This window comes from Dermacentor variabilis, chromosome 11 (assembly GCF_050947875.1).
Source record: "Dermacentor variabilis isolate Ectoservices chromosome 11, ASM5094787v1, whole genome shotgun sequence".
Taxonomy (NCBI): domain Eukaryota; kingdom Metazoa; phylum Arthropoda; class Arachnida; order Ixodida; family Ixodidae; genus Dermacentor; species Dermacentor variabilis.
Window position 1 is genome coordinate 24,014,619 of NC_134578.1, and position 72,089 is coordinate 24,086,707.

General features: G+C 44.7%; 1 protein-coding gene across 2 annotated transcripts; it reads right to left on the reverse strand.

Moving 5' to 3' along the window:
- Positions 1–4,225: 4,225 nt before the first annotated feature.
- On the reverse strand, positions 4,226–55,459 carry LOC142563835 (uncharacterized). 2 transcript variants are annotated; one of them, XM_075674489.1, is made up of 8 exons: positions 55,366–55,459; positions 52,850–52,940; positions 44,293–44,357; positions 37,032–37,181; positions 30,130–30,161; positions 21,292–21,359; positions 10,624–10,713; positions 4,226–4,521 (listed from the first exon to the last, which is right to left on the reverse strand). In XM_075674489.1, exons 2-8 carry the CDS (start codon positions 52,917–52,919, stop codon positions 4,376–4,378), a joined length of 621 nt encoding a protein of 206 aa, XP_075530604.1. In that variant the 5' UTR covers positions 52,920–52,940; positions 55,366–55,459; the 3' UTR covers positions 4,226–4,375. The 2 variants fall into 2 exon arrangements, with proteins under 2 accessions (XP_075530604.1, XP_075530605.1); XM_075674490.1 differs by lacking the exon at positions 52,850–52,940 and having other exon boundaries at positions 55,366–55,434.
- Between the last annotated feature and the right edge of the window lie 16,630 nt (positions 55,460–72,089).

Consider the following 72,089-nt stretch of genomic DNA (forward strand, 5'->3'; position numbering starts at 1 on the left):
AAGGACACCCGCGAAGCTCTGTTGGTTATGGAGCCAGGCTGTAGCGTGGCGAGGGTTTGCTAGTGGCAAAATATCTCATTTTTTATAGAAAAGCACTTTATGGAGCACGCAAAGAAAAGCTGCCTTTCGTCAGGATTCTAAGGACCAAAGTGCGAGTGTGAAATTTATGTTTGTCGCACTAGAGCAACAGTGAAATTCATGGCGACGAAACTTGTTGCGCGGTTTTTACTGATTCTACAGAATTGGTTAAATAGGCTTGACGCGGCGATATTGGTGGTGCAAAGCGCCAATTGTAGACGGATGAATGTTTGGTAAGCTTGTTCTCGGGCTGCGTAAGGCACCCCGAAAATATCATCCGCAGTGCCACTCTTTTTGTTGGTAGAATTTGTGGGCAGCCGTGCAAAGAAGACAGGATGGAGAAATGAGGAGCAGCGAGCGTGCGAGAGAGAGAGAGAGAGCAACCGAAACTTAATGATAGTCGCAGCAGTTAGCCTAGAGCTAGGTTCACAATGATAGGATCTCAAAATGAAAATAGGTCGAGTTGCATTTGGAAATTACCATTGCATTATTAATAAAGCTCCACTTAGTCTATCAGGCTTGATAAGCCAGAAGAGACGCCAAAATACCAGACAGGTAACGATGCCGCCTTGAAACTCGCGCACTAGCTCTTTGTGACGTCATAAATTTTTACGCCATCTCTTCAGGCCTGGTTAACTTTTCATTTGTAAAGATAAAGTATGTTGAATTTTAAAAGAGGTAAGGAGTGAACATCTAAGTTCCAAGAACTGCTACTGACACACAACAACCTAATACAAAAAAAAGAACATTAGATGCGCAACTTTACACTAATGTACTGGTGGGACGTTCACGTTCATTTTCTCTTGTTATAATCAACCTTGCAATTGAAACAAAAAAATTTAGAGTTCGCAATATAATACTCTCACTCTAAGCTAACTTAGTGTTTTTCTCAGGTGTCCTTTTCAGGTGTGATAGATCACGAGAGGTAAATGAGCCAGACTGTGATAAAGAACAGAGAAGGTACAACACTTCCGACTGCCTTGTCGAACAGTGCCAGCGTCAATAAGGGCTCGTCATTCACGTCAAGCCCGTCGACAAAAACCGCAGGCTCCAGTTTTCACGGATGCTGCTAAGTGTGAGCGCGTAACTTCAACGCCACTTGCGCATTCTTCCATTGGAGAGGCTAGAATTGGAGTTAGTTGGACTCCCTCTTACAGTTGAGTTACTACTCTCACATTTTTTACCTCGTGCGCGAAGAGTAGGCTGCTCTTGCTGCATTTCGAAATACTAGGCGCTCGAAGTCAGTCGCGGATTCGTCGCGGCCTCTGTAGAAGCCACGGATGATTTCTCAAAAGCGTCGACAACCTCCGAGATTTCTAGCCGCACCATTCTTGACCTATTTTGGTGTGATTATAGTGAACCCGCATATAATCGAGTGGCACGAGCGGCTATGCGCCCGCGGCCGGTTTTCGCCTGGATGCCACGAGGCAGTGCCGTTGCAACAGGTTTTTTGCAACACAAAAAACCTACCCAAAAAAAGTATCGAGTGCAGCGGTACATGTTCATTCGTTAATTTAGTAAGTTAGGCAGGTAATTACCTAGTCTCTCTACCTAGTTACTCCTGCCCTGCGTCTCCAGGATCCATCTTATGCTTGCACATTTCCTAATGCACATTGTTGTCCCATTCCCTTGTCACCAGGAACACATTTCCCTTACCTTGTCATCCATCCTGTTCCTCTACCGTTCCGCCTGTCCTCCACACAGCACATTCCAGGACCTTCCTTCCTCCACTTCTTCCTGTCAACCTGAACTAAATCATTCATCCGTGTTTGGGGCTCTAATACGTATTCTGCCTGCCCTCTCCCTGTCCGCCTACGTTACTTCTTTCTTGCAGTCGGATCCATCCATCTCGTCAAGTCATGTCAGGTCAATCTTTAGAAGAAATAACGTGCAGATCCAACGCGAATTTGGTGCCTACGACGCGCTAAACGTAAGCCAAACGCTGTTGTCATAAGCGAGCCACAGTGCGCTTAGCCAGTGGACTCGTGGCGGCACCCCGCGGCGGCCATGGTATCGACGCTACGTAGCGGACCGCAGCTACCAATAGCAGCAGCGTATCAGAATCCGCTTTATTACGAAACACAGCGTCCAGAAGAGACCAAGCACTAGGCTTCTGTTCAAAAGAGAGCGTTTGAGAGAAAGGTTACTTCGTGCTCCCCTTGCAAGCTCTACGCACCGCGCGTGACAGCACAACTTGGCTGTGATGTTCACAACAGCGCATGCTATCGGCGGACTATGTTATTTCACCAAGCTAGAGGGTAGTTCAGGGCCCCTACAAGCTTATCTATCCATTCTAAGTGCGTATAATCACAAGGCCAGCGCACGCTCGGTTCTATCTGCAGACTCACCAGAGAATTCCGTACTCCACTCTCCATCCTCAAATTGTTCACATCCATACATCTCCCATTGTTTGAATACGCTTCGGTGGTGTGGGATGGCACAATTCAACAAGTATATTAACTGAACGTGTAAAAAAATTCATGACAGTGTATATGACCATCATTTTCTTACCTAGCGTTCGAACAGCATTTCAAGTTTGAATATTTATCCTACGCTTATATCACTTACCTGAAAGCCTGTAGTCGTACCCACGGCCTCTTTTCAAAGAAAATCATTCATCGAACTTTAACATGATCGGATCTACTGGCTTCAGTTTCACCGCAGGTATAGCAGAAGAATACCAGGAAACAGACCCTTCCACGCACAAGCCCATATCAGCAGACTACCGCATCTCAATAGGATGCAATGTCTCTATAAATGTCATTTCATCTATACTGATATTTTTCTAAACGTGTTGAATTCTTTAATTTCCGAACTTCGCACTTTCTCACGAAACTTGCTACTGGCTGCACTGCTATCGTGCTTTGTCATAGTTTCTCTCCCCTTCCATATGTGTACTGCCTCTCTAAAGTTTGTGTTATTGCTGTATACTTGCTCATTATGTAACCGTTTATTCAGCTTTCTCTTTTTACTTTCTTTCTTTCTTTCATATGTTTTTGTATGTCAGATTTTGGTTGTAGTTGTATTGTATTTCTGCATCACCGTCTTTTTCTATGTCCCAGCACTCAGACCTGAATGTTGTTTCTGGGCACATTACATAAATGATTTATTTACTGATTAATTGATTGATTGTCACAATTTTCCTAGCTTCGCTTCCAAATTACGTAGTTTCAAGTGTTGTTCAACTTACTCTTCCTGAATTTTCATTTGTAGATATCTGAAATTTTTGTTGTATGCGCACTCTTCTTGTCAGAGTTGTTAATTTTATTTAGTTTCATTTATATTCTCCTGCACCTTTGTCTTGTTTGGTTTTTTGTTAGTAATGTATGCGCGCTCCTGCACTCAAGTCGTAGATTTGCTCATGGACGCTCTGATCAAATGATTGTATAATATATTATTAATATTATTATTATTATTATTAGTAGTAGTAGTAGTAGTAGTAGTAGTAGCAGTAGCAGTAGCAGCATGATATAATTCTGCCACGTAGCTGCAGACTTAGTCGTGCCGACATTTTCTTCTTATACAAGATCATTAATGGAAATAATATGCGTTCAGATCTATTAGCTTCTTTTGGACTGCGTTTTCCGCAGGAGGCTACCAGGGACCTTTAATTGTTCCTCATTCCGCGCAGTGTCAGAAAACATTTGCCTGTCCACAGAATACAGTCTCTATAACTGATTTTCTCGATCTTTATACCTTTCAAAGCTAGTTGTTTTCTTTCTGTTCCGAGCTTCGCACATTTTCATGAGCCTTCTAACTGCACTGTTCTGTTGTCTTTTGATAATTTGTCTCTCATTCCGTGTATGCACGCCCTGTCTAAAATATATGTTATTGTGTATTGGTCGTCATTATGCACATGTTTATACACATTTTAATTGTTTTTCCCTATAATTATTTTATCCCAGATCTTGTGCTTGGGTCGTTTTACGTTTTTTGCTTTCTTTTGTTTTGTTTCTGTGGGCAGCACAACTGAAACCTCAGTGTTATTACCGGCCATGTTCAATAAAATTTTTATTATGAAATATTATAACTATATCATTGTTAATAAAAAGACTGAAGTAACTGTAGCTGCGAAGTGGGAGTGTGGATGAGTGCAAAGAAAGGTCTTGTGCAGCAGTGACCTACTCACAAACAATATAACAATAGCTCATTGTTTTGTAATACAGAATTTATTTGCTGCATCAAAGTTCACAAAATGGACAATGGTCAACAAAAACGCAGAACAGGAAAGATTGTGGGTCATAACAACATGGCTGTCTAAGAGAAACAGTCTTCGTCATTCGCCAGCTATTCATTGTCAGTCACCTGCAGCTGCTGCCTCGGAATCTGTCTGTGCGGTTTGAGACTTGCATGCCGGGCATCGGTTGACGAACGCAATTCGGCATTTGGTATGACGCAAGTTAGCCACGTTTGCGGGCACCCATGCTACGCATTGTAAGCCATCTGGAAAGAAGAGTGACGGGCATGCTGTGTTGATATTCGAATCACAGCTTGAATTGAAAACTGCCTTCGCCTAAGGGTAGTAAGTGGTCGGGAGAAAAGTTTGAACGCCAATGAAATCTTTTTGTGCAATGTAGAGCGCCACAGACAGATCTGAGTGGATATTCCCTTTCGTCCATCATAACACATTTACCAATCTCAAAGCAATCATGTGTTTGCACAACAAGCGCTAGCGAGTTGTCTGGTAAGAAGCAAGCGCCTGTTTTCACAAAAAAATCTCATATGGTACAATTGTCCCTTAGAGCAAATTCCTTTCAACCGCAATGCTGACAATTATATTAGCAAAAATGGCCAGCCAGTGGAAGAGGGCCCTTACGAATATAAAGCTTTATGAGCATGCAACAGAAGTTAGGAAGTTTAGTAAAATAACAGTCTTGTGTAATGCTAACGTTGAACTATCATAATTTCTCTTGCTCCAAGTTCGCTTGCTTGCTCCATAAAGTTGTTTCAGTGGTCCTCTAAACAGCGCTGAATCGAAGAGCACAACTCCAACAGTGAAATATGAAACAACGTTTTCTGCGTTGAAGCTGTGCCACCTGTTGCTTTCACTGTTATCCGCGTAGTGTTCTTCAGTACAATGCACTTTAAGAAGTAGCATAATTCACAAAGAACAACGAGACCTATTTATTGCTTACCCGCAGCAGCAGATCTGTGTCTCGATATGTAATCATACTGACACCCGAACTCATATCCGGTCCACCAACGCCTTCCACACCTTCCACAGTGCGATTATATGCAACTTGAGTCCTTATGCAGAGCGTTGTGACTGCGGCTACAGTGCCTTGATGACATTCGAAGTAGCTGAGTCGTTGTGGACATCGAATCGTGTTATGGCAGATTCCTCTTCGAAAATGTACTGAATGCGATGCTCGTGTTTCCGAAAGCAACCGAGCCATTACAGCCAGCCAATTCAGCTAACCGGGTTGGTTCTAGATTGTGGGACATTATTCGCGTTACACGTGCAATATACAAATGCAATAAATTAACTCCTGTATCATTCCACTCTGTGAATGTGGATGACCAGCGAAGGTGTGTAGCAAACAACAAATAAGTGGGAATTTTGAACAAATGTTCACACATATATTTTTATACCTTCGCGTTCATTCGTCTTGCACATTTGTTATACACATTCGTTATATACATTCGTGTTTCAATTTTGCGATATATTGAGGGAAATAATTTGAGACCGAAATCACCGCACCGACTGGCTGGGGGACAGTGCCATCAGCACCTTGATTTTCATTTTTCTGTTTATTCTATCTATATATTGAGTAAGCATTGAAATGCTTACGCATTTAATAATAGAGGTGATACTTAAATGTATGTGCGTAGCTATCGTATTACAGTGAAAGCTGTATATGACTAACCTTCCGTAGTTTTTTCGGCGTGCGGCAACAGAAACGGACTTACGATTTCTAACAAACCCATAGGCGTGCAATGCGGCGGCGCAGATGTCAAAGTGCGGAACAGATTAGAACGCTCGCTATAAACAATAGCGTGACGTCAACGTTATCGCAATATATAGTCAGGAGAGGTATCAGCACTAAATACAGCTGCGTTGTCGATGGGGCGGACACGTATAGTTCACGCAGCCAAGGAACAACATGCGTACAAGGAGCGCTGGAGGGAACAGAACCGACAATGTAAACAGCGCCGGCGCGAAGCGACCACCGACGAAGAACATTCCCGCGATGCTGAACGAAAACGATAATCGCGAGCCCGGGCACCTCCGAATGAGCAACGACGCCAGATTCGCAAAGCAAAAATGACAACCATTCCACTCTGTGAAGATGGAATGGCAGCGAAAGCACTGCTTTTCGTTTGAGAGCTTTGACCATCGTCAATTTTCGCTGACATTCCATTTCAACTCAGTGGAATGGTTGTCATTTTTATTGTCCTGATCGCTGGTACGCACACATCTTCTCGTATCACTTCTGTTATTTATTGCGTAAGCATTTCTATGCCTACCCAACGAGAAATTTGTCCGTCACGTAAGACAATGAATGGCTCATACCCCCTTAAACAATGGCTCATACCCCCCTAAACTAACAAAAATAAATGATCTTTCTGGGAGCTTACTGATCTTGAAAATGGTGCCTTTTGATAATTAACATACTAAATATGCATGTCCAAGTGATGAGACATGTTAGCTTTTGCACAGATTGAAGCGATTTTGCATCAAATTCGGGAGATGAGCTTTTGCACACGTAGATTTGTTGACGGACACGCAACATCCATGAAACGCTAGCAATAAAGAGCTTCGCTTTAAAATTATGTGCCATTGGGCGAGGGTGTATGTGCCACTCGGTTTACTATGTGTGGGCCTCTGGGTCTGTGCACTGCACTTATGCCATCGAGTATATGTCACTGGGGTTTAGTTTGCTTTGAATCTTATAGCTTGCCATAAAAAACATTGTCTTACTCATAAACGTGAGCACCTTCGCTATATAATCGGTGCATAATCGTTTGCTACACAAAATTTTCATTATTCATATAATTGTTCTCTAGAAATCATGAATGCTTCGCTTGCGTAGACTTGAGTATAGCCACTTTTTGACAGCGTTCTTTGAGCAACATGTACGCTGTTTGAGAACATGTGATACCGCGTAGAACGAAAAAAAATCTATCGGCCAGCCTATGCTTAGACGTGCCCTAAGGACGTGTGGTCGCTTCAGCCACGCGTTCTTGCTCGTAGAGTTGTCGCGACGGCAGCAAATGAAAAACCCGACGAGAAAAATACGGAAAAACACGATCTCACACAACAGACTGCCCCCCCCCCCCTCAGCCGTAAAACATAGAATATTCATTTTTACGGATTACTACTTTTCTTATTCATTGTAGTTCATTAATGAAGAACAGTTTAAGGTAATTGCCGGTAAATAACACCATACTATTTTGAGGTGCTAACGCCGCCACTGCGAAAATGTCTTGCTAGTCTCTACACGATTTCTCGCTGCTGTTGAGCGCGGCTGTCATGCCGACCGCCATGAGAATCACTGATATACTAGATAGCTAATTCTATGGTTTGGCATGCCTCTAGAGAGAGAGAACTGAGGCTTTTAAAGCGAAATTTTTCTCTGCCTCTTCCGCCACTTTACGGTTGACGTGTTTCTCGATATTTCTGGTGTGTAACACAGATATGGTTGCTACGCTTCCTCCCTCTCTTTCTATATATATATATATATATATATATATATATATATATATATATATATATATATATATATATATATATATATACTGTCATTACATAATATACCAACAAACACTGACCACAGGGACAACATAGGGTAAACTGTCTGCAGTTCCTAATTGAATTAAGGAAATGATACGTAAGTGTAAATAGAAGTGAATAAAAAACGACTGGCTGCCGTAGGGAAACGAACCTGCGTTTGACCATTCACTTTCTTGGTTATTTATGTTTTACTACAAGAACTAACCCTGGGAGTGTTAAGCAGCGCATCCCCCCCACCCCCCCCCCCCCTCTGACGGCTTAGGCGGCGAATGTGGAACATGTTTTCAGCCCCGGGCATCACGTCTACGCGAACTTTTGGGTGAAGGCAACGCGTGATGTTCTTACGTATTGTAAGAGCATCGCAGGGTAAGTTCTGTCCTTTGATATGGGCCAGTGAGAGAGAGCGTCTGCGTCGGTTGGTTTACGGCCACACCGGTAGACAACGCACATGTCGATACCCTTTAGCCGGACGGCCCAGCAGGCAAGGCGGCCTGATGGGCCCCTTCAATGCCCACAACCAACATAGGGTTTGATGGTCGGTAACATGAAAGGGACGACTGTACTTGTATGGCCAAAAATTTTCAAGGGCCCGAAGGATAGCCAAGCAGTCCTTTTCTATATCACAGTAAATAGATTCGGCCTTGGTTAGTCTCCGGCTCACGTAAGTTACTGTGTATTCAACTTATTCATTTTTACGTTGAGCGAACGCAGCACCATATCGTGCGGCGCTGGCGCCCATGTGCACTTGTGTGGAGGCCATGAGGTCGAAAAGATTCAGTTTGGGCAGCGAAGTGAGCAGACGACGCAATGCTGTAATTTCATCGTCGCAGGCTGTGGACCCGGTCGCCTCGCAGGAGTTGGGTCAATGGAGCAATGATAGAAGCAAAATTCCTGATAGAACGACGGTAGTGTGAGCAGAACCCGATGAAGATTCGAAGTTGCTTGAGCGAGGTTGGTATCGGGAAATTGGTGAAGACACGAAGTTTGGAACCTTCGGCTAAATTGCCGTTTTTCCAAAACATGCTCCCGGGTACGTTAGTTTCTTGGCCCCAAATTCACAATTTTTCATATTGAGTGGGAGGCTTGCGTAAGTTCAGCACTGCAAGACCTGCTCGAGGCGGCGCAGATAAGTGGCGAAGTCGAGAGAAAAGCCGGCCACGTCATCAAGGTAATACAAGGAGGTCTTTCGCTTTAGCCCTTGCAGGAGATTGCCCCCCCCCCCCCCTTCAAAAATAGCAGAGGCATTGCAAAGCCCTAAAGGCACAACGTTAAATACTCACAGGCCCTCTGGTGTTAAGAAATCTGTTTTTGAGAAACGAGAGCGTCGTCGATGCGCGTCAAATCCAAGGCGTCGTCAGGCGAGATCGGTGGCAACTTCCGACTTCATAGATACAGGGTATGAGAAGGCCTAGCAACCTCCCCCAAATATGTAACGCGGTTTAATTAAGAAGCCAGAGTGGTACACAGGTCGGTTTGTTGGTCTAACGTCAAGCAATGAGCACGTGAGCTCTATCACCTAGCGAGGCCTTGACGATGCGCCTGAAGCCCACGACGGTCTACGCTACAATACATATATCTCTGCTGAGGGTCTGCCAGTCCCGAGGCCTGTTGTTCTGTCTATTAGAGCACTTATGCATGGCTCAACTTGTGGAATATCTCCTGTGGAAGGCAGCGCATTGCTTGGCCCGTTACGCGCCTTGCATAGCAAGAATTATAAAATGTGAGCTCGCTCACGATGAAGACGGACGTTAAGAGGCGCTTTCGTTCCCGAAATCGACACCATGTTTCTCGTCGGATAGTGTGGCTCTGTGGGACAGTTCTGCAAGTTCATTCACATCTAGTCGTGTGATTCAATACGCTTTAAAGCTGAATTAGTGTACCTCTGGGTTTGGAAAGTCCACTGTGGTGGCTGATATACTCGTTCATCTGTGGCATCTGCAGTGCGTCTCTTGTCGAAATGCGCGAACTGTCGCTTAGAAAGATGTAAATCGGGAATTTGGTTAAGCGGGGACGTTATTCTATTGTTCATGGTTGAAAAACTTTTGTGGCGCTCTATTCCTGCAATGCTTCGTGAGAGCAATGGAGAGCTTTAGTCGATATTTCTTTATTTGAATGTATTTTGATTGCAGATATAAATGTGCTAATTTCTCGTTTGGTGCGCCGCTAGACTTGGGCAGATTTAAAGCAGCGCGCTCAATGTGGCTGGTTATTTTAGATACGAACACATGTCTTTACTGGTAAAATTCCTATAACAAAACTCTGGCAGAAACTAGAGGGTAAACTATGCCAACCATTGTCATACTGCAAATATGACGATAGAGCTTGTGGAAAAAGATCAGAATCGTCAAGGTTCTTCAAAACCCGCGCGATGCTGACTCAAGTTCATCTACTACACATAATCTTCATCTGTGACGAAGTGCTGTGCCGGTGGTCCGCTTAGAAACGAGCGCCAAGTTTCCCCCGGTCGCGGGATCGAATCCCGGCCACGGCGGCCGCATTTCGATGGGGGCGAAATGCGAAAACACCCGTGTGCTTAGATTTAGGTGCACGTTAAAGAACCCCAGGTGGTCGAAATTTCCGGAGTCCTCCACTACGGCGTGCCTCATAATCAGAAAGTGGTTTTGGCACGTAAAACCCCAAATATTATTATTATTAAGTTTCCCCCGGTACGTTTTTTATAGAACTCTGGTTACGACGCTATTTCGCTTGGGATGAGGAACAGGGAACCCGCCTATCAGCCGCATATCCCCCACTGACGTATTAAACTTGAGTAATGTGCCTTATGTGACGTAAAAGAAGCACGCACTTACCTCTTGGTGTTGGAAGCTGTAAAATCACGCAGTTTTCGTCAGCGTATAAAACAGGGTACTCTCCATTAAGGCTGGTATCAGATGAAGAGGCTGAATGAACAAGTTTTGTTTTAGAACATTTTCATATTTTGCAATCGATTAAGATACGATGACTGCACCGACTTAACGTACACTTATTTCATTACGACGTACCAATCGCTACAGTATGGCAAAGGGTTGCCAATCTACAAAAGTAAGGGTGGCGAGGCAAGATGCGCCCGTTTGCACACAATTGTGTACTATTCTCTAAATCAACGAAAGTGACAATTGTGATAGTATGATTCCCATGTTAATGCCTCAATATATTGCACCCGCTTCATTCCCAATTACAACCTGTTCAAGGCAAAAAGGCAAGTTACGCCGTATACAAATATTGCAAAAGAAAGAAAACCGATGACGGAACATATACGTACAATAACATGACTTAAAAATAAAAAAAGAATATTTTGGCACATGTAGCCCGGTATAATGAGATAATTTTGTCCAACAAATGTAATTCTAATTTTATCTTTGATGTTCATTTAGGAACATTGTTATTAAACCCGTAATGGCTCTTGCAAGTATCTTCCCTCCAAAGAAGATAAAAAAATGTGTTTTGAGACACGAATGCTTATATTAAAGTTCGCCAATATGCGCTTCGGAAAAGAAACAAAGTGACAGGCGCTGCTCTTTTATTCGTAGAAGCTAGGCTTTCCAGCTCAGTCAAACAAACAATCTATAGTTAGTGCTTTTTGAATGTTGTAGGATATTAAAAGTATATATATATACGACATAAAGCAAAATAAACACAGCAATTTTGATATTGATAACGTGCATTTTATTTTCCTGCTCCATATAAGGCGCTATCCTCTGTGTCCGATCTTGTTGTAACTGAACTTCACGTAATTCAATCTTTATAGCAGCATACCAATTACAGGTAAAAATATTTTCATAAGAAAGTCCTGCGATGTCACTCTGTACGCCATAAACCATAAGGTCGTATACGTGTCCCGTATTTTTAGCCAATGTAAAATTAGTGTAACGCAAAATTCACTCTCTACATAGTGAAACATCGCGTAAAATGACCACATAAAGCTTTCGAGCACTTCCTAGAGGAACTGTTTGACAATACCATTCAACGAACATTTTATTTGGCGAGAGAATCACCATAACGTTGTCCTTGTTTTGTTTAAATATGGTTTCGGTGGCGTTCATAGTTCTGTCAAATACCCGACCTCGATTTTGCGTTGTTTGCGAAATACACATAAGTGCGTTTTACAGTGACAAACGAAGCAGAATTCAAGTCTGGATCGGTTAAGTACCTAATTCACTGCAAGGTCATAATTATGATTCCCAAACTGTGAACTTTGCCTACACATTACCCGTGCCCAATATAAACAACGTTCCTTGTTTAGCTCGCTGAGCTCACCGCAAAGACCTAGCTTCCTACAATAAAAAAATATAAAAAAATAACAGCAAGGGATGAGTTATTATTTGCAATGCTCCTGGATAAGCCAGAAAGTTTCGTTACAGTATACATGTACCTTATCCTCCAGTCCGTGCAAATATTGTCACAGTCGGTAATGTGGAAAGAAGACGATGCTGATGGTGGTCTTAGAGACGACGAAGAAGTTTTTAGCATCATCGCTGCTCTACGCTTGTTGGCTCAGCCATTAAAAGCCACTTGTAAATAGACGAACGCTTCTTCCTTCCCGTAACATCATTGGTGGACGTGCGGGGTAATCACTTGAGCAAGACGGAGCTCCGCAGCGGACGTAACCTGGCCGCCATGTCATCCGAAGGAGAGAGTTCCACCGCGGCCCCGGCGTCGCCACCGACGGTCATCCTGGCTCAGCCTCGCGACCCAGGCATGTTTTCCGGGATTGACAACGTTGACGTTGACGACTGGTTGCAGAATTATGAACGGGTCAGCGCACACAACAGGTGGGATCACACGCTTATGCTGGCTAATATAATATTCTACCTCAAGAAAACAGCACGGGTCTGGTTCGAAACACATGAAGAAGAGATTACGAGTTGGGACCAGTGTAAACAGAAGCTTAGAGATTTGTTCGGCAAACCCGTCGGCCGCCAACGTGCTGCGAAGAAGGACCTTGGGACGCGTGTACAGACGTCCACTGAATCTTACGTGGCGTATATCCAGGACGTCCTCGCTCTTTGCCGCAAAGTAGATAACAATATGGCAGAGGCAGACAAGGTCAGCCACTTCTTAAAGGGCATCGCGGACGACGCGTTTAACCTGCTTGTTTATAAGAACATCACAACGGTCAATGAGATAATTCACAAATGTCGCCGCTTTGAAGACGCGAAGAGTCGCCGCATAGTTCGACAGTTTACTCGTCTACCTAATACCGCAGCTTCGTCGACGTGCGAAGACATTGGTCCACCGCGTGAGTCCACCTCCAGCGAGAACGTCGTACGTATCGTTCGGCGAGAAATCGAAGCAGCGTCTCCTTCCACGCCAGTCACGCAGTGCTTTGACGATTCCCGGCCGCTTGTGTCCCTCATTCAGTCGGTCATTCGCCAAGAACTTGCCAATGTAGGTCTTCCGTCCATCTGCTCCGCCAGCCGTCCTGACTTTGCTTCGTCTACTGCCTCTGCCCCTGTTCACCGGAGCCAATACGGTCCATATCCGAGCTATCGCAACCCGGCCGAATGGCGCACCCATGACGATAGACCCATCTGCTTTTCCTGTGGACGTGTGGGCCACATCTCTCGCCACTGTCGAAGTTCCTGGCCAGCCCACTCACGACCAAGCTTTCCCGCCTACCGCCGCTCCCCACTGAATCCTCGCCCGCCATCACTCTCCACCGAGGTTGAAGACGCACCTGACAACGCTCGAGCCACCGCGACCAGCCGATCGCCATCACCACATACTCGCCGCTCCCGTTCGCCCCAGCTGCGTCGCTCTCCATCCCCAGCTTACCGTCGCCGCTCTCCGACGGGAAACTAACTGGGGCAGCTCCTGGAGGTGACGCTGCTCTAGAACACCGGCCTGAAATTCCTCTGCTGACCCTGCCTACTAATCGGAACCTTCTGGACGTGGACGTGGATGGTTTGCCCGTTACAGCACTCATCGACACTGGAGCCCAAATTTCCATCATGAGTGCGGAGCTTCGAACGCGCTTGAAGAAAGTACTTACCCCTGCTCCGACTCGACTGCTCCAGGTCACCGATGGTGGTACTCCGGCTGTGCTTGGAATGTGTACTGCTCGTGTCAGTGTCGCCGGTCGCCACACGTCCGTTTTTTTTAGTGTGCTTGAACATTGCCCTCATAATGTGATCCTCGGACTCGACTTTTTGTCTGCCCATTCTGCTCTGATTGACTGTTCCGCCGGTGTTGTACAACTTGACCTACCACTACCTGTTCCCATTGACCTTCCGGCTCAAGCTCCAGCTCAACTTTGTTCCGCGGATTTTATACGCCTGCCATCTCTTGCAGCAACTTTCATCCCTGTTTTAGCCAGCCCACCTGTACCTGACGGAGACTCCCTCGTACCTGACTTACTCCCTCGACGTCAGTCCTGCTTTCTTACAATGTCTCCTTCCCACACACCATCGTTTCTGTTGCGGCCAATCAGACATGTCTTCCCATCCTAAATTTCGGACAGAGCCCACAAATAGTTCCTCGAGGCATGTCTCTTGCCACGTTGTCTCCAACGCACGAGTGCCACATTTCTGCTCTATCTGTTGCGCTATCTTCGACCACTGCTCATTCTGCGCCTTCTGCATCAGTACCGACCGACGACTTCACAAAGATGATTGCACCGGACCTCTCAACCCAAGAAGCCGCACAGCTCCGTGGCCTCCTCGAGTCCTACTCCGACATTTTCGATCTGAACGATCGCCCTTTGCGTCAAACTACGGTCGTGACACATCGGATAAATACCGGCGATGCAGCACCTGTTCGCAGACGCCCATACCGGGTGTCGCCCTCTGAGCGACAAGTTATCCAGAGCGAGGTTGACAAGATGCTTGCCAAAGGGATTATTGAAAACTCTTCCAGCCCGTGGGCGTCCCCTGTTGTTCTCGTCAAAAAGAAGGATAACAGCTGGCGATTCTGCGTTGACTATCGTCATCTAAACACGATCACCAAGAAAGATGTGTATCCACTTCCCCGCATTGACGATGCTCTGGATTGTCTCCATGGTGCCACTTATTTTTCATCTATAGACCTTCGCTCTGGATATTGGCAAATTGCCGTGGACGAAATGGACCGTGAAAAGACCGCATTCGTCACACCAGACAGCCTATATCAGTTCCGGGTAATGCCTTTTGGCTTGTGCAATGCCCCGGCGACCTTTGAACGGATGATGGACATGCTCTTGCGTGGTTTGAAATGGTCCATCTGTTTGTGCTACCTGGATGACGTCATCGTATTCTCTTCAACTTTTGCGACTCATCTTGAAGGACTTTCATCTGTTCTTTCTGTTTTTCGCACCGCTGGCTTGCAGCTCAACTCGTCCAAGTGTCACTTCGGTCACCGCCAAATAACTATGCTCGGACACCTCGTCGATTCATCAGGCATTCGCCCCGACCCCGCTAAAGTTCACGCTGTGCAGAATTTCCCCGTACTAACTTGTGCCAAAGATGTTCGCAGCTTTATTGGCCTATGCTCGTACTTCCGCAGGTTTGTGGAAAATTTCGCCCATGTTGCCCGTCCCCTGACTGACCTCCTGAAGAAAGACGTTCCTTTCTCTTGGGGCTCTCAAGAAGCGTCTGCTTTCTCGCAGCTCATCACGCTGCTCACCACACCTCCTGTTCTTGCCCATTTTGACGCCTCCGCTCCGACAGAAATCCGCACTGACGCTAGTGGCTACGGCATCGGCGCAGTTTTAGCTCAACGCCAATGTGGGCACGACCGCGTCATCGCCTACGCCAGCCGCCTCCTCTCTCCCGCAGAGCGCAATTACTCGATTACTGAGCGCGAGTGTCTCGCCCTCATTTGGGCGGTGGGCAAGTTCAGACCCTATATATATGGTCGGTCATTTACAGTTACCACCGACCACCACGCCCTTTGTTGGCTTTCCTCCCTTAAGGATCCCACCGGACGCCTCGGTCGCTGGGCCCTACGGCTGCAGGAATACACATACACTGTGGTCTACAAGTCGGGTCGTCTACATCAGGACGCCGACTGCCTGTCTCGAAATCCCGTCGATGTACCGGACGGCTTAGTGGATGTCGCACCGATCTGCGTTCTTTCGCTCTCTGCCTTGCAAGACATTGGCGCTGAACAACGACGAGATGAGTCGTTACACCCAATTATCGAACGCCTGCTCTCTGATCCGTCTGACCCATCCCTCCACATGTTCCTGCTACAAAATGGCATCCTGTATCGCCGCAACATGCACCCCGACGGGCCCGAGCTCCTGACCGTCATTCCGTCTCATCTGCGACAGACTATACTGCAGCAGCTGCACGACGTTCCCACCGCTGGACACCTTGGCGTTACGCGGACCTATGACCGAATTCGGCGACGGTTCTTCTGGCCCCGTCTCAACCGCTCCGTTCGCCGCTATGTTGCCGCGTGTGAGTCGTGTCAACGCCGGAAAAGACCAGCTGTGCCTCCTGCCGGACTGCTGCAGCCTTTGGATATACCGGCCGACCCTTTTTTTCGCGTTGGCGTTGATCTTCTCGGACCATTCCCTATGTCGACTGCCAGAAATAGGTGGATTGCCGTCGCTACGGACTATACAACTCGCTATGCCATTACTAGAGCCCTACCTACCGTCGCTGATTTCTTGCTTCACGACGTCATCTTGCACCACGGTGCACCTCGTCAACTTCTCACCGATCGTGGCAGATACTTTCTTTCCAAAGTCATAGACGAGCTACTTCGATCATGTGCTACTAAACACAAACTTACTACCGCTTACCATCCTCAAACTAACGGTCTTACCGAACGCCTGAACCGCACATTAACTGACATGCTCGCAATGTATGTTTCCTCCGATCATACCGACTGGGACATTGCTCTACCATTTGTCACGTTCGCCTACAATTCCTCGCGCCACGACACAGCTGGCTATTCCCCCTTCTATCTCCTCTTCGGCCGTGAGCCAACTTTGCCTTTCGAGACCCTCCTCTCGACCACGCTCGATTCGCCGACAGAGTACACTCGGGATGTCATAACCACAGCGACCCAAGCACGCCAGATTGCCCGCATTCGTCTTTCTGCTTCACAGACGCGCCAGAAGTGCCGTTACGACCAGCGCCATCACGACGTGCATTATGAACCAGGTGCCCTTGTGCTAGTGTGGTATCCAACTCGGCATGTTGGTCTTTCGGAGAAATTCCTCTCGCGATACCATGGCCCTTACCGCATCCTTCGCCAGGTGACCCCTGTCACGTATGAAGTGTCTCCGTTGGATGCCACGATGCCTTCACCTCTCTCTGACATCATCCACGTCAGCCGTCTCAAACCTTACCTTTTTCGGACAGCTGAGCCGTACCAGTCAGGTGCTTTTTCCGACGGGGGTGATGTCACAGTCGGTAATGTGTAAAGAAGACGACGCTGATGGTGGTCTTAGAGACGACGAAGAAGTTTTTAGCATCATCGCTGCTCTACGCTTGTTGGCTCAGCCATTAAAAGCCACTTGTAAATAGACGAACGCTTCTTCCTTCCCGTAACAATATAAATTTGGCACAACGCAGAGCTCTCTCTAGACATTGGAATATATAGCTGATTAAGGCCGTATTGCACTTTCAAAAGCTTGTTTAATCATTTAGTTTTGCAATATTTGTATTTCATGCAGTCACATATAGCATATCGCATAATAAATTTTCATAGCGATCGCACTATTATGGCGTGATATTGCTAACTTGGATCTTCTTGACCTCGATAGTTATTCCAGAGCAGCGTGGCAAATTTTGAGCTTCTCGTAAAACTAAATTATAATACTCAGGAGCGCTGGAATAGTTAAGTTACGGTATTGCCCGAAACTGAGACAAATATTTTGCACCTTGCCAGAACATAATACATAACATGCCTCCTAATTCCACCAAATATAAAGTTGTGTAACCTAGAGTTCCTTCGGCAAATTGCGAAACGGCATAAAATGACCATATAACAGTATGAAGCACTTGGTAAAGTGATTTATACGCAAAAGCTGTTGTTATTGTGGACGGATTTCACTTGATATAATGATTTCTCGCCATTTTCACCATATTTGCGCATAGTTTGCTGGTGCTGGCATTGAAGCTTTCTAGGGCAGCGAGGTGATTTTGTACTGCTCATGAAACTAATAGCCTGGTGCACTTGCTTATGTAATTCATTGCAAATGTTAAGATATGACGACACACACTTTAAACTTTTTATATGAATTCAGCGATAACATATCCCTTATTCTAGTCAAATATAAGCAAGGTGCCTTCCTTAATTTTCTGACGACACGGCCAAACCCACAACAAGATTCGTAAAACGCACAAAAATAAAATGTTCGAGCATCCGGTGATTATTTCTATAGTTATTACTAGGACAGGAACATGAATGCTTTGTCAAAAATTGCACTTAGAATACCTAACATTTTCATCGAATTTCAACTTTGCGTCTTTTGCCCATACTTTAAGATTCTGGGAAACATTGCGGGTAAAGGTAGCATGACACTGTACAGCGATTGAACAACTAAGTTTCTACAAATGCTTTATTAAGCCGCAATAAAATCATCATTTATCGCTCGTCTCTCACACCATGCTTCCAACGTCAATGAAATCAACAATGTGCCTCGCACAGTATAATCGGGGAGACCGCAAAAACCAACCGCCCGCCTCATGTAACCATCATAGTTTGGAACAGAGAAGTATTCCGTATTTCCTTTGCACATAACTACTCTACACACTTCTAACTTTTTGTACGCGTTCCCTCATAGATTACGCTAATTCTCTTTCAATATTAAATCAGTGCTGGCTTGGGCCGTTTTATAAAAGTGTCGAAACTCTGAAAGCATTTCAAAGCATGGAATGAGTTAAGCTCTTGTTGTCGGCGACCTTCAATTGACCTTTAGCCAAAAGCCAGAGCCGTTATCCGGGGACTCAAACGAGAACATCCCAGCAAGTTGCCAGAACAAAACGAGAACCCCCACCCTTTGTGCAGGACCACATTGCATACGCTAGTTACTCCCGAACAAGTTAAAAAATATTGCTTGCCAGCTCTTTTTAATGTTTGTGCACAACATCGCTGAAGCTGTAACTTGTAGTGTGCTGAAGCTTTATTTGTCATTTCCAATAACGACGTTCAAAAGGAAGATACAGGACACCATACATTTAATTCTTCTAAATTCAATTTGCTGCGGAACTACACTCGCCTAGCCGCTGTGCGGCCTGGAGCCGGACGCATCTGGAAGCGCTGCTTTGCCCTCATGAAGGAAGAAAAAAGTTAGGAGAGAGCATTACGTAACGCAGACAGCCTTCACAAGCCAACGCTCCTTGAAGCCAGCCCTTTGCTCAGCGGCGACCCAACACGTTACCTCTTGCGTGGAGTTCACGTCGCAAGAATCGTGATTTTATCAGTCGTTTGGTCGCGCCTTCTTCGGGCACTTTTGTTATTCTAGCTGGGCAGCGCGCTTGGGCTCCCTGGCGTCTTTCACTGCCTGTCGTGCCGCCTTCAGCCGTTTCTTTTTCCTCCAGCTGGGCCGCGTTCATATGGACCATTGCACAGTAGGGCGTGGTGCGGTGTGACGTGGTGGAGGGTGCCGTTGAGAACATGCCCTACACACATTTTAATATTGCGGCCAGTATCATCTCCAGCCAGTCTGCTTTTTCGGTTGCTATTTCACACTTACATCTGCTCTCCATTACGGCAGAGACAGCAATATTTATATTTTGCCTTTCAAGAGGAAGGGATCATCCGCTTAGCAATTTTAGTTTTGCTCCTAAATAACCCACACACGTTGAAATGTACCTACCTGCCAACTGTAACATTTCCCGCAATTGCTGCGCGTATAAACTTCGTCGATAATTTACTTTTTCAGAAAACTGTGAAAACAATAAATTGATACTCTTGGGCGCTACTAGTCGCAGGAGCAGCTTCGCCGTAAAAGGGAAACGCAGTCGACGGCGGCGGAAAATTTCGAGCTGTGAAATATGCCACCTAACTGTTCACACAGTTCTGATTCGAAAAATGCTGTAAGTTCGAATAAGTAGTTGGGACGTAGACGGCAGGGTCCTTGCTCTCGGTGGCACGAGGTCTTCGTGCAGCGTGTTGACTTCTATGGCACTTTTCCCAATGATTTAGATCACGTATATATCTGGGGTGGATGACTAGCGTTTGTAAATGTATTCTAGACATGAAATAGCTCCTGTTTTCATGTCTCACATTCCTGTAGGTAATTTTCGCACTGCGTCCACGTCCTGTCCCTTTGGCAAAACTCATTGAACAATTGAAAATGTTTAATCTGATGTGTATCTGAACGTTTCCGCGTGATACTGAATGCGCAAAAACTCTGGTGAGGCTTCAATTTTAATGCACAAAATTTATGGGCTCCTTAAGCGAATAAGCCTTTAACCTAGAACTGACCTTATGGTCATTGAAATAATAAATTTAACGACCTTGGCTTACCTTCTTTCTTCAATATTCTCTCTCACTTTCGTTTTTTTTGTGACGCCTGCATGTGATAGCTTCTAATTGTGATTTTTGAGGGGAAGAGAGAATCCATGAGATCTGCATGAGAACTTCTTTCGCGAAGGCTCACGCTGCCTCAGAAAACCGCCTATTCCGGTACAAGCCCTCACCACTGTAGCTTTTGTGTAGTTATGCCGGCTACTGAGGAAGGATCACTCAATAATACTTACGAATACTCTCGCACTCTGCATTTTACAACTGTTAACCTGTGGGAACGAAACTTCTAAGCTAAGAAAGGAAATTGAGAACAAACAAAGTGCTGTGCAACGAGCCTTGTAACGAAGACGTGGTAGTTGTACCCTTCAGAGGCAGGAATAGGCCAGTATAGATTAAAGAGCTAAATATTCTAAAGCTCATACTGGGAAAGGGCATTTGCTTAAGCTATGTAGTATGCGAGGCCGACAACCGGTGGTCTAATAACGAAACAAAATAATTGCACAGGGGAACGGAAGTGCAGTTTACAGACAGCGAAGAGCTACGTGATATGATGGGCATGGGTCCCACCACCTACCCGCAGTTATATCCCCCCACTTTAATTTACTTCTACTTTTTAATTTATACATTTGAAATAAAACTGCCATTAATATACCCTATGCCTTCGTTGGCGTCATAGTTTGTCCGCTTCATGTGGCTCTAATTAGCAAGCATCGACCCCCTCGATTCTCCTAGTTCTCGCTCGAGATAAGATTAGGAAATTTGCAGGCTCATAAGATAGATTTGACTGATAAAAAAGTGCCGTAAAAGGGGATCGTTGGCACCGGCCTTCATTCTCCAGTGGACTCAAACAGCTGAAATATTACGCGCTGTGGTACCCCAACTGCCAGGCACTATGAAGGGACGCGCCACATTTGCACTTCATTGTTATCGTTTGTCCACGTAGCTTAGCAAACATAGTGAAGTTGGTAGGAATTTGTTGTAAATTGTCAAAGGCCCACTCATTCATTTCTTTTTTTTCAATGACATGAACACTCTACTAAGCGGCGACAAAAGAAAACAGCTGTTTCTCTCACTCAAAGGTTTGACATCCAGCAGGAGTACGTTGCCTCTTTCTACCAGTGATAGTAGCAGCCAGTATTCGCTGAAACACAGCAACAAAATAAGTGATGGTGAAATAAGTTGTACTGCAAAAAAGAAAGAAAGGAAGAAAGCGCAAAGCCGGAGAACTTGGATAACATTGGGATGTTGTTCTGAAAGGGGAGGGCGAGAGTGCATTGTGAGAAGCCTTTATTCCAACGTTACTTACATGATTATAATAATCAGATAACCATGTTTCAAGGAACATTTCAGCTACCAACCAATCGCGATCGGCAACAGAACTTTTTTCCCTCACCTTCGTTCGTCTTCTTTGGCAACGAATATGCGGATTGAGATTCGCACGACAAGTATTGTGAGAATATCCCCGGAGCGGTTTCGCTGTGTTAACACTTATTACATTTATACTTCGAGAATGACACTAGATGGTATTTGAAATAGCTAGCTACTAATGTACGTGGAGTTTGAAACTACGAGCCATCTCCACGTCGATAGCACGTATTAATGAAAACTTCGGTTGCGAAAAAGCCCGACCAAATGCTTTCCTTGTTTACAGGAGGTCCATTCTGTTTTGTTTTAAGGTGAATAGCATTGCCAACAGTGACCGGTCTTCCTGGTCTATCTTGCTGATAATTGCCGAGGGGCCCGAAGAGGTTGAGAAGGCTCAGAGCCAGAGGATCGAAAGTACATGACAGGGATAAGCGTTGCTCTGGCTTCTCCAGACTGTCGGTGTAGGGCAGACGCCACCTTGGCGTCACAGAGAAGAGGCGACGGGTGAGGAGAATCATGCCGGCACACATGATTGGTACGTTTCTCCTACCTTGTCTTGCGGTGGCTCCCCTTATGGTCACGGTGGCGTGCAAGGGTGTGCTAAAAATGCCGCTAAAACACAACCTCCGCGAAGAGTTGACAAAGCGACGTCCGTATTCGTGCCGAAAAGTTTGGCAACGTTATACAGTTGCCATGACTGTCGCCAAGCGGCTACGACTGGACAAGATAAGTAAGTTCAGTGCTCCGCGTTGCGAAGCCCAACTGGAGCCGTTATCATCGACTGCTGCGCTAACAATTACTTGGAGAAGCAGTTCGTTACTGTTTCTTTCGGTCCTGTGTGCGCGATTGGCTGTTGTTCCAGCGGCGCAGTCAGTATCCATAACCTAGGAAGAAATAAACTGACCTTTTGTTCTGCCAAATCATTTGCTCGTTTAGTACATTGCGCAACGAATTCATGCATGTATCATAAGAAGTATGAAAGGCTTAAGTAGGATGTTTTCAGACTGTTGCTATTACATCGCTGCACTTCAATGATCTGCGTGCCATGCAGTGGGATAACAAAGCTATTCGCCTGCATAGATAATCGTTTACGGTGTCTTCATGGTATTTGTTTGTCAGAGAGGCTCTACAGCAACTTCACATTGGATATAAATGCTTAATAAATGAATAAATAAATTTAAAATGAATTAAGGTTTCGCTATTCACAGCGTGTTTACAGGAGGTATTCAGAGACCTGGATTGGGAAGAATTGGGGATAAAAGTGAATGGAGAATACCTTAGTAACTTGCGATTCGCTGATGATATTGCCTTGCTTAGTAACTCAGGGGACCAATTGCAATGCATGCTCACTGACGTGGAGAGGCAAAGCAGAAGAGTGGGTCTAAAAATTAATCTGCAGAAAACTAAAGTAATATTTAACAGTCTCGGAAGAGAACAGCAATTTACAATAGGTAGCGAGGCACTGGAAGTGGTAAGGGAATACATCTACTTAGGACAGGTAGTGACGGGGGATCCGGATCATGAGACGGAAATAATCAGAAGAATAAGATTGGGCTGGAGTGCGTTTGGCAGGCATCAGATCATGAACAGCAGGTTGCCATTATCCCTCAAGAGAAAAGTGTATAATAGCTGTGTCTTACCAGTACTCACCTACGGGGCAGAAACCTGGTGGCTTACGACAAGGGTTCTACTTAAATTGAGGAGGACGCAACGAGCTATGGAAAGAAGAATGATGGGTGTAACGTTAAGGGATAAGAAAAGAGCAGATTGCGTAAGGGAACAAACGCGAGTTAATGACATCTTAGTTGAAATCAAGAAAAAGAAATGGGCATGGGCAGGACATGCAATGAGGAGGGAAGATAACCGATGGTCATTAAGGGTTACGGGCTGGATTCCAAGGGAAGGGAAGCGTTGCAGGGGGCGGCAGAAAGTTAGGTGGGCGAATGAAATTAAGAAGTTTGCAGGGACGACATGGCCACAATTAGTACATGACCGGGGTTGTTGGAGAAGTATGGAAGAGGCCTTGGCCATGCAGTGGGCGTAACCAGGCTGATGATGATGATGATGAAGGTTTCGGCCAGCAAGGTGTACTTTTGATCGAGGATTATTGTATTTGCTGCAATCAAGTTGCGAAACTACGATATTGTAGAACGAGGTGAGCAAACCTCAGATTATGTCCTCAGGCGATATCGTCACGTGACGTTGCCGTTATTCTGGCATATTCGCATTACAGTCACTAGCTATCATGTCTGCAGCTTGTGTGTGAGTCGACTTTACAAATTTGCTGACGCAATGCACTTCGCGAAATTTCTTGAGAAAATCCTCTCATTGCGCCTTGATGTTACGTTTGGCACTTATTTTTACAGCGAAAGTGTTAGCCTGTAGTTTATTGTTGCAATGTTTCGTGTCCGCTTGCCCAGTGCTCACACAAAAGCGTGAGATGACCCGCAGACAAAGAAGCCAGAAGCGCAGAGTGTGGTGCATTTCCAAGAGGCATCACATGAGGTCATCAGGTGACGTAATCATTTGACAAGTACGTCGTCATGTGACGCCCTGTTTGGCTTGATAACTTCATCAGGCGATATCGTCACGTGACGGTTCCATTATTCTCGCATATTCGAATTACAGTCAGAAAATATCACGTCTTCAGCTTGTGTGCCATTCGACTTAATCAATTTTCTGATGCTATGTATTTTGAAAAATTCCGTTATTTGAATAACACACTTGCGCTTGGCGGAGGGCCTAGAAGAAGGAGGCGGTGGCTTGTGGTGGTGGTGCATGTCCAACGCCTGCAACATATTCGCTGTACGTATGCTTTCACAGGGTGCTGTGGAGTTGGATTTCTTGTGACGTGTTGTCACAGACAGGCAAAGTGGGTGCCGGTCAAAAAAATGTTTGACCAATATCGGAGGGCTAATGGTGAGAGAAGCCTGGAATTGGACAGCTTTTTGTTCTTCTCGTTCAGCCCCATTAGGCAAAATCAGTGTGGTTATATCGTCTTGAGATGGGAAATTTTGCGGTTCTTTAGACGTCGCATGGCGGACAGCTGAAATAGGCGTGGCCCGAAAAATCTGGACACAGTGGGCGGATTTGGTTTACGTTAACGTTTACGTTTACGTAGGAAGGAGTTTACATTAAAGCGACTCAGTTTGCATATTTTATGTAGTTACCAAAGTAAAAGCAATGCACGGAGCTGGGATACAAACTTTATGTCGTATAATTGGAAGCCTTGGTGATATTATTGTCACTAATTAAGCATTTCTAATTGCTCTCGGTCTCTTTGCATTTGTGTACCACGAACATGAAAAACAAACTTGACGCCATGCGTACTCGTAAGAGTGGCGATTTAAAGAATTAAACAAAACGCTTAACATTGCTTCCTTATGAAAAATTCGCAGTGTTTCAATATGATAAGGCTAGCGGAAGAGGAGACAAGAACCAGAAATGAAACAGGACAGGTGCTATTTTCAATACATAAATGGCAATAAGCTTTATCATGATCGCATGGTCACATAGATCAAAATTAGCACACAGAAAAGAGCACGTGATAGTAAAAATTGCTTACAATAGAACATGCAAGTGGGCTAGTTTGTAAGAATTGATTATGAGGAGGATAGCGCCAAATGCTCATTGGATTGGATTTGATTGGATTTTCTTCTTCGATGGCGCGTGTCCACTGCGGGGGATTGGCCAAGATTTGGATTGTATTAGGAAGATTTTGGTGTTACAAAAACTGGTTAAAGTGTCTCTGTGGAAAGGGATAAAATATTGTTGCAAGAACTTAAGGAAAACGCCTAGTAACAACTGTGAATTCCTCCACGGCTGAACAGACATCGCTGCGGTAGTTGCCAAGGGAGGAGGCTCCTAGGGAAAGGTTATTTAAAATGGAGAAATTTAAACCAAGTTGCGTGAACGTTGAAAGTTGAAATTTGCTCCGCGAGCTGAATTTGGCTGTCGCTCCACGATTTCAGCCAATTTTTACATGGTAATTTTCTATAAGATCATCTGATGTACTTCGTAAGGTGGACCTATGTGGCAAAACTGAAGTAAATCTATTTTCTCATTCGTTCGGGACTTCTTCTAGTGACTGTTTCATTTCATTACTAGTTAATACTATGGAGTCTATTTTAATTGGACGCGAAATAACTTTTTACGGCGGAGAAAACTGAATAAAGCGCGTTTATTTTTATTGTTAAATAGGAAGTCAAAATACTTGCAGCCGTATTCGTCTTTGGCTTTCGAAACTGTATGTTTAAAGATGGCACAAAATATTATAATCCCTCCAGTTTTTTGGGGATTTTGGGTAAATAATAATTTTTTCCAAGCAGCTTTTCTCTTTTTATATTCACGAGCGCATTCTTCATTCCACCAAGGGCTCTATGAATTTCTGTTGTTTAGACGAATCTCTAATTCAGACTTTTTGCGAGAACCTTCCAAAGTAGAACAGGTAATCGTAGTTTTTGCTTAGCGCACGCGTCAGACAGCAATGAAAGAATATTTCGCAAGCATTTTCTAAAAATATTTTAAATAATGAAAGTGTGCACCCGATCGCTCATAAACGTTACAGGGCGTGCTACCTCAGAAATTACTAGAAGGCAATCACTGCTTGCCGCAACCCAACAGTCGACCAAGAAGATACGGAAACACTCGGGTCACAAAGTGTAAGGTCTATTACAGAGTAGGATTTACACCGCATAAATACTGAGTTTACACTTGTTAACCCATTGCCCATAGCCCATTCCCATAATCTGGTGCCGCACAAATCTGCTTTTAGTCCCCATCATATATGGTGAGAGTTGAAATCACCTGACAGTAGGATGTCTGCTCCACAAGAACTAAGAACCCTGTGCAGTGTGCGTCTATGCTGTACATCAAAATGAAAATGTGCATTTACTATGGTAAAGGGGCTACATCCAGGGAGATTCAGCTCTATCGCTAGGATTTCACACTCAGAAGTAGAAAGTTGAAATGAAATTTTGGCCTTATAGCAAATGTGAGACGAAAAAAATGTAATTAATCTGCCACCTCTAGTAGGACGGTCTAGACGAAATGATCTGTAAAATTTTATCCGAAAGGGTTTTGCAGGATTTAACCAGGTTTCTTGTAAAAGAACAAAATGAAGATTAAGTTGAGTAGTTAGACAAATTAAATCTCCTGAAGCTGAGTATAAAGAGCGACAGTTCCACTGAAGCACTTTCAGCGACCCTATGGTTTAGAAAGTGCCGCAGCCGAAACTGCCTTCTGTAGAATGCTTTCTTTTGGCATAGCACTCGGCTGACTTTTCTTAGCTTTTGAGTGAAGACCGGAGGAAGAATCATTGATTGGTGACATTGTTCTTTTATACGCTCGAGCGTATTGTTCCACATCTGTCAGTTCCAAATCTGTGTTAACCAAATTATAATTGTCAGGACGCATGCAAGAGGAAGTCGACGGTTCAACACCGTCATTAGAAGGATGGGTATCAGAACGCCTAACACTTGTTTGTGGCATTGGATCAACTGTTTGAGTCATTGTAGGTCTATGACAGGCGGGCTTGCATCAAATGAGAGAAGTTACTAGAGATGACCTGTGATATACATTCCCCAAGGCTCATTACCAGAGGGTCCATAGCTTTTGTAGCTGCCTTTTCGACAGCGGCCACCATGGTGGCTGTTAGCGATACGTCCGAGCTAAGAGTTTGCTTCCCAGTAACACCCGCATAACCAAGCGCCCTTGCTTTCACGATGCTTACCGCCTCCTTCCTGGAGCAACGTCGTCTGTCAATTATTTCTACCAGCTGCAATTCCCGAGCCCTAACAGAGCAGTTAGAATAATTGGCTGGTGACTTTCACCACAAAGGCAGCACAGCTCGTCTTGAGCATTACAATCGCTTTGATCGTGCTCTTCCCCGCATTTGCCAAGCGCTGACTAGACTTGCATTCTGCACGAATATGGCCGTATCGCCAGCTGTGCCGCGGCATACTATCATTGAAACGTCACCCCACGCTTAACACGATAATCATCTATCATCACGACGATGGGATGACGACAGTAGAATGAAGTTACCCAGTGATGCCGATTGTAAAATGACAGCGCAATGCGTCAATCACCAGAATCGGTCAAAATGATTCGGGGTCCACCTGCAGGAGGGTGGCGCCCGGCCATATTCTTCGACCCAAGCCATTTTGTCTTATCCCGGTGAGCTGATGGCGGATTTTCATTAAAAACAGAATGGAACAGTTTTGCGTTATCCCGGCCCAATACCATCCCTCTTTGCTTTGGCACTAATTTGCCACGGTCGCCAATGAGCACGGCGGCATGAAAACAATTGTATGACGCCGAAGCAGTGAGCACAATAGCGACTGTCGGACCAGAACGTAACTATGATAATGACAGGGCGATGGCGGATTAATCCCGATTGAATCACGGTGGCTTGATTACGATAGGATGGCGAGTGTTCGATGATGCTGTTGGATCGACAAAGGCGGTGGGACGGCGGTGGCTTAACGATCGTCGAATGTCGAAGTTAGAATGACGACGATGAAGGACGACTGCGACAGCATCGCGACGTGGTTTTACAGTGAATGCATGACATTGATTCTGTGATGACGACGGAGACACGACGATGACATGAAAATGGTACGAGTACAATGGGATCACGATGAGTGTATGAAGAAAATGGCCTGAGGATGACTGTATCATGATGTCTGTATGAGGAAGACGGCGAGACGACAACGGTAGGACGAGTATCGGCTGAAGAAGCTGGCGCAACCAAAACGGCACCACCACGTAGGCATGACAGCGTTTGCGTAATCATGATTGAAGGACAATCGCCTAATTACCATAGAACGATGAACGATGGGTGTATGTCGATGAACGGACGAATGCGGCGTGACGCCAAAAGTACGAAGCTACTGAAATGACGACGATGGAAAAACGCCTGCGTGACGACGACGGCATAACACCAACTGTAGTGACCCAAGCTATCAGACAGCTTGGGCGATTCGACAGACCTAGAAGTCGGGACGACGACGACATAAAGAGAATCTGATCGCGTCACGACCACGAGAATGTGCCTAGTGGCTCAAGCCATTGAACAACTTCAGCCAATGGATTAGCATAATCTGATAGATAGATAGATAGATAGATAGATAGATAGGTTTTATAGATAGATAGATAGATAGATAGATAGATAGATAGATAGATAGATAGATAGATAGATAGATAGATAGATAGATAGATAGATAGATAGATAGATAGATAAATAGATAGATAGAAAATGGTGAATGGGCAAATGATGCTATTCGTATTAAAATGTAGAAACGCTTAGCGCAGGGAACCAGCGTACCATTGGAGTTACAAAATGGGTGCTAAGCGATGGGAAGCGTAGTCGAGGATGACAGAAAGTTAGGCGGGGTAATGAAATATAATTTTGTCAGGTGCACGTTTGAATCAGCTATCACCAGGCAGGAGTAATTGGATATCTCTTGGAGGCACATAAAATAGGCTGATGATGATGATACATCTAGGAAATGTTCACATATTGCTCAGTTGCAGAAGACGTAGATAAGTGTAGAAATGATTCCTCAAGAGAAGGCTTTAGCTCGGTGGCAAGCACCTAAATGCATGGGAACAGAGAAATCGCTGTTTTCGCAGCAACCACTGTAGGACATGTAATTACATTCACTTCATTTAGATGGAAAAGTTAAAATCGAGTTACTTTTTCATAACAATTACTAATTTCTGTTGTCGCCTTTTTTATGAAAATTGCTGAAAATTAATTAAACAAATCTACCAGTTACAACTCTGTAACTCAACTATAAAAATCAATAATACAATTCTATAAGCTGCTCCTAATACTATATATCAAGCTGGTCATTTAAGAAAATGCACCACTGCGAAATATATCACAGTTTTGTGAGGAGGACCATTTTCAAATTCCTTCTAAATATTGTATCAATATATGTTAACTTGTCAACTTAGGTGTCAGTTGTATTTTTCCACGGAAGATACTCTAACTGTTGCACTTTACTCAGCGGCCATAGCTATTGTTGGTGCACAGTTATATTTCTAAATCTGATGCTTCAGTTTTCGTGACTTAGAAGCTTTTAGAAATGTTTGTCAAAAATTCTAGGCCCTCAATAAATGTTCTGATGATTACAGTCCGAAGAATTTACTTTTCTTTCTCATATACAAGAAGTTTCGGTCAAATTGGCCCAGGAGTTGTCTCATAAAAGCATTTCTGGGATTCACGAGACTTTGAATAATGCAATTAAATTTGGTTCTCAGCTAGGCTTTCTTTTAGTGCTCAAGCAAAGCAATAGGCGTGATCTACTTGCCGGTCACAGCGCTGTTCGATGATTTGAGCTGCTAACGGCCGCCACAATGCTGTTCCACAGTAATTTGAACTGCAACTCAACAGGACTCTGGCGTCTTCGCATTTTGCCGCCAAATAGATGAGGTTGTACTGTCGGGAGTGAAGCTAAAACGAGCATTTAAGCTAAAGAACCTCTCAAAATTAAGATAGAATGACTATGAGTGTCACGAGTTTCTGTCTGGACAATTACCTGTTCTGCGGGCTTCCTCCTTTTGTGGGTGGCTGAAAAAATAAAAATAGGCGTTCAATAAAAAGATAAACTAATCGTTGTATTGACAACAGCACGCAAACGAACACTTGAAATACTTAGCTATATGCTCTCTGAAAGGCTCCATTTGAAAGAAAACACAGAAAAAGAATCTAACTGAAGGAAAAACAGAAATAAAAGGCAGATAAACAGAGAAAAAGCAAGAGAGAGACTAGGATCAAGAAGTACTTCGCACCGTATTCAAGTAAGCAATGTCCAAATTATAAGATGGCTCAGCGTGACATGTTGCCGTGACCAATCATGCGTTTCCAGAACTGACTATAAATTCCAACCTAACGCTCAACGAGATTGCATAATGCAGACGACGGTTGTGGGGCGATAATGCTTCAAGAAACGATTTTTAAAATCTTGAACCCCCCACAGCTATCGTAAAAAACATTCAGGGAATCCTGCTAGGTGACTCGGAGCTCCCATGGTGTAATAGTAATGGCACAAGTCAACAGCTTTTGATATGTGGAAAATGTTGACGTTAAATAATTACTTTTCATTGAGTCCCTTCGTTCTACAGAAAGATGGCACTGTCTCATTGGGTTGATAAGGGGACAAAAGAAAATTTACACTCTTTCACTCTCTCCCTCACACACACACACACATGCTCGATGGACGTGCTGAGTGACCACTGAGACTTACTTATCCTAGAGATGCTTGATTACCGAAATAATTACATAATCAATAACTAATACACTAAACATACTGTTACGTTGCATAAGTCAAATATGAAGGTGTATTTACAGTATTTACAAGAGAGACAGCGATGAAAAAATAAGATGACTGCCGAGACCAATTCGACCTCTAGGTGTCAAATCGTCTTCTGACGCGCCACTCATGGTTGCGCCGTAACATAACCCCTGCCTGTAAAGGCGCCATCTCGGGGGCTAACTATAAGGGAGGTGAACTCGCGGCAAACAAAGGCTTCAGCCGGGACACGTGCGCAACGTCCATGGACATACGCAAGCCCAGAGGAGCTATGCCGTAGTTCACATCGCCAAGTTGACGTACTATCGTGCAGGGCCCTATGTAGCGCGGCAAGAGCTTTTCAGACAAGTCAACGCGGCGACATGGTGTCCATAGGAGGACAACGCATCCAGGAAGAAATCAACGTCCCGATGTCGGCTGTCGTACCGGATGTTCTGCGTGGCCTCAGAATCAGTGATCGAGGGCCGATAATCTTGCGTGCCGTGCGAGCGTGAGTGAAGACGTCTTGAACGTATTCAGTGGGAGTATTCATTGGGGAAGGAAGCAGTGTGTCAAAGGGCAAGTGATGCGGCCGAACAGAAGGTAAAAATGTGAAAAGCCAGCGGTCTACTGACGGGACGGATCATAGGTGAAGGGGCGGAAGTCACGAAGGGTAACGTGCTCTCCCAATCACTGCGCCATCGGAAACGTACATATACAGCATTTCTTCAACGTGCGATTGAGCCGCTTCGTCAGTCCGTTTGTCTGCGGGTGGCAGGTGGTGGAAAGGTTGTGCTCGGCAGAACAGGAGCGAAGTGGGTCTTCTACTACTCGGGACAAGAAGGTGCGGCCGAGATCAGTGAGGAGCTGCCGGGGTGCGCCGTGATGGAGAATGACGTCATGTAAAAGGAAATCTGGCACCTCAGTCGCGCAGCTTGTGCGCAAAGCTCGCGTGATCGCGTACCGCGTCGCGTAATCAGTCGCGACAATGACCCACTTGATTCCACATATCGACCTTGGAAACGAGCCGAGAAGATCGATACCGAAGCGAAAGAATGGTTCTGAGGGCACATCTATGGGGTGAAGGCGTCCAACGGGCAGCACAACAGGTTTTTTTCGGCGCTGACAGAGCGCACAAGCTGCAGCGTAGCTGTGCACCGAGCTGTACAGGCCTGGCCCGTAGACGCGGCGCCGTACGCAGTCTTAAGTACGCGAAACGCCGAGGTGGCCTGCAGCAGGCGCATCATGCAGCTGCTCAAGAACTGATGTCCTGAAATGGCGTTGTACAACGAGCGAAAATTCTGGCCATTTAGGGCGTAAGCTGCGACGGTGGAGACATGGGCAGCGTGGGCTGCGAATGTCCAGAATTGAGACGATCGATGAGAACACGTAAGCAGTCGTCACGCCGTTGTTCACGGCGGATGTAGTGCAGCTCAAAAATGGCCAAGACGCAAGAGTCGGTGTCATGCGTATCATAGATTCAGGGCGGTCGACAGGATGACGGCAGAGGCAGTCGGCATCCTTGTGCAAACGACCTGACTTGTATAAAACACCAAATGAATATTCTTGGAGCCGTAGCGCCCGTCTACCGAACCGCCCAGTGGGGTCTTTTAGTGAGGAGTGCCAGCCCAAGGCGTGGTCATCGGTAACCACGAAAAATGTGCGGCCGTACAAGAAGGGGTGGAATTTGGCAACTGCCCAAACTCCAGGCACTGCCATTTGGTAATTGAAAAATTTCTCTCCGTTGGTGACAGGAGGCGGTTGGAGTGTACAATGACGCGTTATGCGTTACGCTGCCTTCGAACAGGTGCAACCCCAATTCCATGGCCACTGACATCGTGTTAATTAAGTTAAACGGTGGCAAATGGATCATAATGAGCCAGCAATGGGGAAGGCGTGAGCAAGTGTACGAGGGCGGACGCTTTGGTTCGGTGATTCGGTGATTGGAAGAGCGATTTCGGCGAAATCCTTGATAAAACGACGGAAGTATGAGCACAGCCCAACAAAGCTTCTTACGCATACGGTGGAAGATGGAACATTAAAATTCTGGACAGCGAGAATCTTGTCAAAGTCAGCTTGAATGCCAGCAGCACTGGCGAGCTGGCCAAGAACAGTAATTTGACGACGTCGAAAGTTGCACTGCGATAAGTTTAATTGCAGGCCGGCGCGTCCGAAAACAACGAAAATAGCCAATAGTTGCGTTAGATGTCTTGTAAAAATTTGTTTAAAAAACTATGACATCATCTAGATACTACAGACATGTGGACCATTTACAGCCGTGAAGTAAGGAGTCCATCATTCTTTCGAAGCATTATAAAGGCCGAATGGCACATCCTTGAATTTCTAGAAGCCATCAGGTGTTACGAAGGCAGTTTTCTCATGGTCCATGTCGTCTACGAAGATTGGCCAATAGCCTGATCGGAGGTCTATTGATGAAAAGTACTTGACTCCATGCAAGCTGTGCAAGGTGTCATCAATACGTGACAAGGGGTAGACATCCCTGCGTGGAATTTTGTGAGGTGTCTGTAATCCACACAAAAGCGCCGACTGCCGTCCTTCTTCTTGACAAGGACATCAGGGGACGCCCTCCGATTGCAAGATGGCTCGATAACGCCTTTAGTCAATCTCTTATCGACTTCTCGTTTATCACTTGTCGTTCAGCATGTGAAACACGGTATGGCCGGTGGCGTATCGGATTGGCTTCTACGGTGTTAATACGATGGGTGACTACCGATTTCTGGGCTACAGGGAAACCATCCCGGACAAAAATGTGCTAAGTTTCGAAAAGACGGCGGAGGTCAGCAGCTTGGGCCGGAAGAAGATCATGTTCCATAATCTTGCTAAGTTCGTCTGTGAGAGTCGTTGAACCAGAGATTCCTGTAGAGGGCGGCGGAATTTCGGTGTCAAGAGCCAATATCTGGTAGTCGTTCACAAGTGAGACGTCGCCCAAAGACATGCCTCTGGGAAGAATTTGAGTCGAGCAGTTAAAATTGAGAGGGAGCGAAATCCGAGTGCCTGTAACTCTGAGCACGGTATGGGGAACGGCCGAATTTATTGAAGCAGTATGTCAGCGGTCCGACATAGTGTATAGACGCCTTCAGAAACAGATGGGAATAACAGTTGAGGGACATACGTAGTGTTTTGAGGCGACTGGTGGATGTCTTCGGGAGAGCACAACCGCGGCTGTGTGACTGACTGACTATAGCAACCGTGGAGCGTTTCAAGCTGAATGACACTAGACGCGCAATCCAGACGCGCAGAGGGCTGAACGGGACGATAAGAAATCTAAACCAAGCATAACGTCGTAAGGGCGTTGCTCCAAAAAGGCAAACAAAACACTCGTGAGGCTCCCCGTGATGCCAATGCTAGCGGTGCACATACCAAGCACGCCAGGCGTTCCTCCGTCGGTGACGCGGAGGGTGAGTGATGCAGCGGTGTGAGAACTTTGCTCAGGTGTAGGTGCAGTTGGGCACCCATCACGCATACGTGCGCGCTAGTCTCAAGGAGTGCTGGGACACTGACGCCATTGACTAAAAGGTCCATCAAATTCTGTTTGGTCGGCAAAATGATCACAGGGTTTTCTTGTCGAGCCGTCAGTGTAGCATCAACTCCGGGAGCTGCATCGCTTAGTTTCCAGGAGGCGGGCATCGGAGCTGCATCGGGGACGATGGTCGACGAGCTGATGGCAAGCGGGAAAATAATGGGCGTGCTCAAAAGAATTGGCATTGGTCAAAATAATGCAAATAAATACGTCACAAAGCTAGTTCATGGCAAGCGCGACATCTGTCCACATTTAGTTTTGAAGCTTGTATTACATTTGTTGTGGCCCCACTCCCGTATAACCTTCTAATGTCGCACTAATCATGCCTGCTGTTGCAAGAGATACATATAGATTTCGCTACATCTGTGTGAAGCTGGTGATATGAATCGATGTGGCGGAAATAATTTTCATTACGCTTGAATGTGGTGGCATGTGAATTTGTTAGGCATCTATTTTTTCTCGCTTATGTTTCTGCCATGAAGTCCAAAACCTATTTTTCCATGAAATGCTGCAACTTCGTTTAAGTAAGTACCTTTCAAACATTGTGGTGTCATTGACTCTGAAGGAGTTGCCAGCAGAAGCTTAGGGTTTTCTCTAAAAAGATGATTGAAATAGCTTATTTTTTTTCTGGGGGGGGGGATGGAGATTGGACTTAGCCTGGAATTAATTTTCATTCCTTACCACAAAACAATCTCTGGGGCACTGGTGGCAGTGTTATTTCCAGTCCTCTCTATCATTCTCCTATGTTCAATGCTTGTATGAGTATTTTCCTACGCGAATGCTATGGATGTGCATTCTTCCTGGGGCAAAAAAAGTTCTTGTTTAAACTATATTCAGTAACACTTCCGGTCCAAGTGTGGTTATCAGAAAAGAACTGTTTTGTTGCGTGGTCGATAAGTTGCCACCTGTTCCCTTGGCCAGAAAAAAGTGACCACACTTTTATAGTTGCTAGGAAGCTGTGTTCTTGTGGGACATCCTATATAGAATACTAATGAAGGATATCGACATAACACCACACACAACTCGCTGTCTGCCATTTAGGAGCCCAGGCCACCTAACTTCCGATATAAATGTACTCCTTGGCTTCCATTGCCTTTGGCGAAGCATGTTGGCAGATCGAGATGTTGAAAATCGCTTTTCCGGGAGTCTTCAGCCAATGCAAGTGTGTATGTTGCGCGCAGCCGCAGGATTTGGTGGAGCTGCTGAATGCATAAGTACGCTCGCCTAATTTTTAGGTATGGTATTTAACATGCCCTGACACCGAATTTCTGTTTGTCTTGTCTACATGTACGTATGGCTTCCCATGTACTAAATGTAAAAAAAAATAATAGTGCGGTGGCTGAGTGGTTAGTGCGATCGGCTCTCGAATGCACTTCGCTTCGCTAACATCGATCGCAATCCGAATGGACGTCGTTGTGGGGAACGTTTTTGTTCACGCTTTGGCAACGGAAATGCTGGGTATAATGAGGTGGCTTACCGACCTCAGAAATAATCATTGTTTGTTGAGGATAACGACAAAGGTCGCTGTCAGCCTAAACGAATGGATAGAAGGACGGGCGAAGTTAACCCAATTTTTGGCTTTTAACTGCTCTCGCAGCAAAAGTGGAAGAATGCACCTTCATCCATTTAAGAGCTTCCCCTACATTGTGCAGTAGAAACGACTTTCAAGACACTGCTTCTTCGCGTCTAGCTTTTTTTTCGCTAAGGCCTACTCAAAAACATTTTTCCGGCCAGGAGGAACTGGGTATCAAAATCGGCTCAATCTTCACGCCTCTAGTTCGAAAGGCTGAGTTCTCAGAGCCAGGTGCCGCTGCAGCCAGTTGCACATAGCAGCATGGCAGCTGAGCCCGGCCTCAAGATTCATGGTGCCCTTTTTCCCCCAGATGATGGCGCCTTCGTAAGAATGGTGTTAATTATCAAACAATAAAATTATTTTGCTAACGAGAGGAAAGTTTTACACCCACTTTGATAGTGCACTAGACCAAACGTGCGCAAGAAAACAGTAGATACGAACGCAGGGAACCTATGTTAACTCGGGGGGTACATTTTAGGTTTCTTTATTTCTTCGAACTGCAAGCACGCTTCTTCTGCTTAATGTATTGAAAAAGGGGTGCGTTCTGCTGTTCTCTATATACCGTGCCAGGAATTTTTTATTTCTCTACCAGATAGTGTGATAAAGGGCTTCTTATGTAAACATACAAGAAAGAGAGAATCGCAAAGCAACCTTCAGTTATTTAATGTAGAAGAATATATTGGTACTTCAAATTTCTTGGACGACGCAGTTATATATATATATATATATATATATATATATATATATATATATTGTGAGCACAATACTCGCACGCCCATCGCATAATCTATCAATAAACCTCTTACGCAAATGTCAGTTATTCAACGATCCGGTTTCTTAGATGCGCCATTGGGTTAAAAAAGCTTGGCCTTTAGGTCGCGCTTTCATTCATCTATTTCAACTTCTCACTTTGGTGCTATGCCCTGCAGTACGTTTTCGTACACTATTCTCGAACCTCAAATTTCGGTAAACATATTACCGTGTTCTTAAACGTGCACAAAAAATATTTATTCAGATTTTTACTGGAATACTCACATTTTCTTTAGATCCTGCCACAACATGGTGACTGAATTTGCCCCCAGGAGCAGGTTGGTCTTTTTTGGACATCCAACACGTCTTACCACCCAAAGCACTTGGAACGTTGTTGCCCCAGAGTAAAACAACAGGAACTTCGCTCCTCAGCATCTGCAGGACATGTTGAAGAATTTTTTGGTGGTTCGCTAGGGAAGTTATTCCTAAATTATTACGATGAAGAACAGGAGGAATAGACGCATGCATTTATTCTTATAAAATGTTTATATTCAGCTTACGTTAAAACATTTCGACTGAACTTAGCTTTTCGCATGTTATTGGGCAAGTTTGCCATAGTGACATCTGAAATCCGAAATTCGGATCTGACAGATGCAGTAGGGATGTGGGGGGGGGGGGGGGGGTCACACGTGGTATATATGTTATAAACAGGGATAAGGTGCCTTGGAAAGGCAGGCGAACTTTTCGATAGGAGCACTCTCGTGAACTTTTCGATACGAGGACCCACATTCATCAAAGGCAGCCTCGTCATCCTCGTTAGGTTAGCTTTAACGGGTAAGTGGAGTAACGTCCCGTGCGGACGTTGTCGGTGGTAGCTGGCTCTAAAATTATAAACTGTAAAAAAAATGAGCGATGTCGTTTGATGGCTCTAGGCGTGGTTTCCAAGTCGTGGTGTGAAAAGCAAGAGAGTGGGATGGCGGCAGAAAAAAAGAAAGAAAAATAAGTCACAGGTCTGCGCGACTCACGCAGCACAGTCACAGCATAAGCTGGAGGAACAGCTACACAGGAGCTCTATTTTCGGCACCACGCACTACATGCCTTCGCGGCTAAGTATCTTCGCGTCGTTTTCAAGAGAACGGTCTGAACTGTCCGCCTCGCGTCGACGGCGAGCTGCTCGGCCTGTGCTGCTGTCTGCACAGCGGTCTGCTGAGCCCGATGTTGCCTGGTTGCCGCCGCGCGCGTACCTCTACGAATCGCTTCTGCAGGTTCGTCACTTGCGAGGAGGCGCCATACCGTGTACAGAAGAGCAAACACAGGTATCCAGACTATGTGGCGCACATGTCACACCCCTTGACCAGTTGCACGGAACGTTGCTGTTGATGATGGGGATGGTAAGGATGGCATCCCATTCGAAATGGTATGGTGACAAAGTCACGTAACCTGCTACGATCAGGATCGGCTACATGCAGCATGCTCTATGCAACTCTAACACCCCTCAATCTCCAAAGTAGCGGCAACCACATCCTTCCTCCTCCGCTCCACTCCCGCGCTCGGCATGGCCTCGACTGTGGCGCCGCCTATGCTGGCCCTGGCGTAGCTGACGACGGGTAACGCGCTACCAGAATTCCATGGAAAAGTTCGTCCGAGCCATGCAGAGCTGTTCTTGAGGCAGAGTTTCGCTTCGTCAGTCGGTAACTGGCCCTAATAATGGCGTGTTCAAATTGCGCAAAGAAAAACAGAGGAAAGGACCATCATTTAATTAATAAAGCGCCCGCACGTTGCGAGTTTGAGCAGTTTGAGAGTTGAGTACGTTGAAACACGACGCATGCTCAAGGTGTGCTCAAACACGCTTCTCATTACCTCAGTTTCAGGTTTTGACTGCGTGAAAGTATGCGTACGTGAAAGATATTTCAACAGGACTTCTTCTTGGGCAAGCTGGTGCTTATATTTCCTAGGTATACTTTGAGGCGCAAAATACATTTCTTGAAAAGAGACAGAAGAAAGGAAGAAAGTGGTGCTTCACTGTCTTCTTAACTTTTTCAAATAATGCGTTTTCCGCCACAAAGTATACCTAGGAAATATGTGTACTTGGTTTCGTAGGTTCATTTACGTACCTGCAGGATACTTTTGTTCGGCCGCCGCGTGAGCGATTTCAACTGTCTGGGGCTAGCGATTCCTAGCAACTGACGCGCATGTGTGTCTCATCGCGCGCTAGGACGCGTTTATAGGGCATTTTTTCCGCTGTATGTTAACAAGCGCTGGTGTGGCTCAGTAGTAGAGTAGCTGACTCCCACGCAATGGGGCCCGGCTTCAATCTCGGCGGGAACTGGGTCCTTTTTTTCTCATTACCGGTGATAGCTATACGGACACCGGTAGCGGTGTACACCATCGTCACACGAAAGGGCTGTTGGAGTGAGTCCATAATAGCTTACATTATAATAGAGAACAAGAAGGACATATGACGGTGGGGGTGTTCGGTGAGGGAGATGGTAGGGAGCCTTCAGAGGTTTCTTAGGCGGCGTGCCTTTGTGGTTTTAGAAGAGCCAGTCATCCGGCCAGTGTGCGAGTAACAAAAACGAATGACTTGAGCAGCGTAGAAGCAATACGCCGGGTAATTTTTAAGGTGTTAAGATGACGACACGGAGTCTGGGCGCAATGGATAGGGTAGAGTGAAGACGGCGGCTGGGTCTTTCAAGGGGCGCTATCCTCAGTAGTTCGGCATAGGTGTCGTCGCGGCTGCATACATAAGTGGCACGACCATGTGTGGCCGAGAAGCTGAAAAAGGTATCCTAGCGTCTGGGACTTTGTGGGTCTTCAAAAATACACCTTCACTGGGTCTTCTTTCGTGACGGCATAATATTCTGCTGCACCCTCTTACTTATATATATATATATATATATATATATATATATATATATATATATATATATAATTATTTATTTATTTATTTATGATGCCTGAAGAGCCCCAGTGAAGGGGTTTTACATGGGGGGTGGGCTATATACAGATGTGTTAAATATTATACAATTTTTCCATCGCTGTCTTGAAGTCGGTGCTACTGCAGAGGGGCACAACGTCAATGGGAAGCTAATTCAAATCTTGTGATGGTTTTAAAAAAATGGAGAAAGGTGCGCAGTGGTTCGAGCAGATGGCGGGTATACAGCTTTTTCAATATTGGTGCGGCCCGAATGATGATGGGCTGGCTTGAGGCAGGAGTACAGGGTGACCCGTGATAAAACTTGAATAGCAGACGTGCCATTATGCGGCGTGGTGAAAGACTTCCAAGGTTTGCACGAGGTTTTATTTCGGTGACACTAGAATGATATCTGTATTCTCAGAAAATTAATTGGGTTGCACGGTTCTGCACAGATTCTAGCATTTTATTAAGGTTACATTGGTGAGGGTCCAAACAGCGCACACCCGCCGTGGTTGCTCAGTGGCTATGGTGTCGGACTGCTGAGCATGAGGTGGCGGGATCGAATCCCGGCCACGGTGGCCGCATTTCGATGGGGACAAAATGCGAAAACAGCCGTGTACTTAGATTTAGGTGCAAGTTAAAAAACCCTGGGTGGTCAAAATTTCCGGAGTCCTCCACTACGGCAAGCCTCATAATCAGAAAGTGGTTTTGGACTGTAAGACCCTATAATTTAATTTTTTAAACAGCACATGTGTATCCAAGTTTTGGTCTGATTAGTTTCTGATAGGCGAGAAGTCGGGCAGAAGTGCTAGACAAATGTTACGACGCAGAAAACCAAAAGCGTGGTTAGTTTCATTAGTGACGTGCGTCATGTGAAGGGACATTTAAATCTGACGAAAAATGACGCTAGGCACTTGTATGTAATTATACATGAGATTTCGGAGTTATAAATCAGATAGTACGACTGTAGGTAATATTGCCGGCGATGAAGAGAAAGTAGTGATGTTTTGTTCGTGTTTATTAACGAGCCACTTCTTGCTCCAGATTTCGACTCGATAAAGATCAAACTGAAGTGAGCGAATTTTATATTGTTTTTTAATTTGACGATATAGGACGCAATCACCTTCGAAGAGTCTGATTTTGGTAGAAATGTTACTCAATAGATCGTTGATATATACTAGGAATAATAGTGAGCATGCACGCATGAGATAGGAGGATGGTACGCAGAACACTGATTATTCGCGATTACCTTCTGTTTGAAGTCATTGTTTCAACTCATGTCTTTATGCTACTCGCGCACCAACCGGCTGATTGGCTCTTCTAAAACCATAAACTCATGCCGCCTATGACACTTCTGAAAACTCCCTAACGTCTCACTGCCCTACACCCCACCGTCCTAGGTCGTTCTCTTCCACTTTTTTTCTTCTCTTTTGTTGGCGCCTTCCCACTCTCCCGCTTTTGACCCTTCGTCTTAGAAACCCCGGCTTCAGCCATCAGACAACATCACTTATTTTTTTTTCATTTTCACATTTTATAGCGATCCACCACTGACAAAGACTGCACGTGATGTCAATCTATTAACCAGCTAAAGCTAGCCTACTGAGGATGACGAAGCCGCCTTTCACGAATATGGGTCCTCCTATCTAAAGGTTGGCCAGCCTTACTAAGGCACCTTAACTCTGTTTATAACCGTGCACCATATATATATATATATATATATATATATATATATATATATATATATATATGTGGAGGTCTGGGGAATCTCTAAATTGCAGAACTCGGGCCGGTTAGCGCGAGATAAACCTGCATGCTTCATTCACATCGAATTACTTTAATCTAAATTACACCACCTTCAATAAATCAGATGGGCTATGTTGCACCAGACTCTACGGAAGGAGGCCACTTTTAAGATGTCCATGTCAAGTATAAGGGATGCTGGTTAACCAGTCCAAATCTAAAATTATACCATGAAAAAAAATTTTTGGTTTCATATACTGCAGACAATGTTGGTCCTGGCAGGTAGGGCACAGTCATTCATATCAGAAAACAAGAAATAGCAAGTACATTCAAACAATGTTAGCAGAGAAGCAAAACAAGAACAACAATCAAAAGCAACGAAATAACGACAAGCATCGAAAAACTAAACCAAAATTTCATGACATAAGAGACGCTGCACTTGTGTTGCGCTTTTCCTGGTCTGAAAAACATGAGAAGGTAAGGCATTCCAATCAGATCCAATTTTATGGAAGAAGCTATTCTTATATTGGTTAGTGTGAGCGAAAATTGGTGCCAGTGAATGTTCCTGCATGTGTCTTGTCCTCCACCTACAATGAGCTTTCACACAATTAGGCAATTTGATTTTTATTTTTCCTTGCAGGCAATAGTTAAGAAAGATGAGGCGACTGAGTTTGTGTCGCGATTTTAGTTTGTATGTTGTGCTGTTTCATTAGCATGGATGGTGAATCGTGTCTTTTATATATGCCAAAAATTAAACTTGCAGCTTTTCTTTGTACACGCTCGAGTTGTACGATGTATTTTTATCAAGGTTAGCTCTTACGCAGTTGTTATATGCAAGCTGCTTAGTACTGGCAGCAGCAGTCCTAAGTTTTTGCTTGAGGAACAACAGTTTTCGAAGCGCAGCAGCAGTAGTCTCTGATGTGTGTTTCGACCATGTTAATTTATTTGTTTGCATAACCCAATGTATTTATGGGACTCAACCTTCAAAATATTATTGTTGTGAATCTGGTATGTAAAAATACACGGGTTAGTCTTCCTTGCTATTCTTAAAAGCCCAATTTTTTCAATGTTTAGCTGCATGTCCCAATTCATAAACCAGTGGGAAATTCATACACCAGACAATTTATAGCCAGAGTGCTGTAGCAACGGCATTGGCGATCTGCAGGAACACAACTTTAGAAGTTATTATAATGTATAACTTAGTAAGTACTGCTGTCTACCTCTCGCCAGCGGCTGTGGAGAAGGAAGAAAAAGTGTTTATTCATAAGAAGTAAAATAAAAGGCCACAATCTGGTGGTGTTTGTCAGGCACTGTTTGCTAGAAATGTGAGAAATTGTTCGCAAATGAAGCGAAGCTTCTTTTGCGAACGATTTCTCACATTTCTGAGCGCGGCTGCGGCTGGGTGTCATTGTTGTCCTGTCAAATTGATCACCTAGAGAACAGCAATCAAAGAACGAACCGGCTTATCTGTAGCCCCGTCTGCACCACCTCTTCAGAAGTGCCGGTGGATGGTTAAGTTCTCTGGCGAATTACGCAGTGAAACAACATACTTTGACGAAGTATCCTCACTCCAGAATACATACGACTCAAAGCACATATTTTTTATATTAGAGCCAATCTCTCTGCGCCTCTTATTCTGCTCGGCTGGTTTCTCGCAGTGTGAAGTTCACTGATCCCGGAGGTTGTGTGTTGAAAACTGACCCGATCGCGGAGGCAGTGTAATCCGCGGTGGCGTGGACCCCGTGGTGGGGCTCTCCGTGTCTCGCTATCTGGCCGTGAAGGTACGCATTCGCTATGGTGCCAACCTATTTGCAACATAGCAAGAGTTCTATCGCATTTCATTACACACTTCCCGAACGCTTCACAGGACATTGATTCCACTGGCCGAATTGGACCTGCGTAATTTATACTTCTTCTTTTGCTGCCTGACCATTTTCACATTGACCCTCTCTCTCTCACTCTCTCTCCCTCTCTGTATCGCACCATTGGGTGCATTTACAAAGTACAACATCTAATACCCAAACTTTTAAAGTAAGCACTTTACTATTGACTGGTTTACTCTAGAATGAGCTATGGAATCTTGACTTGGGGAACAACTACTAAGTACAACAAACATAATGTATTACAGAAGCAAATATTGCGCATACTAGAAGATCTTAAAGGCAACAAGCAGTCATTGAGAACACAGCCGTTGTTGACCAAATACAACATGTTGAAGGCTGAAAAGCTGTACTTCTTTGAGCTATTGCAATGGACCCATAAGTACAAGTTACATATTTCCACAGCGCCCAGCTCAAGTTCATACAGCACCCGAAATCCAAAACGAAAAATGTCGCAAGTTAGAACAAACAACGGAAGGCAAGCATTATCTTTTAAATAACCAATGCTCTAAACAGAAAAGATATGCAGGTAGACTGTAATAAAGGTGTACATTCGTTTAAGAAATGCTGTAGGAAGTTTCTTGTGAACAGCGACATTATGATTTCACTACTGTAGATTACCTCAAAGAGTGCGTTTTGTTCTCCCTTGCCATGCTCTTCTCAGCTACTGCGATTTTGATACACGGCTGTGAAATTGTGCTTGGTTTTTATGTCTTGGTTTTTCTGATGAGTGCCATGGCTACGGGTGCTGGTGTTGAACGTACTGACTGGTAACTGAATTGATGTGCTCTGCATTTATGTTGCAGACATTATGTCGCGTAAGTAAATATTTTGTACCAATTATTTGCTGTGATTACTTCATAATCATAAAGGCGCCGGTGCCCTTATCAGGCGCTCTGTCGTCTTTAGACACAGCCCCCCTTAGACTGTGTCTGAGGAAACAATAAAGAAAGAAAGAGCAACTCTCGCCAGAGCTTTAGAAAGCCAGAAAGTAAATTGTGATGCACACCGTTGCAACGTGTCTCCGTGTTTCCGCGTTGTTATTTCCGTCTGTTGCACGCTCCTCAAGTAAACCTGAAAAATAAAGTGTACAATTATACATACATTCTCTTAACATTAACATAAATAGTGATTTGCAAAATTGTGCAGATTCTAAAGAGAAACTTTACTGGCATGATTTGGCATGATTCCAGCTGCTAACGGGTAGGTCGATCGGTCGGCCGGCATCTCACCGTATATATTTGTTGGTATGCAAAGAAGGCTACATGTGCGCCATATATAAGCTCCAATAAACCTGCTTTTAATAGTATGCTGCGCCGACCGACAAACTCGTGTCAGTGAGCACCCTCTGTTTTGTGCAATACGAACATAAATCCCTACATAAAACCTCAACACGAACATAAATCCCTACATAAAACCTCTGCATTTAAAGTTGGCTCATGGCTCATTCAAAGTCACGCGGACCTTCTATTGAAACAGCACATTTATTCAAAGACATCTTTTATTTATTTGATTTTTTTAATTTGGCCATTGCGTTTGTGTTAGTAGGTATTTTCTTATATTCGGCTAGTCCTTCAGATTTAGTATGAGCCACTGCGAAAGAAGAGGTATAAAATCCATGTATGCAATCCCAGTGTACTCCCAGTCCTCTCTTCATCGGACGCGGAAGTTGTTCTGATGCAGGGGCGCATCCACTAGAACCAGTGCCGGCTAGAGCCCAGAGTTACCAGGTATAAAAAAGAGCTTCAGGTGTGAAATGTGAATGGGGCCACGCTGTTTCTGGAGTTATGCTTTGCCAGCGTACTTTACTGTCCCCGTCGGCCATTCACATCATATTGCCCTTTCTACGTGCAGGCTGATTCTGCGGCGAACACTCATGAAGAATAGCCAAGGCGGTTCTTTTGTAGAGGTGCCATTAAAGACGATATCGCCAACCACAAAACGAGTGTCGCACCGATTATTGTCATACTGGCCTGCCTGTTGTCTGGCGACGTCAAGGTGGTTTCGAGCCGGGGTTCTTCAAGTGCCACTGCAATGCGCACGAGAGATCGCGCGTGTAAAGTTCTCTCCGAAAGGTTCAGGTCCCAGCTCTTATGCCGAGATGCGCGAGCGACAAGCATCGATTTTAGATAACGGATCACTCCTGCCGTAACGTTGGCTTCACGATGGTACACATGCTAAATGTGACGAATTCCATTGGTATTGTAACACACCGTTCCTCCTACGTACTTCCTTGTCGATAAAACGCTATATAGACCATTTTATCGACAAGCAGGAACGTAGCTTTGAATACGCTCACCGCGCCAGTCCCCTCCTCACACACGTATACGCGGATCGCCGTTTCTCCTAGCGGCACCTTGGAACGGTAGCGGTGTCACTGCAAGTTTGCGCGATTCTAAAGTGTTCTGTTGTGATTGCTGCGATGTAAAATGGCTCGAGATGAACGGGCTGCCACTGTGTTTTCTGTATTCTTTTGCGAAAGTAACTTTCGTAATTTCATATGAAGTGCATCTTCAGCCACGGCCGACTCGGTGGACACTGGCCATGGCAGTTGCAGAGAAGGTACGGCTTTGGATTGCAGGCATAAACAGAAAAGATTTGACTCCATAGCTTCGTCGCATGTATGTTCAGGAGACTATGTTTCCAGTGAGCGCATGTCGACGAGCTCGGTATTCATGATCGAACTGCGATACGAACGAGTGATTCGTATTCGAGAACACCAACTAGTGCGAATGGACGAAGTTAACTATTTCTTCGTGCACGCACTTCAAAGTTATACCGAATTCATACTCGCTAGGTTCAAATGTTTTCTATGGTTATCATGGTTGGTAACCAACTTTATGCAGATGTTGGCGTCAGTAATACCGGGGACGTATTAGGAAAGCACTACGTGCCAACGAAGAAACTGAAGGTGTGTCGTGTTTCTCTCTCTAATCGCGGTAACAACAAGAAAGCCATGCCAACCGTGTGCCGGCCGCTTCTAGTTCATATGTGCGCACCCGTGCTACCCCGGCACGCGCGCGCGCGCGCGCGCACACACACACACACACACACACACACACACACACACACACACACACACACACACACACACACACACACACACACACACACACACACACACACACACACACACACACACACACACACACACACACACACACACACACACACACACACACACACACACACACGCGCGCACGCACGCACGCACGCACGCACGCACGCGCACGCACGCACGCACGCACGCACGCACGCACGCACACGCACGCACGCACGCACGCACGCACACACGCACACACACACACACACGCACACACACGCACACACACGCACGCACACACACACACGCACACACACACACGCACACACACACACGCACACACACACACGCACACACACACACACACACACACACACACACACACACACACGCGCGCACAGACCCCCCACACACATACATATATATATATATATGCATACATATATATATATACATATATATATATATGTATAGTGCTGTCTGTTTACCCTGCTTTTTACGGTGATGCTACTTTCTTGCACCAACACCAAAAGCGCACCTCGACAGCCTCTTGAACACACACCACCGAAACGCATATTCACCGAGCTACCATCTCCAAGTTCTACTATGGTATCTATCTCTATTCAAAACGGAAAGAGTTACAGGTCAGCTGGTTCGTCATGGTGTGCAAAGGGAATACAATGGACCAAATAAGCAGACATCCAAACAAGGACATAGTCCTCAAAGTAAAGAAATATTCTTTCCAACACAGAACCATCTTGGCTTGCAATCAATTCACCAATGAAGCACCACAACACATGGGTACAAACAAAAGAAACAAAACTATATTTATGCCATGCTTATGCCAGATCTTTATAGGTATCACGCATCGTTGACTGATAACAAAACACAGGGTACGCTGACAAAATTGTCGCAGCCTTTGTATATTTTCAGTCTCCATATTTGCTCTTGTGAGCCAACCATGCATACATTTTCGGATGCTCTATGCCTATGAGGATATCCAGGAGGATATCCAGGGACCACTTCATGCCAGAGCTCGCCATGATCTGACACGCAGTGTAAGTCTTACATGATAAATTATGGATGATCTTGTTATTAGAATGCTTGGAAAATATTTTCACAGCTCCCTTTTTTGCTGTCAGGGAGCGATATGTGCTTCGTTTCGGTAGTTGTTGATGATGTAGCCTGTCACACGTGTGGCTCCTACCCACGAAGGGGGATTGGCCAAAAGATGGGTGGAATATTCCAAACTAATATCGAGCATAAATTTAGTAATATCTATGGAATTAGGATTGAATAGCGTAGAATTTACTTGTTAAAATAAAATCAGGAAGGTCACATTGAATGAGTAATAGTTAATTTAAAAGTAAAATAGAAAGAATTTAGCAGGGCACTCGTTTAGATTCTGTAAGGAATGTTTGGACAGCGAAGCAAACATTCCTGTGGCTGAATCCCAAAATGGACGCCCCGAACTAAAAAGTATATGGCAAGAACATTCTGTTTAGTTCTGCTTTTCTCCTTTCTTGTATATATGTACTAATGTGTCATCAGTCTATAGCTTACAAGTAAGAATTTCCTCTGTGCAATAAACAACAAAATTTCAGTTATTTGAGCTCCTGGCTATCGTTTTTGATGTCTTCCGTGTTGTCCTTGCGAGTCATGTGGTGCCATATTTCTGCCATATTAGTAGGCTAATATGGTGATGCCGTGCACGTGTTCAGACTCTAGCCTTATCATTTTCAGTCAACGGAGTGGTGATTTCGATGAGTTGTAACCTTCAGTCATGATGAGTGGCAGCGGCACTACAAAGAACAAGTGACTAAAAACTAAGGATATGATCTTTACTATGCTGCTAATGTTTATACTCGCTGGAAATGTGGTTATACCGCACGCGACCCTACAACGTGGCCCTTAACGACGAAGATGAGGCATAGTGAACTGAAGACGCCTACGTGCGCTTTTCTCCGAATGCTTCCCTCCGTCTTTGGATGTGCTGAGTCAAAATTTGTAGATGCCTCTTCATGAACGTTTCCTTCCGAGTTTTTCTCCACATAAATGTAATACACTATGCACGGAAGGCCAGAATTCTCGAAAAGCTACAACATCGCCTATCTTTCTAGGGCTCAGTTTAGTTTTTGGTGTGGTGCATTTTATGTATTAATGTATCCAGAACGGTTGCCATTGTGGCACCATTCATCAGCCCCCCGCCCCATCTCCCGCAAAAAAAAAAAAACGCCAATAAGTGCAATTTTAGCACACAGTGTGAGCTTTTCACACTTTCTCATCTGGAAAACCTTCAATTTGAACACTAATAGTACGTCTGAAAAATAGAAAATATTTGAAAAATTAATGCAGAAAGCATCCCATAAAATTGTTAAAGCAAGCTAAAAACTTAAGTGGACTACGAAATGAAAGATACGCACTAGCAATGCTTCCTTTGTATACTGGTCCCATTGATGGCGGTCTTTGACGATGGCACCACAATTTATCGGCCACGCAATTAATCTTGCGGCATGAATGCGTCAAGACAACGGTAGCGGTAGCACGGTGACGGCGATGTGATGTTAACGGAATAAAGAGGATAGAGATGATGTCGGCGCGACCAGATGATGTTGTCTCGACTTGTGACCGCTTAATACTTCCACCCCCATGAAATCCCAGGGCTTCTGGAAGATGTACATAACCTACAGGTCTCGCGGGGTAAATACATTCGCATTCCACTTGGATATGCTGAGTTATGTGCAGAGCTCTTCCGCAGCAGGCATACGCCATCATATTGCGAATAATGGCGCCGATATGTTTTATGTCTTCCAGCAACCAGCTGAAGCCTCAAATAGCAAAGCACCACAAGTGGTGCTTGCACTTCAACCAGGGATCATTGGCTCAGCAGACCTCCCCTAGGCTTTTCCCCTGCTTAGTACACTTGGGCCATGGAGCTTTCTTTTATGGCACTGACTTTCTCTTTTAGTTCATTTCTTGACATTCTCGTAAATTTCAGCGCTTCTTTTTTTTGTTTTCATCCTTCTATCCAACTTATTCTTTCACTCTTTCTGATGACTATTAGTTGACTATTTGCACTTTCAATTATTCTGTACTTGGTGGCTACAATTCTTGATCTCTACCTCTGTTTTGTGCCCACGCTTATGAGGTACAGATGTTTCTGCGCTTAACATCTCATTTAGTTACGCCATTGTTCCTGAGTGTTTCTTAACAACTAATTTTGTTGTGCACTTCTCTGACTTGAAAAAAGGCGGAACTCATGTCACCCTGCAATGCTTTATTTGTGGTTCTACTATGGGGCCCCAAAGTCAACTGGCCTACTGTTCTTTGGTTAACTTCCAACGTCGACAAAATAACCGATTCGAAACACAGAATGATTTAGGATGGCTAGCACTGTCAGCATTACTCCTTTCTAGATTCCACGCACCACCTCATATTTATTGTAGCCCAAAGTGGTCTATGTGTCAGTACGGCTGCATTGCGCTTCCCATTAATTTTCTCATCATCTTTGTAGAGCTTCGAGCTTCTCTTTCTTTTATTCACGTATACAAGCACGTATTGTTACTGCTTGACCGGGGGCAATCTTGGCGTTGAATAGACACTACATAATTACTCGTATCTTCATTAAACCCCATAATTCCTGAGTTATCTCGGCTAAACTTAAGGCCTACATTTGTCACTGCGTTGCCACACACATTTCCCAGTGTCTGCAACTCTCTCGCATCGCCTACTAGTAGCAAAATGTCGTCCGCATATATCAGCCAAGGGTCCTTCAGTCGCACACTTTGGCCATTACGAATGCACAATCAATCAAACCCCAATACACTGTTCTGCAGTAATCTTTATTGCCCCGAACATAGAGCGCGAGCAACAATAGAGACAGACGACATCCTTGTTTCAGTCCTTCGCCAGTTGTACCTCGCTCACTGCATTTTCTGTCTTCCTCTACAAACTTTACTCGTTTATCTCTCTCTCTCTCTCTCTCTCTCCATATATATACATATATATATATATATATATATATATATATATATATATATATATATATATATATATATATATATATATATATATATATATATATACAGCCCTGCGACATTATCATCTATGCCTTCGTGCTTTAGAATATCTCCCAACAATTGCCTTTTTACGTTGTCGTAAACTCGCTTGACGTCTAGAAATGCTGTCCATAAAGGCATTTGTCGAGCTACTGCAATCTCGATGCACTGAATTAGTACAGAATTTAATCCTTTAAGCGAGCACGTTGTTGGGCGAGTCGGTCGTACATACTTAAAGAAGGGAATTGCGCTAAAAAAAGACACGGACGAGTAAGGAGTAAACGACACGGGAGGGGTCTAACCTTCACCCACGAATTACCTGAACAAGACAGATTGCAGTTTTTAGATATTAACATCACTTTAACACCAGATCACACGTGTTGGATGTACTCACCACGAGCCCGGAAAGACCTGTTGCCTTTTGAGTCCGCTCATTCTAAGACGGTAAAACGCGCCATTGTTATGCTGTGCCTGAAGGAAGCCCTGCAGAAATCATGTGTTCACCTGGTAAAGGACAGCCTCAACAATCAGATTGGCAGGTTACAGAAGGCTGGTTTTCCCGTTTCCGTCGTGGCTGCTGTGGCAGAGAAGCTTCTGCAAAGCTTGAAACCTAGAACACCTCAAGAGGGTGGCGGTCAACCTAAGACCAGACTGGCGGTTCTCACCTATATTCATACGGTCTCGCACAACCTAAAGAATGTAGCCAATCGCTACGGTGTGCCGGTGGTACTTTCTGCCCCGCGCAAGTTGGCCTCTTTGTGCCCCCGGATTGTCTCCGGCGAGGAGTGCGTGCGAGACTGCATGAAACGTCACGCCACCCAGTTTGTCAGGTGTTCGGTCGGGGCTGTGTATGAAATTCCCCTGACATGTGGAAAAGTTTACATTGGCCAGACGGGCCGTTGTATAAATGAACGACTAAGGGAACATAAGCTTTCTATGGTTAACGAAAAAGGGTCAAATTTGCCCTTACATTGCGGCACATGCCCTTTGGCTACGCCTGATAAAGCATGCCAGCCTCTGCTGGCTAGAACCAAAATCTTAAGGCGCAGTCGTAACCAGGTAGCACGTGAACTCGCAGAGGCTTTCTACATTGATAAGTCAGGTGATAAATGCGTAAGCGATTCTAGTATCAATCTGTATAAGAAAGAGAAAACGTTCTTGGCATGTGCGCTTAGGCAATGATTGAATGAAAATTTAGGTATATATATGTATGTGCTTTCTGAATAAAATCAGTCGCGAGTTTGCGCCCGTCCATGTCCTTACTTGTCCGTGTCTTTTTTTAGCGCAATTCCCTTCTTTAAGAATCCTTTAAGCGTCTACCTTGCCAGACCTATTCTGTTGTTCTCCCAGTAAATCCATTCCTACTTCATCGGTAGCGGTGGCCCTACTATCAAAGAGATTCGAGAAAGAGGCGGACAGAATGCCGGAAGTGAGCCCGCGGCACTTGCGATGTTATAACAATCTGGGAAAGCAAGCCGATCGCTTGCCCTCAATATCAGAATCGTGCTTTTACGGAACAGGGCGGGATTCTGTTCAAGCACGAGCGCGCGATCAAATGGTTCGCTTTCCGAAGCGTCATAAGATGACAGCCCTCCTATAACGTACAACCAATTACGGCACGTGAGTTCTCTGGATCCAGCAGCAATCGGTTTCTAAATGTGTTGGCTAATGAGCCGTAGCCAAGCCAAAGAACACTAACCACACCATTTTCATGCCATCTTGCTTGTTACACATGTCATATGGGAACCCCGTGCAGTAATGCCGAAGCTCAAGCGTAAAATTACTTAAGTGCTTGGAAAACAGGGGTCTAATTCACAAAGCATTTCGTTTTTCAGCGGTTTTTTAGATTGCCTGGCTGCCTTCGCTAATAGTGCGTCCAGCATTAGAGTGCACTGGAATTTTTCCTTACGAATAATTTTGGCGTAAGAGGCTTAGCGAATACTGAAACAATTCACTTTCACACCAACAATACATTTAATAAATGTTCAATCCCGTTTCTATCTCCATCTTCGCCCCTCCCTTCCATCACTCTCTGGGGACGGAATAATCTGGTCAAATTACATATGAAATACGTAACCTATTGTGCCTACAAAGCCTATATTCCAGTAAGACCCTTTTTCTCCAGGATCATTTTAAACTCTTCAACAAAACTACAGTCGGGAATGCAGTTACTCATTTTTTTATTTAATACTTAACCATATAACTGGCTATCCCCAATTTTCGCAGATCATTTAAATTCATCCGGCATTAAAAATTTTCGTCCCGCACACTAACAAATGCTTACGCACGCAAACAATCACGGAAGTGATTACCAGTAAAGAATGTACGAAGACGATGTTTACTGCTATACTAGCACATTTCTCGCAACCCCAGTGTCTCTTTCCGGCGTTTAAATGTGAGCACGCAACCAAGTGCATAAATGTATCAAAACAGATGTAACCAAAATACTATAAGGAAATACTCACAGCTTCCACGTAACAATGCTGCATTATTGAGCAAGATAATAGCAAAATAACACTGCAATTTTATTGACATCCTTTTTTATATGAAATAATTCTGAAAAAGTTGAACATGATGATGCGATAAGACGCGTAAACCCGAATATCGAAGCATTGCGCTTAGAGGTGCATAAGTGAAATGAAAGAAAAAGCAGTTTTAATAACTGTTATATGATGTGCAAGCAAACCTTAATGTACGCTAATTGGTAAATATGTAGGTATACAAGCATTTTACGTGCGTTTTTCCTCCCTCTTCGAGCAACCAAGCCTGTTTGCACGAAGCGGGGCTTGTGCCATGAGTCATGTGCTGGTATCCTTTCAAGTCATAGTTATCAAAAGAAACAGCTGTTGTAACAATTGGGGCATAATTCTGGAACGTTTGCGGCACAACTTCTTACCAATGAAATTCGACATGAACACAGCTACTGTAGATCCATGTACCACGCTTAACCACGCGGCATTCTAGGCTATGATGCGCTGTCGTAGCTGTCAAAGTGTTATTGTCACCTCTAACCCTTTAGTTGAGTTTGACGGTGATAACGTCCATCTAGTTTTCACACCCTTAAAAGTCCCGTGCTTTTACAAAGATTTAGTTTCGAAAAGAATTCTCCGTTGCACTTATGAAGGATCACGCTCGCCCGAACGTTTGCTTCCACAAGAAGTTAACGTTGTTTATTCGAGTATTCTGGCGATGCATGGATTACGCTGTCGCTTAAAAGCGATAACAGTCTGTATCCCCGGAGCTCAGTCTTTAGACGTCGATCTTGAGATGCCTTAGCTTTTGGATGAGTCACTCGTTTGGGGTATGACATCACTTCACTGAACAACATTCCTAGTTTTGGTTCTCTTGAAAGCTTTTGGATATTCATTGGTCACAGGCGCATATAAGAGGACTTATAGGGCCAGCTTGCTAGTTTTTTGCAAGCTGAGGCTTCATCTCTATTGTTGCCATTTACCATGGCTTTTTCTCTGACCTTCATTTCTTCGTGAAACGCTAAAAAAAAGCTTGAGGGCAAATGGCGGTTGCTCTTTTATGGTTGTACGTGAGCGGAAAATGCCTTCTAAAGTACGGCGCAAATATTCAGATGAAAGATTAGAGAGATGCACTGTCTTCTGTGCTGTGGCAAATGCGGCAAAGCATTTCTTCGATATTGAGAAAAATATTAACTGAGTTGGACATTTCGCGTCTTCAGTATCCATAACAGACACGCTATCTCTTTTGCCAATAGAACTGAACCAGAACCTCTACGATAATGACAAGGAACATGGACATGCGTAGTAGGCAAATCGCAATGTAGTTCGTCATTCTATTTAAAAACTGACATTTACCATAGGTGTGATGCCTCACCGTTGATTTTTCTCACGTATCGAAACCTCGAAAGCAGCCTCAAGAACCCCTCTCTTTACTGTTAGCTTGAAGCAGAAACTAGGTGTCCTTATGTAGGAATGCAATTAGTTGTGAACGCTTGTTAGAATATGACAATGTAGCCAGTTGACAACATTGTGAAGAAAACAATTGTAACTCGACTTGATTTTCCGATCATCACTGGTCATGACATTTGCAACAAGTGTTATATGCTATGTAATATTTGTAGCGTAATGACTAAAGGAATGTGCTCAAGGCATTTAATTTTATTTCCTTTTTACATATTATTGCGTCTCGCCTATAGCTTTATGGTTGCCGCGTATAATAATATAATCACAATTACATATGCCAAAAGCATATGTATCAAAGCCGGCGCGACCTCGTCAACGCTCCACCGAATTGGTTTGCGTACCACTGACGTACGCACGCGTTCCATAGAGCGGCGACTTTAGATGATGTAGCCGTAGTTACAGGTGGTCAAAACCCTCACGGCAATCGGTTTTGTATCGGCTTACCGTCAAATGAGGGTTTGGTACATCAAAGCCTAATCTCACAAATCACGCAGAACTAATGCAAATGTAGGAGTCTACGTTCGAATGAAGCTTTCGTTAAATTTTCGCTTTTCATTCTCCAACTGTCATTGTTTTCACGTGCTTCACCTAATTTCATATGTTACGCATATATTCCTATACGTTTACATGTATGCAGATGATGGGACTTATTTGCATACACTCCTATATACACATTATTTCTTTTCATTTGGCAGTTTTTCACTTCACGAAAGCTGTCGGGCAATCGCAAGCACGATCCCTGAAGGTGAATAATTCTCAACGTTGAAGCGACAATTTCAGTTAAAGCGATGCCGAGAATTCTGAGAAGCGGTGTGCGCACAGAGAAGTATGAGATGTATCTCTTAACTTTCAAGGCTTCGAAGCATCTCACCCAAAAGTGTCTATTTTGCCCCAGAGCCTCAACGATGTGTTCACGGTGCTTAAGCCAGCGCGCACCTATGATTGCCGCTCAAACGAGCGTTATAATCGCCTTAAAGAGCTCGGTTCCATGAACGAAGAAGAGTGCTAAATTTGGGAAGAAAGTACAAATCATCGTAATAACTCACACAAGTGCTTCTAGATGGGTGCGCACAGACTGAAGCGCGAATGCGCGTTTCAGTCGTCCCAAAGGCCAGCTGTCCCGAGCTACTAATTGGAGAGCAGGCAATTCATTTCTTGCGCGCGCGATGTGTTTGCCCCAGTGGCGCCTCTATGCGGTGGCACCGCGAATGTAATATAATGTGCCGGCCGGGCCGGGGGAGCAGGCGCAGCCGCCAGCTGTGCGGGTCTGCCATTGCGCGTGTGTTGTGTTGGTGAAATACCACTTGGAACGAAATACCAACAAACATGGAACAATCTTGCGTGCACAAACAGTTACTCGAGCATGACTGAACCTGGTGAAGGCAATCATTTCCATTGGTCTTTTTCACGGCCTCACTGGAGAGAACAGCGGAAATCGTGAATAGGTGTGGTCCGTAGACGGCAGTATGATAACGACGATATGACAAAAAGATGACGTTCCCATTGAGCACAAGGCCTATTGTAGCCGTCTTCCAATAGGCAAAATTGGCTAAGACATCTAAAACAATTCAAGACCACTACAAAAGGTACTTTTATACACACCTAGAAGACGCCTTCTTAAGCGATTTTGCTTTTCTATCTTCCCAATATTTCTGCAAAACATTGCTTAAAAATGGCTACAATATAGTTTGCTAAAACGCCTAGTAGGTATCAGTGCCAATCTTTATTCGGACATCAGTATGGAATATGCATTTCGGCACCTTCGCATTCTTTATACGGGTGTTAGATGTTCAACCCCTTAAGTCGCCACACAGCTTGTGCTAAACACGTACATGCGCTTACTTCCGTTCCGTCCGTTATTTTACTATCCTGAAAGCACACATTTCTGTTGTCCGCAGATGTGTTCTTGGGCTGTCGTTACAATCAGATCGTTTATACGAATTTCCCAAAGAAAATAGAGAAAGAAACCGTATAGAATAGCACTGTACTCAAATGACAAAGCGTGTGTGGGCATAAATACATGACCCGAGGAGTTTAACCACGTTTATTGGGAGAACAGAAAACGTAAAATTAAATTCAGGGATCTTACGTGCCCCAATTACTATCTAATTATGAATCACGCCGTATGTGGAGACTTCCGAATAATTTTGACCCCCTGAGATTCTTAACGCGCACCTCAGTCTCAGTATACGAGCGTTTTCGCATTCCGCGGCCTATAGCGAGACACTATAGCAACTAAGCTACCGCCGCGGATAACTGAAAACATGTGCCTACGTAGAACAGCTGCCCAATATTTAGTGTGAGTGCTAGTTTCAGACAGACGAATAGGTGAGCCCAATGATATATTTCTGTCGCCGAAGATCACACGAAGTAACGCGGCTGACTAACTGCCCGTCTTTCTGCAGGCGGTCACGACCAGCATTTTTCTCCTGGTGCCGGTGCAACATCCGCAAAAATGATAGGCGAATGCTAACCGAAACGTTAGGCAAAATGCTATAGGTTGGTAACCACGTATAGATTACCTGATTATCTCAATCAGGCTAGGTGACCAAGTGTCACCACCCCATTTCAAAGGGGGTGCAAAGTAATCGTTATCATCGTCATCAGTACTCTGCGTGACAGGCATTAGTACTGTAGGACGCAGGTTTAGATTATCGGTATCGGCCCGGTATGGAATTGTTCGTCACATCCCTCCCACAGCTCCCGGTGTGTGTCTGCTCGGGCACAGAGATATGCCTGCTGGGTGTGTGCCATGATATGCAATGGTTGCGCGATGTAAGCCATTTTCCTCAGAGCTTGTTATTAAACTCGTCGCTGTGTTCCACTTTCATTATTACTTATGTGTGCTTCCTACCCGTAAGGAAGACATGCTTTGTTCCGTCATCTATGACGCATTTCAGGAGAGCAATAATGCAGCTAGTGCTTCACTGTTTGATCAATATTCTAAAGTATCATTTTCCAAGCTACAAAATAGGAGGACGAGAAAGCTTTGCAACAACGCAAATGTTCCTAATGTGGTAGCCAGCATGAAATCCATAAAGAATTGTTACTTAGGTGATCTTTTATTTTGGTGCGAAGACGCCATAAGGCTGGGTGTGTTTTGCCAGTTATAATTTAAAAGGAAATAGCACTCCAAAATAGGGTGCCCCAACTTTTGTATGGGAAAAAACTGAACTTGCTGCAATGCAGCCCGACTTCTCAGGTGAAAAATTCCAGGAATTCTCAGTAGGTATAAAGGAGCCTTGCTACTCCCAACCTCATGAGAGCCTACTACTATTTGTAGAGAAAGTTGACAAGTTTGGTTCAATAGCGTTTCAGAAAAGATTTAGCATCCTGCTTAGCAAGTTCAACTAGTAACGTGTTGCCAACTTCCACTGAAGGGAAAGGTGAATTGAAGTAGCAAAAGCAAGGCATCTGTATCGGTTTTCCCATTGCCACAGTTCTTAATGATCTTTTCTGAGCCTGAGTCGACACTGTTTTCTCTAATAGGAAGCATCTACAGAAAATCAATGGAAAACGAAATTCGCTTGCAACGGTCACTAGATTTTAACGTTTTCTTCTCAAGGCAACAAACGTAATCAAATATTGGGTAGTGGTTACCAAGAAAAATTATTTCTACTTGCTCATCTTTTGACGGGATAGATAGCAGCCCCCACGTTAAAGCTTGCCCTTTAGGGGATCGCTTCTCGGAACATACCAATAAAGCCCAGGAATAGCGAACACAACAAGGAAAGCCTACTTGCTACTGCTTGCAGCAGCTGGTGATTCCAGCCACAATGTCAAGATGATGATTTAATATTCAAGAAAAAATAACTAATAAGGAAGTAAGTTGAGGCTGAAATGATTCACCGGCTGGGAACACGATGAGTTAGCTCACCATCTGTGTGTTTATTGGGAAAATGTCACCAGCCTGCGCAGCACACGAAGCACAGTCACAGCGTAAGCTGGAGAAGCGCCTCCATAGGAGCCCCATTTTCGGGAGCACGCAAAAGAAGGTTTCCACCTTGCGAGGAGGTGCTGTATCGCATGCCGAAGAGTAAACACCCATATGGACAATACGCGGCACATGTGTCACATCCCTTGACCTGTGGTGCCATACGCTGGTGCTGATGATAATAATTTGATGATTATAATGATGATAACCTGGCCTGCTTGAGTTGACCAGGTTCAGCTATACTCAACATGAAACTGCTACTTGCAACTGCTATATGTCGTTACACTTGAAATACAATGCAACTTCAGTGGAAAATTTGCACGTATTGACGCTGCGCGGCGCGCAGGTCAAGTTGGAACAAGTGACAAGGTACGATGCTAATTATGATGACGGTGATCATTATGATTTATTGGCAGCCCATTTGAAACCGGGCGGTGACAAACATTCACGTAGCCTGCTTCAGTTATTGAGGTACGCTATACATGCTTTTTTATTCCGGCATCTTTATATACATCTGCCAAATATTATTTTTCTTCCTCAACGCTTCTCTATCTTGTACCACTACCTATGCGTGGGTGGATGAATAGATGCTACGAGCGTCCCCTCTGCAATGGGGCGCTGCGTTGAGCCACTAAGCTCTTGTCATTATATTGCTTAATGCCATACCTAGGTTAAATCAAAATCTTACCAAAATCTCCAAACACCTATTGGAAACACCGTCGTTGTATGTGGCTTAGCCTACTTTTTTTACATCAATCTTCGAAAGGACAGATGCTGCGAGGGGTCTTCGTTTACTTGCTTAAACCATGACTGAAGCTTTGTGGAACACCCCGAATTTCTCCAACAGATGTCTCCACCGGTTGGATCCTACATTGAAGCTGCATATTTCATCGAACCTCTCCCGCCGTCATGCAACTTTAGTGTGCCGCCTCTGGTTAGGGGTGGCTTTTATGAAAGCCTACTCATTCCTTATTGGAATCTCCAACACACCAATCTGTGACTCGTGCAACTCTGAAGAGACGATTGAACACGAGTTGTGTTTTTGTGATCCCTATGGCAACGAATGCGACATTCTTCAGAGGTTGTTAAACCGATTAGATAATAGACCATTTTCAGAGACTAAGATTCTCGGACCATGGCCCCATGCGTCGCAGACTTACAAAGCGACACGGGCACTGCTACGCTCAATAAAAGCGACTGGCCTCAGTGACCGATTAAAGGCGTGAAGTTATGGACATCCGCATGTGCGCACACCGATAGTACCTTCTTCACTCCCTCTCCTTTCTTTTCTTCCCTAAAACCCCTTCCCCTGTGTAGGGTATCGGACCGGACGTGAGTCTGGTTGACCTCCCTACCTTTCCTCCCTTCCTTTTCTTCCTCCTCCTTCTTGACCGAAGCAACACGTACGACAGTTCTAATGAGTGGATAATTTTTACTATGCACAGTGTGTAAGCGGTAACCGTGCACGCGCACGGCTACCTCAAATAAACATTTGATGAGCGTTAGCGCTTGTGCCTCTCGCCTCCTTCATCCATGTCTTCTTTTCGTGCTATTCTTCCACTGATATGCATAAACAAGCCAAAACTCATCTCGACCACTGCATCACGTGCAAATTTCAGCTCGCGGAAACCTAGGAACCACGAATGACTGTATGAAAAACGTCGTGTTCAAAGTTGAAAATAACGATCCTGAATACCTCCGCCTCTAATACTACTGACAATACTAAGCTTATTAGCATATTGAATAGTGCCCATGTGGCCCACGAGTCGGCAGTACTGAGACACCTTGATAATACCATCTATGTGAAAACCCATTAAAGAGGAAGGGTAATTTGTTGTGCTGCATTCTGGTTGCTTGTAGATCTTAAATAAGGAGATTCATGCTGCTAATATCAATAGCAAAAGGATGTGTTGCTCTAACAATTTGTTCATACAATATTTTCAATTAAGAAACAAGTTGGACCTCTAAGAATAAAAAAGAATACATCGCTTTGGCCACCCAGATTTAATTAAGCACCAATTTCCATAACGCTAGGCATATTGCAGCTCAATGAAACAAGTCTCTTTAAATGGGGGCCCTCAGAATGCTAATGTCTTTGCATTATTTCGGTCTTCAAAACACACAGTACTGTACCTTATTTCTTTGCTTAGATACTCCTCACCGGTTGCAACTTGAAGTACTGTGCGAGGGGAGGACGATACATTGATATTGGAAAAACTATAGAGCAGTGAAAAGGAGCAGAAAAAAACAAACTTACAGGTGCTATAGAAAAACTAAATGCAATAAAAAGAACACTCTCAAGTCGCCCTAAAACTAGTCATTGTACAGAAAATTTTGTCACACATAGTTCAAATGAGACATTGGGACACAGCGCCGCGGCATTAGCTAGCACTAAACAGCGTTATAGCTGGTGTGTATTGCGTGAATGAACGCAAAATGATCGCGACTGTTAGAAATATTATATGGAAGATCATTCCGATAGCTAATTTCACGTCGCAGCCTACACGTACTGAGCACTCGGATTTGCCCAAGGACACCCGCGAAGCTCTGTTGGTTATGGAGCCTCCTGTCGCGTGACAAGACTTTGCTAGTGGCAAAATATCTCATTGTGTACAATAAAGTATTTTATGGAGCATGCAATGAATGGCTGCCTTTCGTCAGGATTCCAAGGACCAAAGTGCGAATATGAAATTTATGTTGGTCGTGCTAGAGCGACTATGAAAGTCATGGCAATGAAACTTGCTGCTCGCTTTTGTACTGATTGTAGAGAAATGGTTAGACAGGCTTGACGCGGCGACCATATGGATGGTGCAACGCGCTAGTTGTAGACGGATGATTGTTTGGTAAGCGGGTTCTCGTGCTACGCAAGGCACGCCGCAAATCTCATCCGCAGTGTCACTCTTTTTGTTAGTAGCATTTGCGGGCAGCCATGCAAAAAAGACATGATGGAGAAACGGGGAGCAGCCAGCGAGAGAGAGAGAGAGAGAAAGAGCAACAGAAACCTAATGATAACCGCAGCAGTTAGCCTAGAGCTAGGTTCACATTGCTAGGATCTCAAAGGGAAAATAGGCTGAGTTGTATTAGGAAATTACCATTCGATAATTAATAAAGCTCCACTTAGTCTATGAGGCTTCATAAGCCAGAAGAGAGGCCAAAATACCAGACAGGTAGCGATGCCGCCTTGAAATTAGCGCACTAGCTCTCTGTGACGTCATAAATTTTCACGTCATCTCTTCAGGCCTGGTTAACTCTTCATCTGTAAAGACAAACTATATTGAATTTTAAAAGACATAAGGGGGGAACACCTAAGTTTCAAGAACTGCTATGACACACAACGACCTAATACCAAAAAAAATAACATTAGATGCGCAACTTTACACTAACGTACTGGTGTGACTTCGACGTTCATTTTCTCTTGTTATAATCAACCTTGCAATTGAAACAAAAAAAAATTAAATAGAGTTCGCAAAAAAATACACTCACTCTAAGCTAACTTTGTGTTTTTTTCAGGTGTCCTGTTCAGGTGTGATAGATCACGAGGGATAAATGAACGAGACTCTGATAAAGAACAAAGAAGGTACAACACTTCCGACTGCCTTGTCGAACAGTGCCAGCGTCAATAAGGGCTCGTCATTCACGTCAAGACCGTCGACGAAAACCGCAGGTGCCAGTTTTCACGGATGCTGCTATGTGTGAGCGCGTAACTTCAACGCCACTTGCGCATTGTTCCACTCGAGAGGCTAGAATTGGAGTTAGTTGAACTCCTTTTTACAGTTGAGTTACCACTTTCACGTTTCTTACCTCGTGCCAGAAAAGTAGGCTGTTATTGCTGCATTTCGAAATCCTTTACGCTCGAAGTCAGTCGCGGATTCGTGGCGCCCTCTGTGGAAGCCACGAAGGACTTCTCAAAAGCGTCGACAGCCTCCGAGATTTGAAGCCGCGCCGTTCTCGATCTATTTTGGCGTGATTATAGTAAACTCGAATAGAGGCCCGTTTTCGCATGGATGCCACGAGATGGTGCCATTGCAACTTTTCCTACTGCTATGGTGCGGTGGCCAACGGTTTCTGGGGCTTTTCCGCCACGAATAATTGGAGATTTTCACATGACTGGTGCTGTTATCTAAACACACTCATCTGACCGATTTTGCAAATCTTACGCCTGCGTGGGCCCAGCCGTCCGCACCGTAGTAATGAATGGATGTGTGGATGTCATGAACGTCCCCTTTGGAACGGGGTGTTGCGCCACCAAGCTTTTGCTATTATACTGCCTGCTGTCCTACCTAGGTTAAAAAGACAAAAAAAAATCAGAAGAAAACCCCTATGAACTCCCAGAACCAAGTTTTCTTATCTCCATTGTGAACTTTGCTTTTGTACGTCTCCGTTTTCTGTCGTTTCCCTACTTTTCTTCCATGAATCTTCCTATCACCTCTTATTACTTACTTAATTACTTACTCAAAATATTGGTAAGAAAGAAAACGGCAGTGCCTCTAGCGGCTTTCCAGAGCGTAACGGGAAGCCGGAAAGCCAGCCATGCCCTTCTGGCCGTATCAATATATTACGTTCTAGCTCACTATAGCTGCGATATTCAATACCTCTAGACAAGGTGACTGATCTCGGGGTGCAAGAATGTACAGCGCTGATTCGTTTGTAAGTCGACGGTTTCTTAAAAATTGTCGACGACAAAACCTTTCGGGTGGGCTTATGTTCGAGGATGAAGTTCTATGAGCTTGTGATATAATGCGATTCTAGTACTTTGGAAGCAAATTTAAGTACTAGCGTTATGCTTATTTGTTCCGTTAAGGTTTCTCAGTTCAAAATCTGTCAGTTAATTTATGATCATCGTATAAAGCTTTCATCACAAAAAGCGAATGGTGTTTTAGACAGCGGGTTTTATCAAAAGCCTCCTTATTAAGCTCAACTCACTAACTTCGCGAAAGGGGTGAACTTCGAAACTATGGGCACAGCAGTGTAAAAAACTTATTGCAAGCAGACTAGGGATGTTGATGCCGATAACAACGGTGAGTGCGCTTCTATCAAGTGAATCGCTTTTTTTTAAATGTATCCTCTGCAGTAAAGTGGTGCATTTGCAACTACTGCGCACTGGGTGAGAGCAGAACGCTTTACATTCGTAATGTTCCGGCCAGCTTTACATTCAACTGCTTTTTTCTTTCTGCATCTTCTGGTTTTTAAATACTCGCCTTTATTGAAGTAGGGAATGAATGGAAACAAACAGTCCAAAGCAGCGCCAGGAATTTCGACATGGAGCTTCAGATTAACTGTTGGCCCATAGCTGCACAAATTCCGGAAAAAGAACAACACTGAAAAATACACAAGCAAAGTTTCGTGTGCGGCGGTTCATGTTCATTTGTTTGTTTAATAAGTTAGGCGGGTAATTACCTAGTCCCTCATATGTTTCACAGTTAGTCCTGCCTTGTGTCTCCAGGATCCATCTTATGCTTCGGCAAGAAGCTTCAGATTAACTGTTGGCCAATAAAAGCACAAAGTAGGAAAAATGGACAACATAGCAAAGGCACACAAGAAATAAGTTATCCTGTTCATTACCTAGTCTGTCTCATGTATGTTACAGTTACTGAAGCCCTGCCTCTCCAGGATCCATCTTATGCTTGCACATTTCCTAATGCACATTGCTGTCCCCCCCGCAGGGGCGTCTGCGTCAGCAGGCGTTTGGTGTGTTGCGACACCACGTACCCGAGCACACGAGGGTTGGACCCTCCCGCGTGTAGCCGTGCGCGGCTTAGCCGTGTCCGGGGAAAGGGGGATCCTGGAGGTTGAGCCGATGCCGGGTGTTCGGACCTTTAAGGCCCCCCGGCGGAGGCAACACACCTCTTTGGCCTCTGCTTCACGTAGACGGCACCCCCGGAGTGACCCACCCGGGGGAAATCGGTAGTTGCCTTTTCCTGTCTCTTTCTTCCTCCAGCCTTCGTCTTTCTCTCACTTTTCATCTTTCCTGTCTTCTCCTTCCTTCCGCTTACTTCCAAATTTTCCAGGCAGCAAGGGTTAACCTTGTGTGAATAGCCAACCTAGGTTACTTCATATTTGGTTATAGTGGTAACGTACAGCTGGCGTTTGCAGGCCGTGTTTCGCGTGTACTGCAGCGTCCCCTTGTAGGACTCCACGGTGGGTGGCTGGCGTTACTGCCGAAATTACAATCTCCTATGGCTACTTCCTTTCCTCCACTACCTGATCGCTCCCTAAAGAGGGGGCGCACCGATGATGTTTTAGAATTTTTCGCTCGTCAAAAAGAAACTTTTCCTCGCTTCCACGTTGTCCACTTCGAAACACCAAACAAACCCGTACGAACAATATCACCATTCCTAGTGTCCAAGTCTCTGACCCAAGTTCTTGGTACAGGGTACAAAGCATCCAGAATGACAAGCGGTGATCTCCTTTTGGAGCTCCGCAACCTGAAGCAATATGAAAACCTACCCAATCTAGTTTCATTTGGTGACGCCAAAGTGACAGTAACTCCGCATCGTACTATGAATACCACCCGTGGCGTAGTCTCCGATGATGATCTCTTGGAGCTGACTGAGGCTGAGCTCTTGGAGGGCTTCAGTGAGCAGAACGTCATCAACGTTGAACGAATTAAGATGAGGCGTGACAACAAAGAAATACAGACGAAACACCTGATACTTACTTTTGGAACAAGCATCCTACCAGAGTCAATCGAGGCCGGGTATATCAAGCTCCGTGTTCGGCCATACATCCCTAATCCCCTGCGTTGCTTCAAATGCCAGCGTTTCGGTCACAGTTCACAGAGCTGCCGAGGCCGCCAAACCTGCGCGAAATGCAGTGCTCACGAGCACACTTCTGAATCTTGTGAAAACTCTCTCCACTGCGTAAACTGTGAAGGCGAGCACGCCGCGTACTCACGGTCGTGCCCATCCTGGAAAAAAGAAAAGGAAATTGTTACAATTAAAGTCAAGGAAAACGTAAGTTTCAAAGAGGCACGCAGGCGGGTATCTTTCCTGCCAAAGCAAACCTTTGCCGATGTGGCGCGTCAGGGGGCAGCGCCACAACGGTCTCCGGCGGCTGTCCGACCCACAAGCAGTGAGTCGGCAGCTATGCCATCTGCCCCCGCGGCGGTTGCAGCTAGCGCTGCTCCGTCAACCCAGAATGAGGGATCATCGACCCCGAAGGTTGGCGTAGCCGAGGCTGCCCCGGCCTCCCCGGCCCCTTCCAGCGCTGGCAACAGCCGGCGCAGGCAAATCCCTCAGGGAGCCCCATCGACCTCCGGGCTGGTGGGCGCAGGGGTCTTGCCCTCCAAGGCGGGACTCTCTCTGGTAACCTCTCGCTCGCAAGAGCACGTGTCCGGAGCCTCACTAGAGGCAATGGACACTACACCTGTCCTGAAGGCGCACCAAACGCCTAAGGAGCGGCGAGGCTCCCTCGAACGCTCCAGAAAGGGCAAAACCCCGATTACAGGGCCTCGAAAGGGCTCTGTAATTTAATCTCTGAAATCTCCACAATCACTACTTCTGTTTCTGTACACACAGCACCTATTTACTATCAACATGGATACACAGATAATTCAATGGAACGTCAGAGGTCTCCTTAGAAACCTTGATGATGTACAAGAACTCATCCACAAACACAATCCAAAAGGGCTGTGTTTACAGGAAACACATTTAAAATCTATACACACACACTTTCTCCGAAAGTATGTTACATTTCGCAAAGAGAGCGAGGATGCTGTCGCATCATCTGGCGGTGTAGCCATTATTGCTGACAGAAGTGTAGCGTGTCAGCTTTTAAAGCTCCAAGCGGCCCTTGAGGCCGTAGCCGTTCGAGCCATACTTTTAAATAAACTCATTACCATCTGCTCTTTGTACATACCACCACATTATCAGCTTCACAGACGCGATTTAGAATCAGTAATAGATGAGCTCCCAGAACCCTATATGATTCTCGGTGATTTCAATGCACACAGTAGTTTGTGGGGCGATCCATGCTGTGATGCGCGAGGTCGCGTCATTGAACAGATGCTTTTCTCTTCTGGAGCATGCCTCTTGAATACAAAGGAGCCTACGTATTTTAACCTCGCTAACAAGTCATTTTCTGCCATAGATCTTAGCATTTTATCGCCGACACTTTTACCCTTTTTTAAATGGCATGTGCTTAACAACCCATATGGGAGTGACCACTTCCCAATAATCCTAACTACGCCGAAACAAGCTCAACTTCCCCCGCAGGTACCGCGGTGGAACGTTGACTCAGCCGATTGGGAGCAGTACCGCACTCTTACACATATGACCTGGTCTGAGATGTCCGGTATAACCTTAGTTGACGCTGTTGCATATTTTACAGCTTTTATACTTGATGCCGCATGTAAATGTATTACTCAAGCGAGCGGCATGGGTTCCAAACGGCGTGTTCCCTGGTGGAACGATGCATGCCGGCAAGCACGGAGGGACCAGAACAAAGCGTGGGCGATGCTTCGCGATTCTCCAACAGCAGAAAACCTGGAAAACTTTAAACATATCAAATCCCAGGCGAGGAGAACGCGCCGACAAGCAAGACGAGAGAGTTGGGCGAAGTATATAGCAAGCATCAACTCGTACACAGACGAGAGCAAAGTATGGAATAGAGTGAAAAAAATCAATGGGCAAGAAACATATTCCCTGCCTTTAGTAAATAGCCACGGAGAAAGCCTGGAAGATCAAGCCAACTCTCTTGGTGCACATTTTGAACACATATCGAGCTCCTCGCACTACTCCGAAACCTTCCTAAAGAACAAAACTCGAATAGAACAGCAAAAGTTACAAAGAAAATGTGATAAAAGTGTGGCGCATAACGAACCATTCTCCATAGCAGAACTGCAGGCAGCACTGAATGATTGTAATACATCCGCCCCAGGCTCAGACCGCGTAATATATGAGATGTTGAAACAACTACCCTCCGAAACACAAAAAACCCTCCTTTACCTTTACAATGTTATATGGTTTTCGGGCGAAATCCCCTCTGTTTGGAAGGAGGCTACTGTAATTCCAATTCTAAAACACGGAAAGGATCCTTCCTCTGTATCAAGTTACAGACCAATAGCATTAACAAGTTGCCTCTGCAAAGTTTTCGAAAAAATGATTAACTGTCGCCTACTACACTTCCTCGAATCAAACAAATTACTCGACCCATACCAGTGTGGATTTCGGGAGGGCCGATCCACCAATGACCATCTCATACGTATCGAGGCACGTATCCGTGAAGCTTTTGTTCATAAGCAGTTTTTCGTATCAGTATTCCTAGATATGGAGAAAGCATATGACACTACGTGGCGGTTTGGGATACTGAGAGACCTCTCACAGTTAGGTATACACGGTAATATGTTCAATATTATCGAAAGTTATCTGTCTAATCGCACATTCCGTGTTCGAGTGGGCAACGTTCTGTCACGGAAATTTGTACAGGAAACTGGAGTGCCGCAGGGCGGGGTGCTCAGCTGCACGCTCTTTATAGTAAAAATGAATTCTCTTCGTCTACACATACCACGTAACATCTTCTATTCAACATATGTTTATGATGTGCAGATAGGTTTTCAATCAAGTTCTCTCGCAATCTGTGAGCGACAGGTCCAGCTTGGACCTGGCTTGGACAATGTCTCCAAATGGGCTGATGAGAACGGGTTCAGACTGAACCCACAAAAAAGCACATGTGTCGTTTTCTCTAGAAAAAGAGGCCTGCACCCTGATCCTGAAATTGTGTTGCATGGTGAGCGTCTGCCCGTAAACAGGGAACATAAATTCTTAGGTATAATCTTAGACGCGAAATTAACCTTTATACAGCACATAAAATATCTTAAAAACAAATGTATGAAAACAATGAATATCTTAAAGGTGCTGTCACACACAACCTGGGGCAGTGATAGAAAATGTCTCATGAACCTATATAAAAGCCTCATACGCACACGACTAGACTATGGAGCCATAGTTTACCAGTCGGCTACTCCAACTGCTCTGAAGATGCTAGACCCTGTACACCACTTAGGAATTCGCCTATCAACAGGGGCCTTTAGAACAAGCCCAGTGGAAAGCCTTTACGTTGAATCGGATGAGTGGTCACTTCATCTGCAGAGAACATATTCGTCGTTCATGTATTTTCTGAGAGTAAACGCAAACAGTGACCACCCCGCGTATTCCACTATAAATGATTTGTTCAGTTCTCAACTTTTCCGCAACCGGCCCACAGTGGCAAAGCCTTTCTCACTGCGTGTTAGAGACATAGCTGCAGAAACAAGGGTTCCACTGCTTCAATACCACCTCATGCCCCCAGTTATACGGCCGCCGCCCTGGCAGTGGCAACCTATACACTGCGATACATCTTTCGTAGCTGTTACAAAGCGCGCGCCTGTCGCGCATATCCGAATGCACTTCCTCGAATTACAGCACAAATATTCCTCTCCTGAATTTTTACTGACGCATCGAAGTGTTATTCTGGCGTGTCTTACGCAGCCGTCGGTCCATCCTTTTCGGATCACGGTGTTCTGCATCCTAGTACAAGTATTTTCACAGCAGAGGCCTACGCGATATTGGCCGCCGTTAAACACATTAAAGAAAATAATATCCCAAAGGCAGTTATATACACAGATCCATTGAGCGTCGTAAACGCTTTGAAAACTGTCAAAAAATATCAAAACCCTATCATTGTATCTCTTTACTCAGCATTACTAACCACCTATGCGTCCAAGCAGCAAATCGTGGTATGCTGGGTGCCGGGGCACCGAGAGATAGAGGGAAACGTGTTGGCTGATCAGCTAGCCACATCCGTCCACGCGAACGCTTCCAACTCTTCCACGACTGTCCCTGTAATGGACCTCAAGCCCTCAATAAGAAAAAAGTTAAGGGCTTTCTGGCAGCGCTTGTGGGACAAACAAACAGAAAATAAACTACATGTTATCAAGCCGTATCTTGGTAACTGGCCGCCGGTATCAAATAATCGCCATACAGAAGTGACACTATGCAGACTCAGGATAGGACACACATACAGCACACACACATACCTCTTGTCCGGTGGCGATCCACCCATGTGTGATAAATGTGGTGAGCCACTTACCGTGCTTCACATCCTACTCCAATGTACTGAATTAGACGCAAATAGGAAAAAGCATTTTCCATTACCACACCGGCAACAAATTCCACTTCATCCTCTTATGATCATAGGCATAGAACCGCTCTTTAAATATCAATACTTGTTAGAATTTTTAAAAGATGTGCAAAATTTTCATGTTATATCACCAGGAAGTCCGTAGCACGGCCTCTTACCTGAGGTCTCGGCTGCGGTAACTGCATTAAGAGAAAGCACCTGCCTCCCAGCCTTTGGGCTCAAAGGCCTCCCGGAGGCACAGGTGCTATTTCCATGTTCTTGCATTTTAGCACCATGTTCATTTATCATGCATACTATCTCCATAGACAACTACATGTATCACTAAAATAATTTTATTCCATATATCATATTACGCTTCTGTGATACGGATTGATTTTAGGCCACTTTACAGCCATGCTACATCCCACCATCGCCACTCACAAATCAGCGCTTAACCCAACATTATAAGTCATGGCGCTCTTTGGCCACACCTGGCCCTTGCGCCACTAAACAACATACATTCATTCATTCATTCATTGCTGTCCCATTTCCTTGTCCGCAGGAACACATTTTCCTTACCTTGTCATCCATCCTGTTCCTCTACCGTTCAGCCTGTTGTCCATACAGCGCATTCCAGGACCTTCCTTACTCCACTTCCTCCTGTCAACCTGAACTAAATCACTCACCCGTGTTTGGGGCTCTAAAACTTATGCTGCCTGGCCTCTCACTCTCCGCCTACGTTACTTCTTTCTTACTGTCGAATCCGTCTGTCCAGTCGGATCATGTCGGGTCACGCTTTAGAAAAGAAAAATACGTGCAGATACAACGCAATGTTGTAATCTAAATGACGTGAAACTTGTTTGAGCGATATAGGTAGGGTCAGAAGCAAGTGACCCGACCGCAGCCTCCTTTCTCTAGTTGCTAGCTGCCTGGGTCACGGGGATGAAGGCGATGTACGGTGCTTGTCGAGGGAAGACTATTGATTACAGCCGTACGTCCAATGGAGAAATTGGTTCTGTTGCGAATGCCTTAAACTACTCATTTAATTGTACTACTAGCTATTGACTTTATATTATTTGGCACTTTGTACTACATTTACTTCGTATAATCTTCCACTTAGTGACTACTGTATTGCTGTTTTATGCTGTGCATTTGCTCTAATGTGCATATTTTCTGACAGGAGGTCCCCTTTCAGCCACATGCTCTGAGACCTCCTTCTGTATACATGTGCAAGCACTTTCTAAAAACGCTTATTTTCACTTCAAATGACTTTCTCCTCTTCGATAAAAAGTAATTTTGGACCCGTTTAATGCGCTATAGAAAGCAAACCTATAAAAGCACTTACTAAAGAAATAAGCTAAAACACACATCTAAATACATTTAGGGCTTCATACCCTTTCAGCATATATGAAAATTAGAATGGTTGGTAAATGATCTACATCTTACAAACCTTGTGTCCCAACGGCCCATCCAGTCTGGGCGATTGTTCCAGAATGTGCACATGCCCAGTGATGTAAGTTGTCTAGATATTTGTATCAGCCGTTTTAAGAAAATACTGTGTTATAAAGAATATACTAAACGTTATCAAAATGATCCAACCGCAGGATACGCACACATGACTTCTATCAGCGAAGCCGGATATTGAAGTCGTTACGCCACCGACACATGGACAAGCGAAGGCACTGCAATTAGCAGCGATTATGCCTGTTCTTAGAGTATTGTTGATTTCTGCATTAGAAAAAGCTTAGGACTGCACAGTGGTGCCGACACACCTAACTTTGAAACCCTAAACAGTTCTGATATTTATTCAACTAGTATTTCGTGTGTCAGTGCAACCGTGCAGCCTTGGGAAATTTCATGAGACTGTAGGTGTGCCAGCATTTATTGCCACAAAATGGTGGTATTTTCTTCTCTGGGTATTAATAATAGACAATGGAAGTGTACTCCGCAATATACTCATCCTAAAATTTCAGTACTTTTCGTTCCAACCTACATGTCCATGCCGCCCCATCTGTAACAAAATACTGAAAAATTTATCTAGTGCTTTTTCCCAGGCAGCTTTTGTTATTCCTGATGACGCCAGGAAACCGGGCCTGATGCCTGATATTAGCAGTTTCACGGAGTCTAGCACATTTGCTAGCGCATGGCAGGTAGAACGGGTAGTCCCCGTATGCAAATCGGGTGCTAGAGGTGAAATTACTGAGTAACTAATTACTAATTTTCCATCCATCTTAAACAGTACGTAAGAGACACCATCAGCGCCACAAAGAAGGGAAGATTTGAGGCGCCTAATACACTTCAAACCAAGGCCTTCATTAACTGATAGCGTACACACCATACCAGTCTTAGAATGAAGGCCCCTTGAGTGGAGGCATCTTTTACAACAAATGCAGAACGGACATATCCAGAAAGGCTTTAGCAGTGTTTTAGACAACATCGCCATTATCACCAAGACATGCATCTTCGGCGCTTTTTCTACATTTTTTAATAATAATGATGATATTTTTATTCCTTTATAGTACCATTACTATATATAAATATTGAATAAATATTGTAATGAAATAGTAATAATACAACATCGTTTTAATATTATTATTACACTTTGGCAATATTAAATAAATCCACAGCCAGACTTTTGTCATATTCGTGTAAAAACTATAATATAGACTTCCCTGACTCTATTCACGGTGCAGGGTTAACCAGACGGTATTGAAAAATGCGATCTAGGTGTGCTTTTGA

Bases quoted from the DNA above. Each gene is read 5' to 3' on its own strand.
- LOC142563835 (XM_075674489.1), bottom strand. From the start codon at position 52,919: ATGTCAATAAAATTGCAGTGTTATTTTGCTATTATCTTGCTCAATAAT. The intron at 37,182-44,292 runs GTGTGCATCACA...CATGTCCTGCAG, and splicing joins CACGGAGACACGTTGCAACG to ATGCTGAGGAGCGAAGTTCC. The intron at 4,522-10,623 runs GTAAGTGCGTGC...TCTTCTTTCCAG, and splicing joins ACAGCTTCCAACACCAAGAG to ATGGCTTACAATGCGTAGCA.